This window comes from Notolabrus celidotus, chromosome 21 (assembly GCF_009762535.1).
Source record: "Notolabrus celidotus isolate fNotCel1 chromosome 21, fNotCel1.pri, whole genome shotgun sequence".
Taxonomy (NCBI): Eukaryota; Metazoa; Chordata; class Actinopteri; order Labriformes; family Labridae; genus Notolabrus; species Notolabrus celidotus.
In genome coordinates, this window is record NC_048292.1 from 9,477,985 (window position 1) to 9,550,073 (window position 72,089).

At 41.6% G+C, this 72,089-nt stretch overlaps 1 protein-coding gene across 1 annotated transcript; it reads right to left on the minus strand.

Moving 5' to 3' along the window:
* Window positions 1-25,668: 25,668 nt before the first annotated feature.
* mdfic (MyoD family inhibitor domain containing) lies at window positions 25,669-55,353 on the minus strand. Its single transcript, XM_034673287.1, has 5 exons — window positions 55,056-55,353; window positions 54,611-54,771; window positions 52,593-52,688; window positions 35,175-35,552; window positions 25,669-28,525 (listed from the first exon to the last, which is right to left on the minus strand). The coding sequence occupies exons 2-5, from the start codon at window positions 54,702-54,704 to the stop codon at window positions 28,275-28,277; spliced, it is 819 nt and encodes a 272-aa protein (XP_034529178.1). The 5' UTR covers window positions 54,705-54,771; window positions 55,056-55,353; the 3' UTR covers window positions 25,669-28,274.
* Window positions 55,354-72,089: the final 16,736 nt, after the last annotated feature.

Below are 72,089 nucleotides of genomic sequence, written 5' to 3' on the forward strand. Positions count from 1 at the left end.
ATTTATCACACACAAACAGACAACAGGGAATGCTTTCTCTCCCAGCATGCATACAGGTTTACTGCTGAATTACAAAGCAGGATTTGTATTGGCGAGGTAACTTCAAGTTATAAGTTTTCCATACTATGAAGGTGGTTCACGTCCGACCAGGTTGAACTTTTGCTCCAGAGAGAGGAGAGAGAAGGGGGAGAGAGAGACAGGCAGGACATTTTGTCTATGGTTTTACAAAAATATTGATGAAAGTTTTTAAGTTGTGCTTCACTCATCCTTCAACAGAGACTGAAAAAGCATGGAAGCCTTGTAGTTGTACTCATAAAATTGGAACTAACCTAAACTTGTTAATCATAGGTCAAATATTCTTAACTCAGCACTGTTCATGGGAACATGCCTACAGAAAGCCTGGGTTGGTAACAAGCTTCATGGAACCACTGGGTGCCATTACATTTGTTAGTGTAAGCAGGTACAATATGCTAAGCTCCTTCATAGTACAGACCTCTGTGTGGAAGCTTGGTTGTAACGGCTATGCTGTCAAGCCATGCATTTGATGCAGTCTGATGAAGCTCAGGCTGCATATTGGCGAACTGCAGATTAATTGGTGCAAATCAAGCGGTGGCAAAAATAACTTTTTGTGATTTATCATAGATTTAGAAGGGGCATGTTGCAACCACCATTACTGTGCTACACATGAAGAACAGCAGACGGACATAAGCTGTGGTTTGTAGCGATTGTGTATTTGACGTAGGCTGTAGAAATAATGGACGTAGTATCCGTGACGTCACTAATATGTTTCTGAGGTGCTGTTTTGAAGCCAATCGTCATCGGGAGCCATATTGGAAATGCTGAACTAAACCTAACTGTTGGCGAGCTAGTGTGAGGTAAAGAGGCGGGCCTTGAGCCTCCTCGCCAACAGATACAGTGTTCCTGCCTGTCAGTCAAGTCAGTCATGTCCTTAATGGGCAAAACTCGGAATCTTAATATCTTCTGAACCATCGTGTTATAAAAATATTCACCCCCCCGTACAGTGTGTGCCAATAGAGAAATTAGCTCTTCAGACTGAAGCCAGTTTTTGAACCAGGCTGTAAACATGTTTATTTCTGCTGTAAATATCGTCTTTTTTAAGTGGTGTGTGTGTGGTTTCCGGTGCATCTGCAGCCAGCCTCAAGTGGACGCTCGATTAACTGCATTTTAAGGGAGGGATGATCCAGCAGACTTCCTTTTGGACTCCTGATGTGCTTGGAATGTTACTCTGGACACCAGGGAGAAGGTTTTGTATAAATGTTTTATATAAAAAACGTACTTTGGAAACATTCAGCTGAGAGAGTAACATGCTGGGGTTTGAAGAAGAGATGGGTTGCATTTTTGTGGAGTATTTGTCAGTGAATTCAACTCAGATATGTTAAGACTGAGAGGAAATGGGGAAATGACTCTTTGTACACATATACGTTTTCAGGGGAGACTTCCTTCACACATTTTATAACACTTCTGCATAGGCTTCATATTTTGAGACCGGAGGTTGCTGCTTGGTTCTTGATTATGTTCTATTGTTGCTCAAATATTGAATGGAACAGTCCCTCATCATATAATTTTGTCACATGATTTCGGACTGTCTGGCTGTCTGAAACAACCACATGAAACCTCAAATATTCAGTAATTGTGCACACTCATCCCTTGTCTTCACACAAAAGTAGAACACAGGGAGGACAAGTGACAAGGTTCAAAGGGAAGTGACACATGCTGGCACCCTTTAATTTGCTGACTCTCAGAGTTTCTCTTCGAGTGTCTGGTGGCAGTCACAATGTTTCTGAAGAAACACTGACCAAACACTAGTGCGTGTGTTTATGTATGTGTTTTCCGGTCACATTTTCCTGCCGTTAAATTGCATGACCTGGGAGAACAGTCAGAAGCAAACACAAGCTGTGTGTCTGTATGTGTATTTGTATGTGAGTGGTTGCTTAGTTACTCCTGCCCTTACTGTGTATAAAGGTTGGTCTTAATTACAGAGCTAAATGTGTATAAAGGGAAGGTAAATAATAAACTTCAGCTCAGGGAAATGTCATGACTACAGCAGCTTTAAAAGTGCACCGCAAACAAATAGTTCCCATCAAGATGATTGTTTGTTTTCATCTCATTTAATTTCTAAAACGGGTTAAAAAAATATCACAAAGTTACCATGAAATGAGCATAATCACAGCAGCAGGATCATACAGCGCTGTAATGTCCTGTGAATGATTAATGTGCTCCATGGTATTACCCTTAAAGAGAAATTTCCTTTGAATTGGTCTCACTGTACACAACTTAATTAACTGTATTTTAGATTAAGTGGAATTTCCAGAGACAGGACTAATTAGTTCCTGTTCGAGTCACCATCTTAAATGTATGCTGTGTAGTACAATCTAAAAGAATATGTAACGCCATATGGTGCACATGGCCTATGGGCTTTGTGAGAATTACTTCATGGAGGGAGTCCAAGTCAAGCAGGTGAAGCCGTGTTTTGGTTGCAGCGTAGCAGCAAGCCTTTACGGACAGCGAGGGAGACACGGAGCACATTCTTTTCTGGGGTGAAAATGTGTGGGAAAAAGTTTAAAAGATCACACCACACGAGAGCATGATCGAAGATGACGTCAACCACAAATAGACAGAGAGAGGAAGAGGAAGACACTAACAAAAACAGACACCAGAAACTGAGCAACATAATGAAGTCTGGCTTGTAGCCAAGTGAAACAAGTGACATGATGTAACTGACTCCTGTATCCTAGTAACACAACAAAGGCAGAAGAAAAAAAAACAATGGGTGAATATAAATCATTCCCAGACTGGGTCATTTTTCCTCCACAACAGGAAAGATGAGAGAGGAGGATATTCTTCACACTCAGAGAAAATGCTAGTATTCTAAATGTTAACATGTTAGCATACAAACTAGAATGTAAGACACCTTGTTGAGTTATATGGAGGTTGTGAGTCATCTTTTTTACCACAGCTGAAAAAAGTGAACTTGGCTACCAGCTCTGTGAGCAACACATTACTAAAGACGGAATTACTGTAACTCCACTATTGACAGTTACTGGTAATGTGTTATTACTTTTCAAAGTGATGTTAAAATAACTGCAATTTGAAAAGACTTGTTTCTCATTACTTCATGACAAAATGCAGACAAATACGTTCAGATGAATCATCCGACTCGGCATCAGCACAGAAGCATCCAAGGACAAAGAATGCACAGCGGTTAATGATCAGCATTCTGTTGGGTAGGAAAACTTTGTTCACTGCCAAGACAAAGAACTCTAACCCAGTGGTTTTCAAAGTGGGGGCCGAAAGGGGGCGCTAGGGGGGCCTCAGAAAATTTGAGAAGGGAAAAAAAAAGAATCACATTTTTTCTTTTTTACAACACGTTTGTTAATAATTTCCTATGCAAAACAAATGTAATAATTATTGAAAAGTGAATAAAAGTAAGAAAAAACATTCTAAAAGTTCATGTTTCTTTACATTTTTTGAAGCATTGTCTGTGGGTTTGCAAAGGGGGTCCCCGACCAGAAGCTAATGCTGTTCGGAGACCTTGGCATTGTAAAGTTTGGGAACCCCTGCTCTAGCCTAATAAAGCAGTTAACCAAACAACACGCTAAGCTAGTCGCCAGAGAGCCTGGTGCTGCTAGCATGGATGACCCTGGTACAGCTCACGTTAGCTCGGCAGACCAAAAGTAAGACCAAGCTTTGGCATCTTCAACAACATATCAAGGTATGTTGTTGAAGATGCCAAAGAGTATTATATTTCACACCATTGCTGTGACTATAAAATATGGATGTAGGATCCGTGCTGTCACGCATCTGTTTCTGAAGCGCTGTTTTGGGGCCAATCGTCATATTGCTGCTGTCGAGTGATTGTGACGTAAAGAGGTGGGCTTTGAGCCTCCTAGCCAACAGCTACAGTGTTCCTGCCTGTCAATCAAGTCAGCTGTGCCTCTCATTGGAAGACTCGTAATCTCAATATCTTCGAAATTGCCTCATTAGAAAAAAAAATTCACCCCCCTTACAGTGTGTGCCGATTGAGAAATGAGCTATCCAGACTACACTCGTCTTTGGTACCAGGCTGTAAACATGTTTATTTCTGCTGTAAACATCATCTTTTTCCCATTCATGTGTATGTGACTTCCGGTACTTCCGGAGCCAGCCTCAAGCGGATCCTTGATGAACCGCAGTTTTTAACACTTCCGCATTAGACTCATATTTTTAGACCAGAGGTTGCTGTTTGGGTGCAAAAGACAGTTAGCAAAGGGACTTACTTTTTGGAGGAGTTTTCTCCTAACTCAGGTGTTGCTTGAATCAACAGGGCCTTCACCGAGGGTTTCCTGTTGAACGTCCACAGGATTTACAGAACCGGTAATGGCAAAGCCCACCGCGCATCCATATCATATCTCTGGTAGCTCTTCTAGATTTTGTTTTTTGTTTTTCACTGCTGAAAATTTCACTTGCTTAAAAAAAAATAATAATAAAAAATAAATAAATGGTTGGAAATGGACTTAGAGTAAAGCTAGTCTCTGTAAGCCAAGACAGAATGCAGAAAACCAGCACCTTGGATCTTTGAAGCTTAATTGAATGCAGTGCTCGTTAGGGTTATTGATTACATCTGTGCGTTCCCTGCTGTGATGTCATGATGTCAAACACTATCAAAATAAAAGCTCACCAAAGAATGTCAAATTATTTTGTCACAAAATAAATAGAATTAGCCAAAATATTTTGGTTAGTCTGTCATTTATTTTGGAAGCACTGGATAAAAAAAGCAACACTCTTTCCACAATCTAATGTATAATTACTGTATGTTCATGAGGAATGAAAAGTCTCTCTGTTGATACCACTTAGCTCAAAATTAAAGAGTATTGTTTACACAAACATCTGAGGGTCTTAAAACTCACCATGTTTACATATCTTGACATTTCAGTTTGCTTACACATGTAAACCCCAGAGAAAATCAAGTTATAACCATGGATGATATTATGCAATATGTTAGCTGACTGGATATGAGTGTGGAACTGTATTTGTGGACAACAATGTTGGATTGGCTGGTTCTTAAAGAAGTCCCTACAGAGATGTTAACTTGGACTCTTAAGCCTGAGAGTCCTATATGGAAACATTATATTTGAGGATGGAAACTTGCAAAGTTGAATGTAAGCTCATGATCAGCGAAAAGCCTGGCAGGATTATATTGTGGATTTTATGACTCTTTTACGACACGAACTCCCTGTTTTAAAGAGGAGCTGCAGGCACGGTATGGTTCCACAGTGGAGGATGAGTAACCCTTTTTAACCCTCGCAACATGCTACGATTACATAATTCTAAAAAGGGGAGCAACATTTTTAAAAAGTATGTACTTAAAAAGAAAACCAGCACAATGAGCATGACTTGTAGACAAAAAAAAAACACTCTGAAAAATGTGTACAGTAGTCAATCTCAGGTCAAGATAATGCAGGTAAGAGCATGGATGTCTGCTTTCACCTGTCACTTGCAGCCATTTCCTAATTTCCAGACTATCATGAACAAGGCTCAGGCTTAGAAACAAAGGGCCCGCTAACAAAGCTTCCCATGGAGAATTGACTGCGGCCTTGGCTGCTATTTACATACAGATGCACTGGCAAGAATTTGCATAATGTTTTTTTGTTGCTGGGTGCTCAGGGGAGCGGCATTGTAACATATTGGTGCCTAATGAACTCTGAAAAAAATTGATTTTCCACAGAGTAAATTAAGAAATGCATTATAGCTGTTAAAGCAATCTTGGGGGAAATCGGAGCCTTCCTCTGCTAAACTACGCTTGATAAGTAATAAATTACATGTTACACTTATTTGCTTTAATTCATGCTAATTTTGCCCAATTAATGTATCACTGTAGTTCTGAGGGCAGCCACTGGAGATTTAATTATTTAGTGCATTTTGCTGTGTGTGTGCTTGTGTTGTATTGTTTGCAAAATGATGTGTGCAGAAAAGAGTCACAGATTGTTTGCCACCACTATATTTGATTTGTTTTTGTATTTGCAGCTCACTGTGATTACTGCAAATGTTTTTAAGTGTGTTTGAGTGTCAGCAGAGTCAAATCCTCTGTCAGTTGGGACTTCCTGACAGAGGCCTGATTGTCCGTGGCTGCACACGCTCCCCACCTCTCTCTCTTTCTCTCTCTGACTCTTGCACACAGATTTGAACTAGTTTGTCCGCCCTCCTCCCCTTCCTTCCTTCCCCTCCTGTCCCTTGCTGGCTGGCAGGGTGAGTCATTGTTTACAGGCCTTTCGCTCTTACTGTCCTATCACCCTGCTCTGATGCTACTTTTCCATTCAATCACAGCTGCTGCATGCAGTGACCAGACACCAGGAAGTGGCCTTCCTTCTGCTTCCTTCTGGAGTTTTCTCCTGGGATGACTGCTTCTTACCCACAAGATGATGGACCTGCGACTGCCTGTAACACACTTTGATGTGTCCACTTTAAGAACTTTCAACAGCCACAGTGCTAACCTAATGGAGCAGTGATCAAAAAACTAAACAGAATCAGAGTTGAAAGCTAGAAATAAGTGGACAAAGTCAAATGTGGGGAAGACTGTGACACTTTGCTATTATCTGAATGTCAACTGCAAAGAAACACACATATTTAGACACACATAAATAACTTTTTTGGAAGAGTTAATGGAATCTCAAGCTGTTGAATGTTCCTTTGTGAACTTTTGGCGAAGCAGCTGGAAAAATTTACTGTTGAATTAGCCTTTTGTTTCAGCAGCTGTAGCGCAGAATAACCCCTCTGTTTTCCCCCCACATGTAACCTACCTGAAGAACCAATGGTAGGAATGCACATTCCAGGTGATATAAAGTTCAACTGAAAAACTTTTGCAATCAGAAAGTATATGCAAATGCAGGTTTTTTACTAAGCAGATCTGCCAGCGTACCTGTTAAAAAAAATAAAACACAAACGCAAACAAGAACGACATGATGGCCTAGTTAGCTATCAGCCTGCTGTCAAAGCTAAAAGGAATTAGAGGGAGTTAACGCTACTTTGTTTCTCTCCCCTTCAAGTACTCCCTCTACCCCTGCACTCACTTCTGAGGCATCCTCTAAGTATCCAACCTCATCACGCCAATATTAAAAAGCTTAGCTGGCAACGGTTTTTCAAGTAAATTAGAGAAAACAAAATCTCTCAGATTAGTCAATTAAGTGGTACATTAGCCTGAGACTTAATTAAAAGATAGCGGGGCATACAGTCTTTAAGGATATTGAGAGGCGACGGGAGTGTTTAAACAGCAGATTGAACAAATGCCACTTATTAAAAACTTGACTGCGAGACACTTGACACCTCACATATCCCCTGCACCTTGAGCTACATAAACAGAGTGTCAGCTCCCTGGGTTCCTGCTATGCAAATCTCGAGGATGAGGCAAAAGGAGGAAGTGCACTCGTCATACAGCATCCCCGCCTGGAACGTCAAGATGCCCTCCTACAATCAGCGGCTTAGCAACCACAGCAACCCGAGCGGAAACGAAACGTTTACTATGTCACACTTTTCATCCCAGCTACTACTCCCACACTACTTCGAGAAAGTGGTTATCAATGTTTATGACAGCAGGGGGACATTATAAGTTTAAGTCTGGGTTAGGATGCATCTTGTGATTTAACACAGAAAGTGTGTTAGTAGGGTTCGGCTCCAAAGACAACGTTTTCTCACGAACCCACTCAGAGTTAATATGTGTGTGTGCATGCTTAGTGTCAACCTCTCTTTGGAAAGCATCCTTAATTAAACCTTTTGTTCTTCCAAAATGACAAAAAAGCAAAGCCAGGCGAGCAAAAAGGCAGTTATTGTGTCAAGAGTGCCGAGACTGAAGAGCAAGGTACACTAAAACATCACAGTTCACTGCTCGTGTTGCCGTCTCAGCGTCACTTTCTATCGGGAACAATGCGACAGCTGACAGCTCGCACCCAAGAATTATCACGCTAAACTGAATTATTTCTGCCACGTGTTAATTTATTAACAACCTGTGCATGCTCTAATGTAGCCTGCATTTGCATATACATTTTTAACCTGCGAGCTCAATCGTCGTGAATATTCTTCCAGGGGGGTTGAGAGAATATTTCAAACAGCCTTTTGTTGCACCACGTTTGAATTTTGAAGATTGAGGTGGGGAAAAAAGGGAGGGAAGACACATAAATCTCACTCTTGTCCGCAGGGTACATATTCTTTAAGGGCAGATATCTGCACTTCATCACCCTGCAACATATGAGATGTGGCATCTCCAACCCGGAGCCTCCCTCCACTGGCTCAGTGAGTTTCAGAGCTCTGTCTCTATGTCAAAGACACACCTATGCCTGATTTCAGATGGCATCAAATACAGGGAGCAGGCTTGTTTAGATGGATCCACAGGATTCACTGCACCTATATCCATATGTTGCTTTCAAACATTAGATGACAAATGTAACCCAATATCCTAAAATATCTTATAAACAGAGATCTAAACCAAAACTAGTTTGTGTTTTTTAAAGGTGAATCATGTAAATGAAACAAAGAAACAAGACAGACTGATTAGATATTCATTTACACAACAGCCACAAAGTACTCAAATGTCAATTATCACCTGACACCTCCAACAGAAGACCTGCCTTCACCCTCCCCATGTGCCCTATTTAACACGTCAAGAAAAATGACATTTCCCACCCACTTTAACGACCAAAGTTGCCTCCTGTGTTGAAATTGTGTGATTCTAAAAATAGTGATGCACGTTACACCCAGATCGTTTGTGTTCATGTTTATCATCTGTGCAAAACTCACATTTGTTTCATTTATTTAATAATGTCTGCTAGCATCACTGCGCAATGAGGACTAATGGGGTTCTAGTTCAGAGTTCTCTTTACACTGATAATTCAGTAACTTAAGCTTTGTGTAATCTGTTTCCCATCCACTAAAGATGAACCGGGGATTTCACTGTGGACAGTTTGATCTGGTACTACTTCCTATCAAGAAGTCCCTTCATAAGAACTGTTTCAATTCAGGTTAGGGTTACTATTTAAGGGAAGAAAGGAACCTACACATTTCTTATAGAAAAATGTTAAATTAGATTTTTTTTAAAGTCTATTTTTGGGCTTTTCTTCCTTTTAGAAGAGATATAATAGTGAATAGATGGGATACTGGGATTGAACTTAGGCCAGGTTCTTTGGGGACCCAATCTCTGTACATGGGGTGCATGATTTAACTGCTAAGCCAAACTTGTGCCCCAATTCAGATAGTTTTTAAGGTTGTCCAATCCCATTTCTCTGAGTGACTGTGGCCTATACACAATCATTGGGCCCAACAATGACGTAAAGATGGTTTTGAGTGAATCACTAGAACATTGTAGTTTGTCATGACAATGGAGAACATGAATAATGTTTAAGACTCATCCTGCTCTCCGGGAGCTTATACATTTCCTGTCCAATGAAACACGTATCAACTGTCTATGTCCTGCCCCATGAATCATTGTTAGGTCACTGCATGCACTGTAAATATAACCACTATAATATAGGCTTTGTCATGTGTTTTATTGATTAGACAGATATAATGCTGACAAAGACCAGAAAGAGAGCCCACATCACACTAATTTTAAAATCTCTGCATTGGCTTCTAGTATCTTTTAGAATAGATTTTAAGATTATTTTATTGGTTGTTAAATGTCTTAATGGTCTTGGCCCTTCTTATTTATCCGTTTTGTTTTTATCATATGAGCCAGTGAGAGCCCTCAGGTCTTCAGGTAGTGGACTTTTAATGGTACCAAAAGTAAGAACTAAGACCCATAGTGAGGCAGCTTTTATCACGGCCCACGCCTGTGGAACACCCTGACTTAGGATCTGAGGGCTGAGCAGAGCATCAATATTTTTAAAAGCAAACTCAAGACCTACCTTTTAGTCTGCTTTTAACTGAGTTTTATTCTTAACAGTTTTATTTTTTCATTATCTAGTTCAACTTTTAGTCACTGTTATTCTACTTTATTTATTAATTTATTTATTTTAAGTATAGCATCTTATGTTCTGTTAATGGCTTAATATTTTAGTGTTTTATTATCTTAGAAATGTGTTTTATTTTGGTGATTTTAATTTCCTGCGTTGAGTTTTAACATCTTATTTTTCCTCCAGTGTTTCCTCATTAAGATATCATGAGAGCATTTCCTCAGTTCGTTCAGCAACTTCTTTTTTTATTACTATTGTTGCACATAATGTGTTCTTAACCTTAGGATTGTGGGGTGGGTTTAGGGTTGGAGCTGGGGGTGGGATCATTTTCTTAATGTATTCCATTTTCAGTTGTTTTTATTTACATCGCTTTGTGTTACAATGTCATTGTATGAAAAGCACTTTATAAATAAAGTCTGATTGATTGATTGATTGATAATGTGGGCTTGTGATTATTATGACAATTCTGACTTTTAATAAATTCAACTTGGTGATCTTGGGTTTGTGTTTTGTTGTTACTTGTCATTGTCATTATCATTGTTATAAGAACTACTGCTGCAAAATGGTTCATTCATTCATATTTGGATGTATAGCTTCTACAGTAACATATACACATCTTCAACACCCCTTTTGTGATGTAACAGCATGCAGGAAACAGTGCTGCATTTAATGACTATGAACCCCTGTGTTACACACATTAATTTACACATTATGAACTTCTCTCTGCATGTAAGTGCGAGCAGGTGTTTCCGCTGCACACCTGTAAACTTTCCCCACATATTGAATTCCCTGCAGCATGTGTGCACTAAACACCCTGCCGATGCCTGGTTACCTTTCTTTTAATCTGCGGCGTGCACATTGCACATCATCACAAACCTGTCGCCACGGCAGTTTGTTGCTGAACGGCGTGTAAACAAAGATGCAACAGGAGATGTGTTTATTTGTAGCAGATGAAACAATTAAGGACGCCTGACAGGCAAATAAACACACCGAGGCAAAGCATCTGCTAGCATGAGAGGGGGGTTATCACTGCTGTATTGATGTTGTTTGTGTTGGAGCTTTTAGAGACACGCATCAAAAGTGACACTGTGAAGAGAAGACTTGCAACTGGCAGGGAAACAAGTTATCAGATCTGACAAACAATTAACTCTGTTTATTTCTTAAAGGGAAAGAGGAACGAGCAGCTTTGAGTTTAACTGAGTCAAATAAGGAAAAACCAGCACATGAACATGTTTGTTTGATCTTTTATGTTTTTTTCGCCTGTTGTTGGAAAGCATGTCAGAGCAGGCCTATTTGTGCGTGTTTGTGTGTACGTGTGTGTGTGTGGGAGCGGCTTTGCCTGTCACTCATGTTAACTCAATGTGAAGAGGCTGCTCCAAGCGGAAAGTTGAGTCCTATATATTTGCCACAATGGCTGGTGTTATTAAGACCTTGATCCGTGTTTTCTTTCTGCATGGAGGGACGTAAGCTACTAGATGCTTTCTCTCTCTCTCTTTTTGCTGTGCATCTGGGCGGGGAGGCTTGAGTCGGGTTAAGAGGAGACACACACACACACATCTCAGCTCTGTAAACACATCTTTTTCAAACCCTGGTGTGGGAAGTTTTACGTTTGTGCTTGTGTTTATGCTCAATTTGAAACATTTTTTAGTGAAAGAAAAATAAACAAGGTTTGGTTTACAAAAGGTTGCAGATGTTTTGGGATTTTCTTCTTGCTAACCCTAACTCTAATCCTAACCCTAACCCTGATCATAACCCTAATCATAACACTAACCCTAATCATAACCCTAACCCTTACCCTAATCACAACCCCCACCCTAAACCTAATCATAACCCTAATCATAACACTAACCCTAATCCCATCCTTACCCTAACCATAATCATAACCCTAACCCTAATCACAACCCTAACCCTAATCCTAACCCTAACCCTAATCATAACCCTAACCCTTACCCTAATCACAACCCCCACCCTGAACCTAATCATAACCCTAATCATAACACTAACCCTAATCCCATCCTTACCCTAACCATAATCATAACCCTAACCCTAATCACAACCCTAACCCTAATCCTAATCATAACCCTAACCCTAACCCCAACCCTTACCCTAACCCTAATGATAACCCTAACCCTAATCCTAACCCTTACCCTAACCTTAATCATAACCCATAGCAAGAAGAAAATCCTAAAACATCTGCAACCTTTTGTAAACCAAACTTGTTTATTTTTCTTTCACAAAAAAATGCTTCAAATGGAGCATAAACACAAGCACAGAGATCAGCCCATCAAAGCTGAGGCATCTGATTTTTCTCATTGCCAACCTGCACTGAGGACATTAATAATGTTTGCTTGAATTTGGTTCTGGTTCTGGTTGCTTGAGTTTGGTTCTGGTTCTGTTTGCTTGAGTTTGGTTCTGGTTCTGTTTAATTGAGTTTGGTTCTGGTTCTGGTTCGGTTCTGGTTCGGTTCAGGCTTGGTTATGGTATGGTTCTGTTTGATTGAGTTCGGTTCTGGTTGGGTTCTGGTTCGGTTTTGGTTGGGTTCTGGTTTGGTTCTGGTTTGGTTCTGGTTCTGTTTTCTTGAGTTTGGTTCTGGTTCTGTTTGCTTGAGTTTGGTTCTGGTTCTGTTTGCTTGAGTTTGGTTATGGTTCTGTTTGCTTAAGTTTAGTTCTGGTTCTAACCGTAACCCTGACCCTAACCTTAACCCCAACCCTAACTCTAACCCTAACCCTAATCCTAACCCTAACACTCACCCTAATCCTAACCTTAACCCTGATCATAACCCTAAGGGTTAGGGTTATGAAGGGACTTCGTGATAGGAAGTAGTACCAGATCAAACTGTCCACAGTGAAATCCCTGGTTCATCTTTAGTGGATGGGAAACAGATAACACAAAGCTTAAGTTACTGAATTACCCTAACACTAACCCTAATCCTAACCCTAACCCTGATCATAAACCTAAGGGTTTGGGTTTGGGTTATGATGAGGGTTGGGGTTAGGGTTAGGGTTAGGGTTAGGATTAGGGTTAGGGTTAGGGTTAGGATTAGGGTTAGGGTTAGGGTTAGGGTTAGGGTTAGGGTTAAGATTAGGGTTAGGGTTAGGGTTAGGATTAGGGTTAGGGTTAGGGTTAGGATTAGGGTTAGGGTTAGGGTTAGGATTAGGGTTAGGGTTAGGGTTAGGGTCAGGATTAGGGTTAGGGTTAGGGTTAGGATTAGGGTTAGGGTTAGGGCTAGGGTTAGGGTTAGGGTTAAGATTAGGGTTAGGGTTAGGATTAGGGTTAGGGTTAGGATTAGAGTTAGGGTTAGGGTTAGGGTTAGGATTAGGGTTAGGGTTAGGGTTAGGCTTGGGGTTAGGATTAGGGTAAGGGTTAGGATTAGGGTTAGGGTTAGGGTTAGGATTAGGGTTAGGGTTAAGATTAGGGTCAGGGTTAGGGTTAGGGTTAGGCTTGGGGTTAGGATTAGGGTAAGGGTTAGGATTAGGGTTAGGATTAGGGTTAGGGTTAGGGTTAGGGTTAGGATTAGGGTAAGGGTTAGGATTAGGGTTAGGATTAGGGTTAGGATTAGGGTTAGGGTTAGGGTTAAGATTAGGGTTAGGGTTAGGATAAGGGTTAGGGTTAGGGTTAGGGTTAGGGTGAGGATTAGGGTTAGGGTTAGGGTTAGGATTAGGGTTAGGATTAGGGTTAAGATTAGGGTTAGGGTTAGGGTTAGGATTAGGGTTAGGGTTATCGTTAGGGTTAGGGTTAGGGTTAGGGTTAGGATTAGGGTTAGGGTTAGGGTTAAGATTAGGGTTAGGGTTAGGATTAGGGTTAGGGTTAGGGTTAGGGTGAGGATTAGGGTTAGGGTTAGGATTAGGGTTAGGATTAGGGTTAAGATTAGGGTTAGGGTTAGGATTAGGGTTAGGGTTATCGTTAGGGTTAGGGTTAGGGTTAGGATTAGGGTTAGGGTTAGGGTTAGGATTAGGGTTAGGGTTAGGGTTAGGATTAGGGTTAGGGTTAGGGTTAGGATTAGGGTTAGGGTTAGGATTAGAGTTAGGGTTAGGGTTAGGGTTAGGGTTAGGATTAGGGTTAGGGTTAGGGTTAGGATTAGGGTTAGGGTTAGGGTTAGGCTTGGGGATAGGATTAGGGTAAGGGTTAGGATTAGGGTTAGGGTTAGGGTTAGGATTAGGGTTAGGGTTAGGGTTAGGCTTGGGGATAGGATTAGGGTAAGGGTTAGGATTAGGGTTAGGGTAAGGGTTAGGATTAGGGTTAGGATTAGGGTTAGGGTTAGGGTTAGGATTAGGGTTAGGGTTAGGGTTAGGGTTAGGGTTAGGATTAGGGTTAGGGTTAGGGTTAAGATTAGGGTTAGGGTTAGGATTAGGGTTAGGGTTAGGGTTAGGGTTAGGGTTAGGGTGAGGATTAGGGTTAGGGTTAGGGTTAGGATTAGGGTTAGGGTTAGGATTAGGGTTAAGATTAGGGTTAGGGTTAGGGTTAGGATTAGGGTTAGGGTTATCGTTAGGGTTAGGGTTAGGGTTAGGGTTAGGATTAGGGTTAGGGTTAGGGTTAAGATTAGGGTCAGGGTTAGGATTAGGGTTAGGGTTAGGGTTAGGATTAGGGTTAGGGTTAGGATTAGGGTTAGGGTTAGGATTAGGGTTAGGGTCAGGGTTAGGGTTAGAACCAGAACTTAACTTAAGCAAACAGAACCATAACCAAACTAATGCAAACAGAACCATAACCAAACTCAAGCAAACAGAACCAGAACCGAACTTAAGCAAACAGAACCAGAACCAGGACCAAACCAGAACCAAACCAGAACCAAACCAGAACCGTACCAAACCCAAACCAGAACCAAACTGAACCAGAACCGAACTCAAGCAAACAGAACCAAACCAGAACCAAACCAGAACCAAACCAGAACCAAACCAGAACCAAACTGAACTCAAGCAAACAGAACCAAACCAGAACCAAACCAGAACCAAACCAAGAATGAACCAGAACCGAACCAGAACCGAACTCAACCAACAGAACCAAACACAACCAGAACCAGAACCAAACCAGAACCAAACCAGAACCAAACCAGAACCGCACTTAAGCAAACCAGAACCAACCCAGGACCGAACCAGAACCGAACCAGAACCGAACCAGAACTGAACCAGAACCGAACCAGAACCGGGCTCAAGCAAACATAACCAAAATCAAGCCAGAACCGAACCAAATCCGAACCAAATCCGAACCAGAACCGAACTCAACCAAACAGAACCAGAACTAAACCAGAACCAAACCAAAACCGAACCAGAACCGAACTCAACCAAACAGAATCAGAACCAGAACTAAACCAGAACCAAACCAAAACCGAACCAGAACCGAACCAGAACCGAACTCAAGCAAACCAGAATTAAACTGGAACCGAACCAAGACCGAACCAGAACCAAACCAGAACCGAACCCAGAACTAAACCAGAACCGAACCAGAACCAAACTCAAGCAAACATAACCAGAATCAAGCAAGAACCGAACCAAAACCGAACCAGAACCGAACCAGAACCTAACCGGAACTGAACCAGAACCGGACCAGGACCGAACCAGAACAGAACTCAAGCAAAAAAAACAGAACCAAACTCAATTAAACCGAACCAGAACCAGGACTAAACTCAAGCAAACAGAACCAGAACCAAACTCAAGAAACCAGAACCAGAACCAACTTAAGCAAACAGAACCAGAACCAAACTCAAGCAAAAATTACTAATGTCCTCAGTGCAGGTTGGCATTGAGAAAAATCAGATGCCTCAGCTTTGATGGGCTGATCTGATTTCTCCTCTCTGAGTATTTGCCCTGTCTTTGAGAAGAACCCTAACCCTCTCAGAAGGAACAGATGAAGCCACGATATACAGCCTCCCCTCCATCACCTGTATCCCATATCCTCACATGTGATTGGCCGCATGGCCGCCATGCTCACCAATCAAAACAACATCTGGAGTGAGCAGAGCTGGGGCTGAGCACTGTGAGAGCTAAGCAGCGAAAAAATGGGAGCCGGCTCTCTGTATGCTCGCCGCAGCTTTTGATCATGACACATCACTAATGTGCTTAATCTGTGTTACAATTATGAGGGGGTCCTTGGACAATTTTCTCACCTGTAAGGGGTCCCTGCCTCCAAAAAGTTTGAGAACCCCTGTTCTAGCAGATTGGAACTCTGACAGGGTGAGCAGGTCCCTGACATGATAACAACCGGCTCACTATACATTATTGGTTATTTCCTCTGTTGAAAATAGTGTTACACACAGTTTGAGCTGCTTCTATTATAACACTTAACTGTAAACTTCTTCTAAAATTAGCTAACCAGGTCAAATAAACCAGGTGAACAGGACTAGGTGAACTGTTCAGTTTTTCTGCCTCGTCACAATCGCTCTGCCATTTCTTTTCCACCCACCATCTTTAAAAATCCCCACATCCTATACTGTGTTTACCATAGCCATAATAAAGAGTAAACGCGGCATCGACCGCTACTAACTATTGGCGCTGACGAGCCGTGGGGCCGCCATCTTGGTCCGGTCACCTGCTCCACTCAGTGTAATCTGTTTGGTAGGCGCAATGAAGTGTCAGCACATTCAATCATTCAATACTAAACTGATTTTCAAGCAGGTTTTTTTTTCTGCAAACGTCATACATGTAGGTATGATACAGGACACATGGTTCGGCATATTTTAATTTTCATAGTGGGCTTAACAGTAATAGAATATTTTGATATGGATGTATGATAGGTATTTTGCCGCACAGTGCTCTGGCATCTTGTCTCTGCTGCTTCAGTTTACGTTTACAGGTAGGATCATGGGTAGGATGACCGGACCAAGATGGCGGCCATAATTCTTGCGCCCCCTCAGCAGCCAATACGGCGTCTACTCTTTATATGTCTATGGTGTTTAAATCATGCACCATATTCTGGTGCATGCTGCCACACTTAGGACTTATTTGCATTTTCAGTCACCACCAGAATTCTTCTATGTGTAGTTTAATACCTGCTGGCTTACAATTCAGTTCTATCCAAAAATGTAATTAGACAATCAATGTCCTGTCTGTATGTTTGTGCATCAGTGACTTGATTTAAATGACATGGCCCGAGATATCCTTTATGTCATAGGACCAACAAGACTCGATGGCAGTATCAATAAGCTCAAATGTTAATGATTTTCAAGGTTTTGAAAAATGCAGAAGCAGGTCCTTAATAGAACCAGGTTTCTATCCCCATCCTGATCCCTTTCTATAACGAGTTAGTCCACCACAGACTATGATTACAGCTGCATCCCGAGCAACATGTATTCTTCACTGCAGCAGTGTGCTATCCAGAAATACTCATCCAAGTACCTTTACCTGTACCTTTTTTCCTTATCAAGGCAATGGCATTGTTTGAATAGTTTGTGTCTGATGATGTATGTGTTGAAATCTATTTCTAAAGCTCATTGGGCCTCATTCATAAGTGTGTACACACGAATACATGCTGAAACTGTGCGTACGCACGTTTGAAGCACAAATGTGGGATTCATCAGTATATTCTTACTTGAATTTGTTCTTACACTGCGAACAAAAATAGAACTTACTCAGACAATGCATACGCACAAATAACGAGAGACCAACTTTCTCAGAAAATGTAAACACATACGCTTTTAAATAAATGCATGACATATTTAAACTACTTTCCGTAAAAGAAAAAAGCCAACTGACTGTCATATAGCCATCTGGCAAAAAGAAGGGCAGAAAACTCATCACATTTTCTATTTTCAAGGTTTTATTTCAAGGTTAGCTACAACTTTTGTCGATATTTTTTATTGTAATTGGTAAAATGTATTATTTTAGACACCTTAAAAAAAAGAATTCTGGAAGACATCCCACGACCCCCCATTAGTGTCTCGTGACCCCTCAGGAGGTCCAGACCCCCACTTTGGGAACCCCTGCTCTAAGAAACGAATGGCTAGTTGGTGAGCATATTTTTTTGTTCTATTTAGATTAAGTCCCCTTTTTTTCTTAACCTGAGCCACGGTCGGAACCTCAGGAGACACGGCATTAACACTCTCAGTAAGAAACTCAGGCTTCATTTCTTTCTGTCATGGTGACTCCTGCTGATACGCTTCGGAAAAGTGGTTTTCCTTGCCTCAACCTCCGAAACAATCACCTCTCTTTCTGCCGAGGTGAAATTCAGCGTCTTGATGCACCAAACAGATGTCCTTATATAGATGAATTGAGGCGTGGTAGTATGCTGATTGCAGGTTGCGGGCACGCGCCTGTCAATTTAGAATAATTCTGATTCACTAATATACGCAAGGTGGTGAGAGCAAAATTGGTTGGTGTCATGAATCCAACGGTGATTTATTAGTGAATGAGGCCCAATGTCCTGTGTACAAAAATCTTACTATGAAAAATGTCTCAGAAGTGAATTAGAAGAAAAAGATCTTGGTGATTTCGATTAAATGTAAGAGAGGAAAACAAAGCTACCGTCCCTAACCTGTGTTGGTATCTTGCATTGTTCCATTTGACAGTACGATAAAATTCAAGCAAATAGTGAAACAAACTTTTGATTTAAACGCAAATTGCCACAAATTGAAAATACACCCGTGTTTTGTGAATCAGAAAACCGAGGCAACTCTTCTGATAATAAACACATCCTGGCCTGTGTGTGGTTGTAAACATTTAGACAAGCTACAACAGAACAAGCTCGCCTGCCAAACAACCTGCCAATCACCCACCGTATCCAGATGACTGGAGGCCAGCAGAGTCGGCGTTCATTTAAGTGATGTTAAGAACAAACAATCAAAAGTGCTGCTCGGGAGACCGCAACACGTCCACATCAGCAAATGACATGTAACAATGGTGACATCTAATTTATAGCTCAAGGAGCGTGTACAAGCAAATAAACAGGCATCCCTGGCCCGCACGTCCCTCTCAATTTGCTTCTCCCACGGTCCATTGCCTTTCAGACGGAGGACAGGGAGGAAAATAGAAAAGTTGAAATAGAGGAAGTTTCCTCTGATGTCTTATTTACAGGTCTGAGACCCTCTGCTTCTGCTACTGTTTCTAGAAGTCTTTGCAGGCAGCCATGAAAGCAAAAACCTCCCGGAGCACTAGCTCACAAACAGAAATACTCCTCCTGCATGTACAGTTTAAGAAGCCACAACATCTGAACTCAGGGGGATGATGTGAAGAAGGAGGGGATGTTTTCAGCTCTGTCAAGGAAGAAAAGAGATGATTTGAAAACATCTCAGCGTCTCTTCCCTCCTTTCATTCTTGTCTGATTCTTTCATTCTCTCAGGCAGATGTTGTCTGCACGGGGCAGGAAGCGTGGCAGAAACTTTGAACCTCACCGTGCACCACACGGCTTCTTCTTCTTTTTCTTTTTTTTTTTTTCAAGCTCCAGTCTCGTGATCTCGCTAACTGCCGCGTTATCTTTGCATCACAGTGGCAACGCCTCCAGGTAACAAGGAGATTAGAAGCAGTCAGAGGCCCATGTACCACAGCAAAGCTTTAGCAAAAGGGGGTCTTTAAATATTTAAGGTGTGAGTACGATCACATGTTGTTACCCTAAGAAGAGAGGGGAACAAAGAATACAAATCTTTCTCTTGGAAATCATTTACATTTCATTGCTGAGACACTGTTTTCAGACTGATGCAATTTCTGAGTGTTGAATTGAGGATTTTGTGTGACTCGTGTGACACCGACTGTTGGTGAAGAATAAACAGGAAAAGCATGTCCTGTGAGTAATCTGTCACTGCTAATGCAATTTTAATGCACTTTTTATGTTGGCAACCACATCAATAATTTGTGTGAGAGAAATAATAAGCAAACAAATAACACGTGGTACAAGAAGGAGCAGACTTCTCCGGCCTCTTGTCAAAGTCAATTAGAGTCCTCAGGTAATGACCCTATTTGCATTGTAAACCAGGCCCTTGTGTGAGAGGACTAATGGGGCCACTACCTGAGGAGATTAATTGAAAGTGACATTACTTGAACTCTCTTCTTTTTTTTTTTTCCTTTCTTGCACAGCCTTCTGAAATATCCTCTCATCTTATTTTAATGTCATGCCACAAAGTCTAAACAGCAAGGTTGACTCTTTTTAAACTTTGACACAAGCGAGGGGGGGGGGAGGGCATTGTGGTGCAAAGAGAGTGCTTCTTTTCCTTGCAGGAAAAACTGCATGCATGTAGGTTTTATACATATGAATGATTAAGAAAGTGTTGCATGGATTGACTCCATGTATTTTGTTTTTGTGCAAAGAAAGTGAGTAGAGGAACGATAAATAAAAAGTGACAGATCAGTGGAGGGGGATTATTATTTATTACTGAAGATATAGCAACAGGAAAGACAGTTAATAGGGAAAAAGACAAATATAGATAAAGAATCAATAAAAGACAATAAATGACAAAAAAAATATATACATAATAAGAATACATTTTATTTATAAAGCACTTTTCTAAAAACTCAAAGACGCTGCACAAAGGTTAAAACATCATATAAAACAACAGAATAATAAAAACATGATTTGGTTGGGGCAGTTTCTAATGTTTAGTGGTAAGGCGTTCCAGAGGGTGGGGGCGGCGACAAAGAAAGCTCTGTCCCCCCCCAAAAAAAGACATTCAACTACATAAAGAAGTTTAGATTGCTTAATTATGGAAGCCCTAAGAAGGCATACATCCAGTGCTCCCCATTACACTGGTTTCCAATCACACAAGATTTTACTTTGTTATTGTTTCAAGATGGCAAAATTTGTTTCCTTGTGTCAACGTGATCGTTATCATCAAGAACTAAGATTTGTTATCCCAAGACAATGGAGGAAAAAATATCACTGAACAATATCCTGTACTCTGTGCAATAACCATACAATAACCGTGCAATACACTGTGCAATATCCTTACCCTGTTAACATCCTTGTATATGTATCTCCTTCATTCCCAGCGCTTTTGTACGTAGGTAGTTCTGTGCTTCTGTATCTACTTTATTATTTTATTCTATTTTATATGATCTTTATTTTATTTTACTTTATTCCTATTTATATCATATTTTATTTGTTCTTCTATTAATATTTTGACTTTCTTACATACTGTTTATTAGAGCTATGTAATGACAGATTTAAAAAAAAAAAAAAAAAATGTATTTAACCAGATGAGACCCGTTGAGATCAAGACCTCATTTACAAGGGCGATCTGGCCAAGAGGTCAGCAGCACACGTCACAATAAATAGCACAACTCAACAGCATGGAGCATATGTACAGACAGTATGTAGAAACAATCAATAATTTGAAAGTGCAACTTATTTGCAAACAAAGTGCAATTTGTGATTACAAAACAGCATTTAAAAACACAGGCACTGTTCTGGGGTCTGTCTTTCATTTAAGATGGACCCAAAGGCGTCCAGTGAGATAAGATCTGGCAAATTCAAATCCTTCTGGAGTTTATTCCAAGCAGTAGGAGCAGCAAAACTGAGCGCTCTCTTACCGAACTCTGTCCGAACATGGGATAAATAAAGTATTTCTGATTCTGATTTTGATAAGTTGAGACCTTGGCAAACAACTGAAATTGTCTCATCATCACAGAAAAACAATCAATGGTATCTCGAGATACAAAAAAATTGATCCCAGTGAATATGTATGGATGCATATCTCATTAGGGCTTCTTTTGGTGGGTTGGGAATAGGGAGGCTTGAGTGTTGTTGGGTGGGAGTTTTCGCCAATCACAAGTTACTGTCTTATGTCAATACAGTATATATCAAGATTTGGATGGGGATACTGTTTTTTTTTTCCTTTTTAAAGTTTGCATCAAGTTAGTTCTATTTCAGATTCATTTTCTTCATTTCTTTATTCCATTGTTCTTTGCGTACTCAGTATTAGACAATGAAGCGACTGAGACATCTGTAGTCGTATTGTATTTTTAATCCAATATGACAGATGCCATATTCTATGAGTGTATGTTATTCTCAATGTGGTCAGGATTCGCACAGATGCTGACAGTCATCACATCTGTATGATTATCTTTAATGAATGATAACAGAATATCATAAATATATCAAAATGAATCACCTCAATGCTAACAGCCAGATAATGATGGCTATTATGGATCCTATGGATTGACAGAGGACTGGGGGTGTTGGTGGGGAGCATGTGCAGTTATATTTCCTGTCATTTGACAAAAAGCAGCATTGATGTTCCGTCTCAAAAAAACAAAAAACAGATGGCGAATAAAGAGAGGTGTCACACATTACCGCCACCCCCACATGTCCTGTCTAATTAGTCATATTATATGTTATTATAATCTTATCAGTACACAACTCTCCAGTCTGGATTCAATATGAAAATGAAGGAAACAAAGCAGCTTTAATGCAGCCATCTGCTATTTTTCTCATATAAAGCCAAAGCAGAAGCAGTTATTTGTTCCAGTGCAGTTGTATTCCGCCCTATTGTGCAGAAAGAAGGGATAGATGGATAGACGGATGGATGGATGGATGGATGGATGGATGGATGGGTACAAGGCGAGAGGGAGGAGGTAGTGCCGCCGTCACATGCTAATTTATTAAATATTGTAAGAGAAGTGACCTTGAGATCAGAGGAGTGCTGAAGCTCTCCCCAGACAGAAAACAGAAACAACGGAGCCGTCCTAATTGTGACATTACAATCCAGCACAGCGAGCGATCAGATGGGGATTGATTAGAGGAGTGGAAAGGTGGACGACTTTGTGAAAAGGTCACTGCACACTCTACCTGGAGTTTTTAATATTTCCCACCCTTTGCCGGCTCTGTGAACGTGGAGAAAAGTGATAGAAAAAGAAAGAAAAAGTACAACTCCCGACTTTCTGGACAGTGATATTTTCCCCGACGCATTAGTGAAATCAGATGGTAATTTCTGAGTGTATCCAGGCAGAAAATGATAAAAGGAAATAAAAGATAGAATAGAATGGGGGGCAGGAGGGATGGGGGGGGGGGGGTTTGTCTCTGTGCGATTGCAGCAGGGGGGCTGACGTGGAGGTTAATTGAGGGGTTAACAGGGGGGTGGTGTCGGCTGAAGGTCAGACCGCTGTTCCAGCCAGCAGGAGGTCCCTGCTCCCCGACGACCTCACTGAGTGTTGTTGGTCATGTTTCTGTGTAAGTGCGAACGCCGCTGCCAGGTGAGCATCCTCGCTAATAGAGAAAGGACCAGAGGAGGAGGAATGTGCGACACAGAGCTGCAGAGGGGCAGAGGTTATAGATGAAACTGGTGTCACTTTCGGCTGCACAGCTGAGGAAGAAAGCCTAACCAAGCTTTCAGTACAAACAAGTGCACTATACAGTATGCAAGTCTGACATTAAGATAGAACTGAAGAAAATATGACTCACAAAATCAGCAGCTTGAACTCTTATAATGCTGCTAATGAAGATCGATATGGCAAGGTTCAAGTTTAAGGACAAAGCAGCAGCTTGACTTCACTTTATGTAACAGAACTTGCACTTTTGCCAATAATTTGCCAAAGGGCTAGGTCAGGGTGAAACAATTTGAAACAAACTGAAATGAAGTAGCAGGACATTTCTGTTAATAATCATATGTCTTGTTTGGTATGATCAGCAGCCCAAAACCTAAGATCCAACTGAGTATCATGTACACTTAGGGTTCCAAATTTTGGGGAATTATCAAAGTTGGAAACTTTCCATGGGAATTAATGAGAATAAACCAGGAATTTACTAAATTGAAGGTTGGCTCTTAGTAGGGAACTTAAATATAGTTGGGGAAAATATATTTTAAGATAATCCTGACTAAAACAACCAGATTTCATGCAGGTACAGTTTAATATCTATGCTATTCCTCAATCACATGCACATCGCACGCTGCTTACTGAAGGGCTATTGAGACGACGCCCCCTACATGCACTTTAATGGGACTTTGTTGGAGGGAGAGGGGCTGTTTTCATTTAACATTTTGAATGGGACTTTGTTGGGATTGCATTTTTGAATAAGTTGGGTCGGGGTTTGAGTAATATTTAACTCAACATTCATGTTTTTGTTCTTCATTGAAAGAATTGATTGTTCATTAAATATTTAACACTTGATAAAGTTCTACTTACAAATAAATCTGTTTTAATTGTATTATTTCGGATGAATGTCTGCTTATAACAAAACAAATGTCTATGCTTGGATATGATACCTTTCCATTAAATTACCCTCAATTCCCAGTTAATTCCCATGGAGAGTTTCCAATTTGGAATATTTCCAAAATTCCCCAGCTTAACTTCCCATGTAAAATTTACCGGAAACTTTCTGGAAATTTACCAGAAATGTTCTACCCCTTTGCAACCCAATGTAGGATAAATAAAAGTAAGATTAATCAAATTTGAGACGCTATCACCCCTGGAGTCCTAAACCCCAACAATGTCCAAAGTTACTCATTCAAACATTCCCCTCGAAGTATGAAGTCTTCCCTGTCCGACAACGAGGAGGGTGGTGGATGAGGGGTGGTAAATCTCTGGAGGTCGCACATGACATGAAAAGCATGCCACAGAAGAAGCAACAAAGCAAGGTGTACAAATGGACATATGTGCAGACATCTTCACTGTTGTCATCTTGAAAATGATTCTTCTTCTTCAATCTTGGATATTTCTGTTCATTCTGTAACATGTCACTCTCCGAAGTTCGTACAGGTCCAATGATAGAAATGCCATCGCCCCCGTCCCCTTTGTAAGCTGTGAATTTCCAGAATATTTTCCACTTCCGTGGGCTCATCCTCAATTCCTGCAGAAACTCTACCAGGGGAGCTAATGGGAAAAGTTTGGGGTAAAGTTGGGATGAAATATCCAGGAGTTTTGTGCACATGTGAAGCTTATGATCACTTTTTGCCGAAACAAAAGCTAAAATGTTTCTATAAAGGCGTTTTTCGACCACAGGAACTTTACCCCGGAACTAGGGACTTTACCCCTGAACTACGTGCATTTCGACCGGAGGAACAAGGGTCTAAATTTAGTTCAGGGGTAGATAATCTCCCCCCTGAAAAGCCCCTGCTTGGGGTTAGTACTTTTCAAAGGTCCTGGGACTTCTGGTTGAACGTAACAGTGTTTGTGGAGTTTACATAGCTGTTGAAACACAGAGGGAGTTCCTGGGAATGCATCCTAGTTTAGTTTTTTATTAAGATTTAAAAATATTATGTAATATAATTTTTTTTCTCCTTATATCACTGGCCTGATTTGCACAATCTACCCAGGACTTCAGTCCACAGTAGAAACCCAGACAACAATGGGGGCACAGGAACCTTTTAGTTCAGGGTAAAGACCCTGGAACTCTTGGTCGAAATGCACCTTTAGAGCATGCCCAAGTCACTGAGGCTACAGTACTCATCACAGTCATATCTTACCCCCCTCTCTCTGCTCCCCACTCTTCCTGTCAATCTTTGTCTGTTCTATTCAATGAAGAAAAAAATGCCCCCCCCCCCCCCTAAAAGAAAAGTTTCTCTGTCGTATAATCAAATCAATCTTTCGGCCAATCTGGTCTAATGATGAACCTTTATTTTTAAAGCGCTGTTTGATTTAATGAACAGACTCTCCAGATGTTACTGAAGCTGATCCCTCAGACATATGGAGCACATGACTGCTGTAAACCACTCTTCAGTCAAGTCCATGGATGAAGCACATATGCAGGCTTCAGAAGGTGTGAAAAAGAGACGTTTTTATAAGACAAAGGAGGTTAACACATGTAAACGTTTCTGTCGAAACACCAGTTTCACAAGACTTCCTGTGAAGACAAAAAAAGCTTGTTGGTCATTCAATCAATTTTCTTGGTAATGGTTTATTTTACAAAACAGATCTCTGTAAAGTAATGTACAAAACGAATAAAGTCAATGAAGTTTGGAGAGGAAGATGGGAAAGATCAAGTGTAAGACAGAATAACACAAACACAACAGAATAGTATAAGAGGACAACTACTGGAGCTACATGTATACATTTTTGCTTCTAAGATGACTTCTTCACATTTTCTAAAAAAAAGTGTTTCCACTCATAAAGCCTGGAACAAACCCGCGGTGTGAGTTCATAATAAACATGAAAATGAGGTTTTCTCCCCGCACATGATCTGCTGCAAACGTGTCTGTCCCAACCTCCACAAACACAAGAACAGTGCACCACTAAGACAAGCCGTACATGACGGCACATTATCTTTGTTGGCGTTTGGAAGAGGACGCTTTTTTTTTGTAACCATTTAGCGAGCAGTGCTAATGAGGGCCAGCATTAAGTATCATCACTTTAACAACATCAAAGTGGATCTCCGAGACAAGAAAATGACTCCGCTTGTGATTCACCACAAACTCATCTGGAGATGCACAGAAAAAAAAGAGGAGTAGAAAACTGCCTTTACCCTGCATTAGTTTACCATTTCAACCTGACAGTTCCAGATTCCCCCTTTTTGTGTTGTGAGTCACTGGGCTTGATACACGAAAGCCGCTTATATAGCGACCAGGGTCACCATTTTTTAATTCCTTATCATGGTCTTCATGAAGAGAGTGCAGTTCAACATGTCATGCTCACACGGTTTGTATGTAAAATAGCATCACAGAGAAGACGGGTACCATATGCAGCTGTTCATTTACAATAGAGGAGGACCCTCTTAGAAAAAAAAAAGGCATAAGCTGTGTATTGTTGTCTTAATATAGCAGAAAACTATACAGCTACCCAGTCAGAGCCTCTATTTCATCTCAAATTTGAGTATCGACACTAAAATTCCAGTAGGGGTAGGAATTGATAAGATTTTATCAATGTCAATGCCATTGTCAATTCTGCTTATCAATCCAATTCCTTATCAATTCTCCTAACGATTCCTGAGTATTTTTTTGAGGGGAAAACGTAGTTCTACACAGTCTTCCACACCAAAAAGAACCATTTTAATTTTTCCAAAATTACGTCTGTGCAAGACTGAACATGAACATATTCAACTTGAACATACTGAACAATAGGTTGAGTTCATTCTCGTCCGCATGAGTCCGGATGTAGCCCCTCAAGCCTGGATGAAAAGACTTTGAATTTGGAGAGGAAAAACGTTTTTCCTCCAGAGGTCATCACAGAGGTATTTTACCCGCTCTCGGTGCCTCATTTTCGTCCACGTGAGTCCGGACGTGGCCCCTGGAGCCTGGATGAAAATACTTTGAATTTGGAGAGGAAAAACGCTTTTCCTCCAGGGGTCATTGCAGAGGCATTTTACCCGCTCTCGGTGCCTCATTTTCGGCCGCGTGAGTCTGGATGTGGCCCCTCGAGCCTGGAGGAAAATACTTTGAATTTGGGGAGGAAAAACGCTTCTTCCTCTCCATGTTTCCTCGTGGTTGAAGGAGTTCTGCGTCGAGTGTGTGACGTAATGCAACATACCCCGACCTGATGTGACGTCGTGCTGGGAAATGAATCGTTAAGAAGAATCGATAACATTTGAGGTGTACAATTACGTTGGAATTGATCAATTGGAACCGGTTCTAAGTCGGATCCGGTTTTCGATTCCCACCCCCTAATTTCCAGTTAATCCAAGGCTTCAAATATTGTCAAATAAGGAGAGACGAGTCTCTGGGCTGAAGCTTTTGAGTCATTTGTGCAGTTTCTTCATCAAAATAAGACACTTCAATTGGATTGTGGTATCAAAAATATAAAAACACCCCTCACAATATGAACACATTCTAGACCTTTGGTTTCAGAAAGTAACAGATGATGTGTATCCTGATTCACCTATGACGTTTCACCAGTTTCCGCTGTTCTACAGTAGATATGAGTTAGTAAGCCTGTGTTGCAAAACTACAGTATGCAACTAAGAATGTATGAAGTGTCACATAAATCCTTTACAGTGTTATACAGTACTACGACTAATGCTTTTGAGCATAGACAACAATGATTAAAAATCCACACAGGGGGAATGTAAGCGTTTTGTTGAGCGTCTGAAACAAGTCGGTCATCAAAGTGACGTGAAAGAGGCAAGATTTGGTTTAGGAAGCATTCCTGATGCAACAATAAAGTCTCTAAGGCAGTCTGTGTAACACTTTGTATGCAAAGGATAGAGTACATAACAGAAGAAAAAGTTCCTACACACTAAAGGTTTAACTGACATGTTCATATATGTGGAGATACTTGTAGCCCCTGCTGAGCTGGTTTTGATGGAGGAGCCCAGTGTCGAAAAAAAAAAATCAAAGCATGCTGTTCACTGCTGCACACATTCAACAGTCGTTACAGAACGGAAACACACATTTCAGCCACACACACAAGCAAACGCACACATTTCCTCTGTCGATCGCTGAATTCAAAGTGACAGCACGCAGCAGTTTCCTTCCATTCTTTCATCCAGAGTCCAGTTAATCCCCCCTGCAAAGAGAGAGACACCCTGGTTCGACCTCAGCGCAGGCCTCCCCTATGTGGGGAAGCAGATGCCGCAGCACTCCATACAGATTTCCAGGCAATCGGACGATTCGCAGCAGGCGTCCATGATGCCGCAGTCCATGTCACAAGGGCTGTTGCAGTCGTCGCCCAGGTCGTCGGAGCAGCAGCAGCAGCAGCAGGCCTCCGACGTGCAGGCGCCGCACGAGGCCTGCGCCACCACCATGTTGCAGAGTGTCAGGAACTCGCAGAACAGGCAAGCCAAGATGCAGTGGACGCAGCAGTCTGGGGTGAGCATCAGACCAGGCAAGGTGGCGGGGTTGCAAAATAAAATAAATATGTGAATGAAAGAAATTAAATTGTACACAAGCACTCACACGGTATAAACAAATAAAATCGGCATTGTGTGCGTTAGATTTCCCTTTGGATAAGCTCTTATTAATGAGCTGTGAATGCAGACTGAGTGCATGCTCGGCAGGCCGACAGAAGGTAAAGGGTAAAAGAAAGGGTCAGAGCGAAGCAGGCAGGGGGGATGAAGGAAATAAGAGAATTCAAAGAAATCAATTCCCCCCCTGCTGTTTTGATTAACAGAGTGTTAAATAATTGTGGCATTATCATGCAAACTGCAAGGATGATCACACAAAGATGATTAGCAAGGTCCAAGAGTCTCCAGTGATAAATAGGTGGATTAATGCGGGCAATGCTCACACCTCTGATTAACATTTAACCTCCTCACAGTCCCTCTTTAAGAAGCCGGTGGCGTTTCAGCTTGTTGTTTCATTGCAAGAAAGAGTTCCCCTTCAAATTACAAATACGCCCATTAAACAGCAGGGATCGCGCTCTGAATGGAAAAATTAGTTGAATTAAAATGTGTCAATGAGGAGTAAGTGTGAAAAGATCAACTTTGATTGACAAAGTTTGCTAGCTTTGAAGGAGGATGCAGGAAACTAGTTTTCTTCCTGAATTCTTTCTCAAGCTTGGATTTTAGAAGAAAACTGTGACTCTAGAGGCGAAGAAAGTATGAAAATATTGAGTTGTTAGTACACAAAGTGAATCAAATGAGGAGCAAAGATTGTTTCTGCACGGCTCACGGATAAAGCGTTGCACTAATAACAGATAAACGTACACAGTTTACGTTGTCATCAATCATGCCGCTCCACACTCCACCTTCTGGAGTTGTTTGAGTCAGTAAATCAAATTAAATATCATTGGGTAAGTGCGCCTGGCACATACTCCTTGCAGCTGTCTCCTTTTTGAACCAAGGCCAGCGCAGCGCCACTGCTTTGGAGTGTTAAAAAGACATGATGTGGATGTATGCAGAAAAATAGCATTACAAACAGGGTGCATTTGCATAACTTTCATCAGCCCATCTTGAGCTGTCAGAAGGGGCTGTTACTGATTGGGTTAGAGGGAACGCAAAAGGAGGAGAGTGTGGAGGACGAGCACGGGAAGGCAAGCTGTGGACTGCTGGATGCTCATGTTTGATTAATCAAAGTAAAAGGGGGATTTTTTTTTCTTCCTATTTTCGCGGCGCTCAGGGGCTGCAGAGCTGACCAGAAGGCAGGAGTGTGATACAAACAAGATAGAGAAGGGAACATGAAACGAGCAAGTGTGTGCGTGTGGGTGTGCATCTGTGTGTGCGCCGAAAGTTTGAATGCATCTTATTATCCTTATCTGAGGCCGTAACACTGGCAGTGATGGAAGATGCATGAGAAGAAATCCTTCAGTACTGAGCACCTGACGAGGACAGTGCAGAGGGGTGCTGATGGCCAGGTTATAGGTTTATCTGGTTTTAACAAAACAAAACTCTCAGCATCTCTTTACTGACATTAAGGGCAGGTGAATTAAATCCCCTTCATGGAGGATTTCGATACATTTAGGTAGAAAGTGATGATCCGATTTTTATTTAATTAAACTTGCTGAAAAGGCAGAAATGACAACATGCAGTATGTCTGCAGTGGTTTTATTTTGTTATACACTGCATGCAACTCATATAAGCAACTCACGAGGCTGGGAACATGATAAGATTTATTTTACAACTTTTTAAGGTGAAAGTTAACCAAATTATGTTCATGCTTGAAAGGAGGGATTGTCTCATAAAACTGTTATTTGTGCTGCTTTTAATTATCTACTTATTTATTGTTACTGCCTTTGCAAATTCAACCCCTGAAAGCGATATTAAGTCTGTGTACAGCATGAAAACATGTGCGATGACATCACAAAACAAATCCTTGGCTTTTAAATGCATCAGTGGCTAATTTTTTTAATTTATTGTAGCCGACTATGTTGACAAATTGTTGCACCCTTAGTGGCAACACGTGCTTTTATTTTGAAGGACGTAAAAGGCTAGATGGCTGGATTTGGCCTAGATCAGGGGTGTCAAACATACGGCCAGCGGGCCAAAACCGGCCCGCCAGAGGTTCTAATTCGGCCCGTGGGATGACTTCCCAAATTGAAAAATTGTAGAGAAGACATTTACTTCAATTTTTCAATAAAAGTAACTACTATTTCAAATTTGTCCTCTGGGGGGGCACATACAATCAAGCCACTGACAGAATGCACCTGAACGGTGCTCCAGGACTTTTTTTCTCAAAGTTCTTTTGCAGTAAACATTACACTCTGTGTCAGGTGACTGGGAAACCTGTGTGTTTGGTGTGTTCGCAGCAGGTTTCAGTGCTTCAAGAATATCATATTCTGCCCACTATGAGACTCATCATGGTAAAAAAGATACAGCTGTTCATGTAAAAAGATAGTTCATTATATGTGAACATTTTCAGAATGTACTTATACTTTTTTTGCGCTAAAACAAAGGGAAACATTTGGAGTTTTCGTTATTGATAGGGTTATTATGTTGTGATTTTACTGGCCCGGCCCACTTCAGATCAACTCGGGCTGTATGTGGCCCCTGAACTGAAATGAGTTTGACGCCCCTGGCTGAGATATTAAAGTTACAGAAGTTAGTTAAAGGACAATAAACAGTAAATGTTCCATATTTTAGCACCCCTAAAGACACAGAAGCTCTTACACTGTCGTTGCATTTTCTGTAAGAGAGGTCATCCATTAGTTTAGTGATAGTAAATGGACAGAGTCATTTAAATTAAGAAAAGAAAACTGCTAAAATGTTCAAGCTGTATACTTTGGTTTGTTGTCCAGCTATCATCCATGTGTGGGAAAAACTGAAGAGGTTTGAAATGTCCAAAAAAGAGCACACTCCAAAAATAAACTTCTTTAAAGTGCACGACTAAACAAAGACTACTATAAAAGGAAGAAGAGTCAGCTCACTAAATGTCCTCTCACAGATTTTAATCTGGGCAGAGTAGCGTTACAGATCAGAAGCATGTCTGTTGCTGGTCTGTACGCTACTCTGCCCAGATTAAAAGATGTTAAAGGACATTTAGTGAGCTGACTTTTCTACCTTTTCTAAAAATGTTGGAGGTACTGTTGAATCCCTAAACCATTCATGTCTTTAGGTTTCCTATTATCATGCTCCTCAACCTGACATCAATATAGTACCACATATTTTTTGGTAAAGCATTGCTTTTGTCTGGTTTTAAAAATATATTGTCGTCATATATTGGCCATATCATCTAACTTCACTACCATCCAGTGTCTTGTTCTTCCCTTCTGAGAGCTATAAAAGCCGATAAGCACAATAAATGCTGCCTAGCCACAGCTGCATGCACCAAACCTCAAAGTTCATCCTAACAAACTTTGAAGGACCCAGAGGGTATAGCCATGCCAGTGTTCAAAATGTAACAGCAGACTGTGAATACTATATAAACACAGTACACAGGCATTAAGCAGCGGCCGGCCATCTCAGCTATTCACTTGGATGTATAATTCAACACCAGCGATTAGTCTGAATCTTAGAGAAGCCAGCGAGGAGGGAGGGAAGGACGGGGGGCCGTATACTGTACACAAGAGAGAGCTGGACGCGGGGCACATCTCCATGAAAACAGAGAGAGACAGACAGAAAGGCAGACAGAGACACAGAGTGAAACCAACCAACAGACAGACAGAACAGCACACACTGACACCGCTCCTGTTTAATGTCAGAGAGCGGCGATGAAGCCCACAGTTTGCAGGGCCAAAAAACAGAGTCCGGCGCCTCAGAGGAAATAGTTTGAGACATCTGGAAAGCTAACATCAAAAAAAGGGAGCGGCATGACACAAAACAAGCCGGATGGGCCTCAGAGCGGCAAGCTGTGCAAAACATTCAAACTCACAAAGAGGGAGCGAGAGAGGGCAAGATGGCTAGACGGTCAGAGATACAGAGAGAGAGATTGATCAGGAAAAAAGCTTTGGTGGCCATGGGAGTGCACAGAAGGCACACATGGGTAGAGAGGGCAGAGGATGTGGGCTGGATAACAGAGGTCCACAACATGCTCTTTAAAGCAGGCCTGTTTATAATGCATGACTGAGGGGGAGTCAAAGCCAGAGGAATAAAGCTTACACAACACACACAAACACATCAAGGTTTCAATCTTAGGCAAAGCACGCTCGCGGCTTTGGCCCTAAACCTCTAAATGAGGCTAAAGCAGCTTGAAGCCCTTAACTGATTACACACAATTAACAGAAACATAAACTGGATGACAAGAGTTGTGACAACCCACCCTGCTGAACAAAAACAATGTGGGTAAATGACTCCTCAGAAGCGGCGGCGGTGTTATCACAGATTGGCTACGCTGCCGACGGCGTGTGCCAAGAAACACAGGCAGCCGCAGAATCCCCAGAGCTAGCTTCAGCTAGCTTTACGCCTTTTATTTCCTGTGTTCAGGGGGCTGTTTAGGAGGCTAATTTCACAGGCAAACAGATTATGTTAATCCGTGTAAACATTCAAACACCACAGCTTGGCTGTTTTCCGGGGGGAAATAAATAGTTGAGAGCGAACATATTGATTCTGAGAGCTCTTGCGTCTGCAAATAAGCAACACAAAAGCCATAATGAGACAGACTTGTGGAGCTGTTGTTTTTTTTTCTTTTACACCCTCTCTCTCTTATGTTCTTTAGCAATTAAGATGTTGAAAACATGACGTGTCTAGAATATGTCTGGTGGATGAATCCCACCTCTTCTCCAGAGGTGTTGTTTTGAGTGCATGCTGTTTTGTGTTGTTTGCCTTCAACTCCATCAGATGCATATTTTAAGTAAAGCATCATGAAATAAAGATCTGACTACCCACTCTTCTGCTTCATTTAAACTCAAACCTGAACCAGACCATCGTTTAATAACACATAACAACATGGTCTATTTTCCCTTTTTCACCCTGGAGGAAAAGCCCACACAGAAAGAGAAAACAGGGTTGAATGAAAGAGGAAGAATTGCTCCTCCACTATAAAGAAGCATGTTTGAACCTTCATATTGTCCATACCACAGCACACATGCATGTCCACAAACACACACACATGCACATAGTTTGAGGTGGGATGTGACGGGACCTTGTTAATAAGGGCCAGGGGTGGTGCTGACGGGATGTAGGGAGAGCCAGAGAGGGCCCAGAGAGGTGTGAGGGGCCGTGAGGGGCCCGAAGATGGCTGGTCACGACTTTTAATAGGCACCCCGTGCTCTCAGGCCTCGTTAGACGATCACACCTATCTCCCCGATGGAAGAGGACCAGCCGACCACATTCATTACCGGACTCACCTCGGCCTTACACCTGACAAAGTGACGGCTTCCCCGCATGGCGAACGCACCCTCTGACTTGTTGTTAAGGAAAATAAAAGCCACAGGAGCAGCGGTAAGGTGTCATGTGGTCGGCGGGAGTGATAAATATGAAGGGTCATGCACTCCCATCATTAAAAGGTGAGAGAATGGAGGAATTTATTATCAATATCGTATGAGGTTTTATTTCAGCAGGGCCGTCCCAAAATAGATCATTCAGCTTAGAAGTCCCTTTGATGGGGGTGTTTTGATGTTGTGTTGTTTCACTGCAACTACAGATCATCCGCTATGATTGATTCTTCTAATTATTGACTTTTCTAACCGGTTTAAATCTTCAGGTTTATTTCTCTGAGACGGTGTAAGGACTCTTTTCCTTTGAGAAACAAATTAGTACAAAGGCGGCAAAAAAATGAACAGTTTCACATTTTATCATTTTCAATTTTGTGTGCTGAAGCTCTGATTAGCTCAGCTCAACCGATGCCATTCATACATAACATGGGACTTCCACCAGATCCGTGTCCGGTCCGTCTCCGATCCTCTGCGGTCTGGCTCCATGCTCTCTCGTCCGTCAACATCCACCGGTTGCGTTTTCAGAACGCAGCACGGAACAGGACCGCCGGACAGCTGGAGTCGTGTGACCGGGGTTTTCCCACGGTAATCACTGAATCAAGGATAATCCTCCTCCTCTCCTCATCCATGTTGTCTTTATTGTCCTCTGAAAACCTCTGACCTGTTGACTCCAGGCCTGCCTCTGCTCTAAATGACATTTTGTTGTCACAGTTAAGTTAAAAACAATCTAGCTATAACAGTGCTTTATCCCTTTATCCTCAAAATTAACCAGGTTTTTATTTTGTTTTGGTGCCTGACTTCCTGTCCCACTCCATCTGCTCTGTGCTGAATTGATGCGTCTTGCTGCGGCATCCGGCAAAAATAGAAGTCTTGCGGATCTGATATGTTGTGTTTCGACCTGCCGGATCAGAGACAGAGCTGATCCAGTTGGGGTTAACAGATTGTTTAGAATAGAAACCTATCAGATCTGGATCGGAGGCGGATCTGGTGGAATTTGGCCTTAAGTCAAACTGTTAAAAACATCATGATTTGCCATGATCCACAAACCAATGGAATGATTCTACAAGCAGCAGGCGTCATGATGCAGACAGAAAAGGATGCAAGTGTTAGAAAGTTAGTAAAGGAGTTCAACCCGTGTGTGTGTGTTTGTGTTGCTTTGTGCATGCTTATGCTCCCGGTCGTCATTACCTTGCACGTTGACACTCACCTTCTGGTAAAGGAGGTTTCTGTGACCCCGTTGAACTGCCTTTGCTGCGTCTGCTGCTGTCACTGTTCACCGACAAGCTGGACCTCAGTTTCCTCTGCATCCGAGTTGACACAGGTGTTGAAGGTTGCTTCCTGGGCTGCTCTGTCGTGGCGGGCGCCTGAGCTCTTGACCCGCCGGTGGCACCCTTGCTGATGTTGGCACCGCAGGAGCAGGAGCATGTGCGCGTGGCCCCGGCCCCACCGATCCCTGAATGGATTCCGTTGGCATTACTTAGCGAGGGCGTGCCAGTGCCGTTGTGGAGAAAGCCATTTTGGTCCTTGGCAGCATCTCCGCCGGCAGGCTCCGAGGGCACATGCTGAGTCTCAGACTGAGGCTGAGCTGGAGGGAGACATGAGAGATTACACTTTTAGTCATGTTCAGTAAAGGGCTAAGGGTGTAGATTCAGCACAATTAAATCAGTATTTAAGAGGAAGTTTCCCTGCAGTATGTCAAAAGCATTTATTCTCTGTAGAAAAAACCTCTAAGCTGAGAGTCTTAATCAAATAAAAGTGAAACAAACGTTCAGCTCTGATGTAAAAGGAGACAATCAAACACATAAAACAACGACAATGAGCATGAAAATGAATATTTGTTTACTTTAATACCTCACTTTTTAATTCTAATGTTCATTTTTAAAAGAAGTGGATTCCTTGAAAGTCTTTTTTACAGGGTAAATGCTTGATAACCCTGGAACTTTACTTTTATTGAAAACAACTTTGTCTGCACTCTCCTGCACCTCCCGTTTAATACTTTTTACTGATACTCAAAGTCGCTGAAGCTTCTGAAGTTCACTTCTTGCAAACGGAGACGCAGAAACGCAGCCCCTCTCAGCTAAATCATTCTCAGCAAATCTTGCCACCATTCCCTAACACGATAATATCGATCATATGGCAAACATTTCAACCCCGGCATGACGGAAAGAAGTGAGAGATATAGGAGCCTCATATGTGACAGGTTCACAAAAGCCAGCGCTTCAGGCAGACAGACATTTGCGGGAGCAGCACCCAGGTGAGTTGAGACGGTGTGCGAGCGGGGAAAGAGAGATTAATGCGGTAGAAAGAGAAAGAGAGCCTGTGATACTGTGCATATACAAAATAGCTGCTGTCTGCAACGGTAATGATCTCCTTTCCTCTGAAAAGCTCAGAGATGGCCTCGACTAGTCTTTCTAAGCGGATGTGTGACAGGCTCGGAAAGTCAGGAGACAGCGACCTGTCTGATAAGAAAGAAGGCGAAGGATGTGAGTGACTAAAGGAGGTGGCATTTTACTGAGAGGAACACCTGCACATTCAGCTCTACTGGGAGTTACTCCTGCATTACCTTCCCTCCACATCAGAGCCGTTTGCATGTGCACGCAGCGACAGTGCACGCTGAACTTGAGAGTTTGTGAATTATTCATCTCTTTTCAAGCACGCCAGTGTGAATCCTACTTCTCCTTCTTCTCGTTTCTATACTTCCTGTATATACATTCAACATATGGGACCAAATTCTGCCGTATTCAACAGTTGTTGGCTTAACCTGACTTCAAGGCTGTGTCACAGCTGTCCAGAAATCAACACATTTCCCAACATGGATGCAAACTTAATAAAGAACTTTATAATTTTCTTCCCGTCTCTATTTTCCCTTTGTCAGCTCACCAACTAGCACAATTACAGTTAACAAGAGAAGGGCGAGAGTGTGGGAATCAGGGCCTCGCGCCTTTTTAACAACACATCACCCTGGGAGAGGCCGGACGTGGATGTGGATGTAAAACAAAGCAATTAAATACACATGCTGGGTTTTTGCCTTCTCCTCGTTCAGGCTCCTGCATGCAGCTCGGATAAACAAATATAGACTTCGGGGATCAGGATTCCACGCAATTTGAATTAGACAACTGGGTAGCGCACGCTAGAATTCATTATGCAGTGATTTAAGACCAGGTTGATGGATTTTCGTCTCCAAAAGACAGAAGCTTTGCAGGCTGCCCATGACAATGTGGGGAGGGACTAAAGCTGGCTAACAAGGAGATTCAAAGCAGGCCTGGTCTGTTGTTGTTCAGTTTTACCCCTGACAGCTGCACTTTGGTTACATTTTTCAATCACTTTTAAAATATGCACCTTGCAGTTTCCCCCTGTGCTTTTGGTTAATGCTAGAAACCTTGGAATACACACACACACAAACACACACTTACACACTTTAGTACATCAACATGGCAACACCAGGGCCAGATTTGAATGGTCAAGGACAGTATCCCCTGACCAAGAGGATGTTTACCTTTAACATGACTCTAACTAGTGATTGTATCGTACATTAGAGATCATTTTGCTCAGCTGCTGCCAGGGCGTAAAATTAACACCCCGAAGCGCCAATGGCAGGTAAAAAATGTGTTTGGCGTGTAAAGCAAAAACACACACCCGCCAGTGGCCTATGGAACATTTTGTATTGCATGTGAGGTTTTTAGTTTTCATACTTTCACCCATTTCTGCCAACTGTCAGGCTATATTGACCCTCGCGGCGCGCTGTACTTCTGTTGTGATTTGGTAAGTCTGGAAAGGCGTGACATCAGCTACTGGAGTTCTATTCATTCCCTTCGCTTGAAGAAGCACCGCGGGAAGAGCATTTCGTGGAAGATGTGGCGACACATTCCCGACGTGAAGCCACCACAAACAAAAAGGATAAACAAAGAGGCCGGAGACGATCAAGTTAAAGACAATCCTGTGAAAGCTGTGAGACAGAGTTTTGGCTCATTCAGTCAGTCAATCTTAAAGGTTGCACTTTTGAATATTTCTAATACATGATGATGCAGCAGTCACGTTGAAATTAAGTATAACCTAATACAATAGCAATAATGTAATTTTATCTGAATATAACTGTATTCTTTCAGTGACTGGATTTTCATAATAAAAACGTATGGTAATTATTTTAAATCATAAAAGGCATGATTTTTTTATTTGGTCTGTAAATTGTTGGAGATCACTAGCCAATGGCAGATGAGGTAAAGAGTTACTTTTACGCCCTGGCTGCAGCTGTTTTTCATCCGCCCCCCATCAGCCCCTTTCACATTATGCCCTCCTGAAAATATCTCAACAGCCCAACCCAGAGTTTTCAAATGTTGCCTTTTCACAAATGTCGCCCACAACAAGTTGTGAAGGCGGATTTCAAGAAAAAGGACACAACGTAAAAAGGAAACTGCATTAATCACATTGTAGTGTTTACAACATAAAAAAGATGGGCAGTTTAACAGAGTGGACACTACAATGACAGTTTTTGCCTTCATATCAAGCGGCAAACTCCCGCTGCCAGAATTGAAGCCAATGCGGAAGTGCTAAAAACTGCAGTTTCTCGAGTGTCCGCTTGAGGCAGGCTCTGGAAGTACCGGAAACCACACACACACAGATTCAAAAAAGCCGAAATAAACATGTTTACATCCTGGTACAAAGAGTGTAGTCTGGATAGCTCATTTCTCGATCGGCACACACTGTATGAGGGGTGAATTTTTTCATATCGTGGCAAATTCGAAGACAATAAGATTACAAGTTTTCCATTATGAGAGGCACAGCTGACTTGATTGACAGGCGGGAACACTGTAGCTGTTGGCTAGGAGGCTCTAAGCCAGCCTCTTTACCTCACACTAGCTCAACAGAGGTTAGGTTGACTTCAGCATCCAATATGGCTCCCAATGTCGATTGGCTTCAAAAGGGCGCTTCAGAAACAGATGAGTGACGTCATGGATACTACGTCCTTTATTTATACAGTTTGTGCTTCATATCAATGCTCTGGATATATTTACAGAACTAACAAAAGAGTGTAAAGACTGTGCTGGCGAGCAGAAATCTGTATGAAGCAGTCTCACTATGTGCATTAACAATCCCAGTAGACGTGCAACAGTCAGTACTTTTTCTAAATATTGCAAACTGAATTCAAACAGTTTTGCCAGACTTCTTCCAAAATTTTACCGAGGGTTATAAGAAAAAAGTCTGGATAAATTTAAGGTTAACATAGGACATTCTCAGATATGTAGTGCATGTGTAAAATAACATAATACTGAAACTTAGCAACTCTTAATGCAGTTTTCAACTTCACAAACTCAGATTTTAGGAAAAGTTTTAGGAAAGTTTTTGATTTTCAGTTTAAGAAGCTTCATCTCTTAATTTCTCATTTTCTCTCGTCCTAAGATGTTGTGACATATTTTGACGTGTAAACACAAAAAGGAAGGGCTGACATTTAAGGGCCTGGGAAATCCCCGTCAACAGCAAATGATGATCTTGTCCAAACTCATTTTCTCAGGACCTCTATGACACAAAAACACTCACAGCTAAACACTTCAGTCAGGACTCTTTTTTTCAAGTCAATGGGACATGGCACACTCCTGTCAAAATGAAGACAGTTCCTTAACAAATCAATCACCCATAACGTCTCACAAAATAACAGCCGTTTGTCCCATTTAGGTCAGACGAACTAGCCACACAAGCTCACACACATAAACACACATTCATGCACATAAAGGCCAAAGTAGACAGGGAGGCATAATTACCTTTCCCTTTGAGGAAGTCAAGCTTTCAATTTAGCAAAGTATAAATAGTCATTAAGAAACCACCACGTAAAACCCCAGAGTGCATAAACGGCGACTCGGGTTTCTGACACACTGCAAAACTCCAAAAAGTGGTTGAAGTCTGCGGAGGAGTGTGTTTGAGCAGCAGGTTCCTGGATAGTCTTCACATAGTCCCAGGCTTTATTTTTATCCTGATGAATATGGCGACAAAGACGAATGGACACGGTGGAGTGATATTCATAATCATTGATCATGATAATGATGATACTGTCAAAGATGGCAATGACAGACTTGTACAGTCAGTGTGAGACAAATGAAGACGTAATGAGAGAGAGGAGGAGGACTGGAAGTCCTGTTGGATTGTGCTCCACTGGGAAGTTGGGGAAACTCAAACTTTGACTGTACAGGCAGAGCTTTCATTATGAGGTTTACACTACGGCTGGGTGATAACTTGATAACGATAATTATCATGATATAATTTTTCTCAATATAAATATAACAAATGTTCGATAAAAATTTGATATATTGGGGCGCTGGTGGCCTAACGGTCTAAGCGCCCCACAAACAGAGACTACAGTCCTTGTTGCAGGGGTCGCCAGTTCGATTCCCGGCTGCGACCATTTCCTGCATGTCTTCCCCCACTCTCTACTCCCCACATTTCCTGTCTCTCTTCAGCTGTCCTATGGAATAAAGGCAAAAAGCCCCAAAAAATAACTTAAACAAAAAAAAAACAAACATACATTTTAAACCATTAATTACACCCTCAACCACTGGAAAGTGAGGGGGCACTAATGTGCCTTAATCGCTAGCTGCCACCCAACATTAGACGGAAAAAGACAACATTGAACAGCCAATCACGTTGCAGGGTAAGGGGTGGGTGGGGTTAAAGGTGTTTGGAGCGAAACAGCTGAAACGTGCGACAGCGACACTGAAGAAAACTCAAAATGTACCAGCTCAAAGCAGAGTCGTTAGTCTGACACTGTGCTGACTCTGCGTTATCTATTAACTTAATACACTTTATTAAATATACTTACAGGATGTGGGTAAAGGAAGAGCACAGAGACAACCCCTGCTGTGCTTTTCTAAATGTCCACCAAGACCATAGTACAACTGAACACTGAATAACCGTGATGTGTTCACTGCACTGTGGGAAACTACTTCACTCCGCCTGTAACCCTAAGAAATCTTAAAGTGGAGTTCACTAATCAAAATGATATTCTACTAAACTGATACACAGTACACAATTTGATATATCTTTGTTGTAAATTTAAATCAAATTATGCAAATAACCTCAACCTGTGAAAAAAAAAAAGTACAAAGTAAAACTTCACAAAAATCTCATCTTACACTAAAGACCTGCTTCCTGTTAGCACCGTCAGAAATAAAGGATTCAAGAAGCTACTCCCCACATTTCCTGTCTCTCTTCAGCTGTCCCATAAAATTAAGGCAAAGAGCCCATAAAATATAACTTTAAGAAGAAGCTTATCAGAAAATTAAGTCCAGATACAAGCTAACAAACCATTTGGTTTCTTCAACTTTAACTCATGACCAAAAATCTGACTTAACATTTAAATGAAATAATGATTTGATATTTATTATTGTAATAATTATCGATATCGACTGATACTAAATATTTTATCCAATTAACATCATTTTCAATATCGTCCAGCTGTAGTTTACTCTACATTGGACATCATTGTTTAAAAAATAATATACTGCAATAATAAATTTGATGAGCATTAAGTGTAATTCTCCATCCAAGGATTTAACTGTAAAACATAAATAAGAGCAAAGGCCTTCTCTAAAAGTCCTGATGGAGCAACACAGACTCACTGCTGCAGCATTGTTCTTATAGCGCAGCTGGAAACACAAGCTGCATCAAAATTTTATATTTACAACCACCGGCAAGTTTTTAAAAAAATAATACCAACTGTGCAGGGATGGGTCGGTGTCCTGAGATAACTGAATACTGACTGAATGCACACAACCTGACAGGTTGCATTAAAACACCATGTATCTGAAGGAAAGACTGGACACACACATGCGCACACACACTTCAAATTGGACTTGTAACCTCCCTATTTGGAGTACATCAACAACTGTTGAGGGTGTACATTTGTAGTTGAATAAAACATGGTACTCCCCTACACACGCTGTCACACACATCACAGGGGAAACTAGGGGGTGAGTGGTTCTTGACTGTCTAAGCAGCATCCCAATTTGGTCCCAGCTACTACTAGCTGACAGCCTCAAATATCTGGGGAGCATTTTTAAAAGGCCAGTGTTTGATGGATTCATGAAGAACACACAAATATAATTGCCATTTGTCACCGAGTCTTCAGCGGCTGCACCACACAGGGACCGAGCGCCAGAGTGCCTGGAGAGCGCCGGAGCCGCGCCAGAGCTGTGTGGGGGATCGCTCTGTATGTAAAACTGAGTATATAAACACCTCCGTTTTTTTGTCACAGAAAATAGGTCCTACAGGAGGGAGCTGGAAATTGCACCCAAAAGACACAAGAAAGAGGAAGAGTATATACATATGTCACAAGCCTGCACACACACAGGAACATCTACTGCACACTTAAGAGGCAGAGCTACCAGGAGGAAATATGCATGCATGCATGTCAACTATAACAGAGCTGTATAAACAAGAATTCTAAAAGAGTCAAGAACATGAGAATATAACGCAGAGGTCAAACAGGGCAGCGTTGGAGATTCTCATTTGCACGCCGCTACGCCGAGTCGCAGGTAAGTCAGGGGAGAGGATTGAACAACGGCACCAGCTCTGTGTTTCTAAAGCTCAGTCCTTTTAATATTAATGCCCCAGAGACGGAGAGAAAGAGGGAGAGGAGAGACGGAAGGTGTTTGCTTAGGCTTATTAGAATGCCCATCATAGTGAGCATACAGTTATTCAAATGTCACATCATGTCAGCCAAATAAACACCACAATCCAGATCTTGTGTTTATCTCCTAATAGCTGTTATTACACAATGCTACGAGTTTGTCAGTTAACACTGAATGGAATGTGAGGCTGGAAGAAGCACCTTTATGTTTCCTCAGGAGTTCTAAACAGCAACTTGCAGCACACACAGTGACAGTTAGCTGGGAGATGTTAATTCTTCTAACATGTCTGGAGTTTTGTTTATCTTTTTTTATGCTTTATGTTAGAAAAACATGTATATTTTCTGCTCGGCTGCCCGTGTACCTGCATGATTGAAATGCTAATTTTGTAAATGTGCAATGACCTAGCCAGACTCCTCTTACCACACATCACCACCATCAGGAGCCCCCGCGTCCCCCTCCTCCACCCTGCCAAAACAGCCTGAGGTATCATCTCTCCTCCTAACAAACAGCAGCGCGTGGAGTCGCCCCTGCCTTTCAATCCAAAGGGATATATTTTCTCATTAGAAATTATACATCTTCCCTGGCCATATTTATAGACGCAAAACCAGGGGAATTATACTGCATGGAGAGTGCGAGGGACAGAGAGAGAGAGAGAGGAAAATAGTACAATGAATGTTATTACAAAGGGCTCTGATTGAAATTTTCCTTGGGCGTATCAAAGCCTCGTTTACCGTTTGACCTTCCAAACTACGGGACAAGGACTTTCTTTATTGTCTGGAAAAACGCATTCGAAAGACCAGACAAGCGACTCAAAGATCATTATTCAAGTGTCCCTGCACAACAAGACCCATAACTGTGATTAGCATCGATATAATGCAGATATCAGCAGTGTGAAATGAGAGCAAATTGGCAATGTCAACTGGCGACCAAGAAGGAGCGTTTGGTTTGAAAATTAGCCTTCTGGCGTGGCGTTAACAGAGAGGACAGCGAACTGACAGAGGCTAACAGAAATGTCACTTGTTTCAACAGATATTTTTAAAAACGGTGATACGGGGCCGTCACACAGCCTTCACCGTGTTGTCAGTTTATACACACACGCGTGATGTTTTGTATTTATCCAAGATAAAACGATGATGATGGCGGAGGAACGCGTGGTGGTGATGACCGCTGAGGATTGCTAAATTACCTGCTCTGATATTGGATCCTCATCAGCAGAAGTGACAAGCTCTATGTGTGTGTGTGTGTGTGTGTGTGTGTGTGTGTGTGTGTGTGTGTGTGTGTGTGTGTGTGGGTTTGTTAACCTGCTACAGAACTCTATTAGCTCTCGTCACCTGTCAAGGCCGATCATATTGTGTAGCGTCTCATTTAAGCAGGAAACATCACATTTTTCGCCTGTTTTTCTCTCCCCTATATCCCAGGACGGTGGGTGTACGTAGCGTCAGCTCGTTTCCTGCAGTGATTTGCTTACTTTCCATCCCGTTTTTTAATTCGCGGTGACAGTCGTTCAAATTTGGCTCCTCCAACCTGCTGAAGGGGAAGCGACACGAGAAGACGGAGCTTCATATTATTTCCGAGCACCCCCCCACCCCTCTCCTAACCACTGCCGCCTCTATGCAACAAAGAGAGAAGCAGGGCGTTAGGGACTTGCTAATTTCAAATTTTGCTGCTGATTGAGTGGAAAAAATAACCCCCTCGGACCTTGTTCTGCTTAATTACATTTTACAGTAGAAAAGGCAACTTGAAAGACAAGAGCTTGATTTGACGAACCACTCCTAGTACTCATTGCATGCGGCTGGTTAAGGTGTGTGTGTGATGGGGATCTAGTGGTGGGGGGGGTCATCAATTATCCTTTGATTTCAAAACGGAACATTTTCCCAGATTAATATGTCTGACTGCTATCTAAATCATTGAAACTCCCAATGAGATGCCATTTTCTCTTACATGAATCATGTTGAGGGGGAGTCATTCACACTCACCCCACCGCACCTCAACCCCCAGCTCTGACCACAGAAGTCTCTGGTCTCTCCACTGTTGTGTGGAATTTGGCATGGTGCTAATTTGAGTGCTGCTAATGTAGCAGAACGCAAGACATCAAGGAGCGTTCAAAGTCTTGCAACCTGGCTGCTGTGAGAGACACTAAATGGTGTCTTATTCTCTCCTTTTCCTCATTTCGGAGATGAATTTGTACGAGCCTGTTTCTGCATTAAGCTTTGTCAAACGCCTTTTCTTCTCCCTCATCTGTTTCTTACCATCCGAGAAAAAGGGGAGAAGGAGTGCAGTAAAAAAAAAAAAAAAAAAAAGACAGCCGAGTGCAGTATCTTTAAAAAGCTGCACATCTTGCACGGATTTAGGCTTTACACGGCTAGCTACCGCAATTTCTAGAAAGATCAATTATGACGTGACTCAGAGCAGGCCTGAGGGAGCTGCCAGGCTCCATACTCCAAAAACGTGCTCCACCCTCTCCTCCGCTGACGACTCAAAACAAAACCAGAGCAACAGAGCGGGAGTGAACGAGGGGGGGAGGGAAGGGAGGTGAACGGGGGTATTTTCAGTTTCAGTTACATCGATGACTCAAATATTCCACCGGCTTCAAAATCTCCTTGCTGAAGTAGAAGTTCCACAGGAAACTCACTTGTTTGAAATTCAACGGCAGGCGCGCAGACATGCACATGTGCACATTTTCACTTGTACACATATACACAAAGGCACAGGCATGCAAAAAACTTAGACAACCACACACCAAATAAACACAATGTGCATCTTGCAGCAGTGTGCACCACTGTTAGAGTGTGAGAGGAGGATCTACCACTCCCTAAAAGCCAAAATAAAGCTGAGGTCTGTCTCTAGGTCAGAAAGGGGATAGGCAGTCTATCAAAATACCCCCACATCTAGTTCCTTTATTTGCTCAGTATCAATCTCAGCATTAACCCTCTGCTAATGGGACAGCTGTGGGTCAGCGCCTCGCATCTTCAGGATGCCAATCAAGGCCTTAAGCTGAGAGATCAGCCTTCGGGACAGAGGTGCTCGTCTGCCTTTGAGTGGCTTTTTAAACACAGAGACGCCTGTATCGATTTTAGCTCTCGCCTGAAAGAGAGGAGGGAGTGGGGGGGAGTAGGTGGGGAGGGTGCATTGCACTTGCCGTGGCCCTGTGTTGGCTGTGGCTGTCTGTGAGTCTGGATGGGAGCCAACCCCTGGTCCCTGGTCACCCTCTGCTGATCAGGGGGGGCCTGACAGAATGACCTAGCAGAGAGGCACTGAACCTGCAAACACGAAGGGGGCAAGAAGCTGGAAGCTCGAGGGGGTCAGGGCTGGGGGGGCAACATCAGCAGAGATCTCAGTAATAGAAAAGGGTTTTAACCTTAATGTTGGAGCCAAAACCCTGTTAGAGGCCAAGTAATCCCCCCTGCGCTGCTCTCATTTGAACTGACTGATTTTTTTTTTTCTTGCTCCCCTCTCTGTGAGTGGCTTGTGAGAGGCTCTGACGCCGTCCTGCGAGGTGTTGGTTAGGGAGCCAGTAAACATGAATTAAGCAGGCTACTTCATTATCTGTTCCCGGCATCTAGGTAAAAAAAGACATGGTACATTTCATCTGTCATGATTGTTTATAGTCGGTCAAAATGCCACAATTTTACAACACAAATGTAGAGTCAATAGGAAAGAGAATTCTTCTAAAACTGTGTTTCAGTTCAGTTTGAGGTACCTTAAAATACAGAATATAAATTGCACCGATGAAGGGGAAAAGACTTCAATGGCCTTCAGCAAGTGCAGTTTCTATGCAGACGTGTAGCTCTTACTTCTACAAAATTGTATGACCACCCTGCCAGCCACTCATACAGTAGATCAGTGGTTCCCCAAGTGTGGGTCGGGACCATAGACTGTAGAAAATATGGACATATTATCCGTGACATTACCCATCTGTTTCTGACGCGTTTTGAGACCAGTCGGCGGCGGCAGCCATATTGCTGCTGTCGAGCGATTGTGACGTAAAGAGGCGGGCTTTGAGCCTCCTAGCCAACAGCTACAGTGTTCCCGCCAATCAAGTCATCTGTGCCTCTGTCTTGGAAGACTCGTAATCTCAATATCTTCGAAATTGCCGCGTTAGAACCCCCCCCCCGGTATGTGGTTTCTGCAGTTTTTAGCACTTCCGCATTGGACTTTTATACTGGAGGGTTGCCGCTTGGTTGGGACCCCTAGGGCAGTCGCAAGATTTCTTCCAGATTTTTAATTTTTTTAAATGGAATTCCTCAGGGAAGCATCCTTGGGCCAATTTTATTCTCCTTATGCATCTTACCACTCGGAAACATTATCTCAAGTCGTCACATCAATTACCATTTCTACGCAGACGACACACAACTATACATCTCTGTCTAACCACATGACCCAAACGCTCTTCACTCCCTCACCGCCTGCCTTTCTGCATGGATGAGCAAGAATTTTTTGGTCTGCATTATTATTTTAACCATTGTTATCTGAATCATTGCTTTAACATATATTTATCTTATTTAATTATTTATTTATCTATATATTTCTTGTATTCAACTGATCTTGTTAACACTACCTTATTTCTAACTTTTCCTTCCACTAATTCTTATTTTATTAATTTTAATGTATTAATTGTATTTTAAGTATTTTATTTATAATCCTGCCTTTTTTTTATTTTACCATTGCTGTTGTTTTCTCTCTCTATTATTCTGTGAAGCACTTTGGGCTGCATGTTTTTATGTATGAAATGTGCTATATAAATAAAGTTGAGATAAGTTGAGAACATTTTCTTCAAATGCATAATTATAACCTAATGAGGAAGAAAAGTGTTAAAAAATGGCTTGCTTAAGTGTACACAATAATATTCATCCCTCTGCATTTTATACTGACATATGAGTCACACCTATGTTTAAGACGTAGCTCAATTTTTACTATAACTGATGCAGAGTTTTACATTTAGCTCACCAACACTACAAGAAGTGGTTCAAAGTTGCATCCCCTCCACTAGCTCCAATATTAAAGTTCATTGATAGTAAGATTGGGTATCATTGTTGCTCAAATTTGGACGCAGCACTTCTTGCATGTTTTTTTTTACACTGCAGTGTTGCCACTTTAAACAAGTCAAACATCCAGACGTTTTTTTGACCATTACAGATATATTGTGCACAAGAACCATTTCAAAAATAGAGGTCAAGTGATGTTAAGACAACTTGGTAAGATGAATCCTCGTACATCTGAAAGCTCTGCAATAAAGAAAGAAAAACACTCTTCCTCCACAATCATTGTCCATATATGTTGCCTGGTATCTTGCATAAGCACTTAAAAGGCTGCAGTCCATGAATCGAGGTATGCATATCTAATCATTGGGCTCAAGTATTTTGAATATCTTTAAAAAAAAATTAAGAGTGAATAGGCTAGGGCACTTCGGGTAAAATATGCTAATTAACACACTTGAAATTTCCCATATGAAATCTATCTGCAGCAAGACAATGAGAAAATAATTACAACAGAGGTAGAATTACAATGGCCATTTTAATCAACCCCTACACTAGCATTTCACCCTATTTATACAGTTTTTGATTCCATGACCCACTGGTAAGTAATCACTTGAAAATTACGGTTCAGTTTATAATAGGTCTTTGCTTTAGACACATAATTTCTGCAGAGACAGGGCTCTGAGGATTACAATGAAGATATGAATCTTGCATAACAACAATCACTGCGCAGTGCCTATAGAAGAGGGGAAAAAAAACATGGAGGGGAAAGAAAAACTGGCATGAGGTTAAAAAGTCTTTGAACACTCAAGCAACTTTGGAATATACATGAGGCAACGCGTGACAGTCCGAGAATGTTGATTCAACACTTGGGCTGCAAAATATTTCAGCACTGATAATGAAAATGATGAGGAGGAGGCACTTGCCCTTTGTTTCATCCTCGTATAACTTCTCAAACCGTCTAGTATCATAACGCTTTATAGTTTTGAGTATAAATTTTAATTGTTGCACTGTCGAGGAATCTTTTCTTGCAAGAGAAGTACAAGTGTGACCATTCAAACAATCCCTTTTTACTGCATTTATTAGGGGTCACAAATTCACTTCCGAAAGGTCAATCCTGCACACAGGTACTAACCTTGGAGGTGTGCCACAGAAGCGCCCAATCAGGGATTCACACAAAGGCCACACTAATGTCTTCCTTTAAAAAGAGTCATGTTATTTGACCTTCCTTTCTCACTACAGAATTTCACTGAGATAAAAAAACACACCTCTTACTCAGAAGCTAGTAAGGTCATCTTTATCAACCACAGAAGCTTTAAAAAAAAAAGAAAAAAGTATTTGACAATCTGGTGAATAATGTGACGATTAAACTCCCAAAACTGGTGCTGGGTGGTAGCAATTTATTCTGAAGCAGGGGTGGGAGAGCTGAGGTCCTGTTTGCAGGAGATATCAGCTGCTTGAAAACCCAGAACGGTCTCTTGAGGAATGTCCGTCTCCCCCTCAAGATTCTCCCTCCTCCCCCAGGACGGTGGAGCCACAGAGGAGCCACTCTTTGACAACGGCTTTACAGGAAGGGCAGAATTAGTCCTCTTAATTCTGTCAGGCAAGCTGGGATTCCTTTGAACCACTACAATTTGTGGAAATTGATGGATTTTTTAATGATCATTTCAGGGTTTTTTTTTGTTTGCACGCTGTGCTCCGAAAAGGAACACTTTTAATTCAATAAGGAGCCGCTGCCATGTTTACTTTCCTGTTTTCAGGGCTTCCACCGCTTTGAAAGACAACTTGTCAAAACAACCTTCTCCAAACTGAAATAGGATCTGTGTTGTTATTACAACATCACAATAGGCTTCCTCTTGTTGTGAAAAGTCGCCCTCCACATACTGTACACAACCTTTAAATGGGACATCAGGGAGGGAGGGAGGGAGGGAGGGGGCGGGCAGAAAGGGCCAGGATGTAGGCAGGCAGATGATTTCTTATTGATTTCCTGTTACTGCACTGAGTAGGGCTCTCAATTACCCGTGCCAGCAAGCAATCTGATTGGTCAACGCAACAAACAAAACCTCAGTGAGGCTTTGACATAAATAGGTTAACTTGAACCCTCTTAAATGTTCAATTCTACATGTGATTAAACCACAAACAGACACCAGTGTTTATCTCACAAAGATTATCATAGCATATATTTGTAGCTCTGCCTTTGTTCTTCATGACTATTTTCTGTTCTTGTTACTCTCTCAGAAGAGAAGTGGTGCATCTTCCTCCCTCTACAATTCCCTCACCAGACAGTTTGTGTGTGTATAAGAGAGAGAGAGAGCGTGTATGTGTGGATGCTGAGGGGGGGTGACATCAATTACAACGCAAAACTGTTGTCACAGGGGCTTATCTGCTGAGATGAAAGAAAAGCATGCCCCCCCCCCCAGAAGTGCAATACTCCACACACCTGCCAAGCTAGAAAGACCTCTTGACAGAAAATCTTTTCTTTTTTTTTGTGCAACTGAATCTCTTTTTCCTCCTGATTCAGTAAACAAGCCACCGGCAAGTCATTAAGCTTAACACAGAAAAAGAGACAGGAAAAAAGCACCCTGGAAAAGTTAACAACCTAGAAACAAAAGAACTGTTGTGGCAAACGCAAAAACACAATTCTTTTTATAGCTCAGCACTTGCATGGATGGAAGCGATCAGCTGCTATTAGCCTTTGCCTGACACGTCTCACTCTTCTTAAGAACAATAAAACACAAAGCTTTTAGCCCGGTTCCTTTTGTGACCTGCAATCCACAGCCGAGTATCAAGTCACTTTACCGAGCTAAAGTGCATCTACACCAAATTAGACCTGCTAATAACTCAAGCACTTCATGGCAAATAATTGTTTTGCAAAGTCTCCATGTGTCAGGACATTTGCATAAAACGATGTGGCTGTTTGAGAGCTTCAACACAGTGCTACAAAGTTCTAAAATCAAGTTACGTGATGCAGAAAGAACACAAGCATCACTTCAAAACTCAGAATGAATGATATGAGTAGGTAGACTTTTCATAGGAACAATATATCCCTGTGACAAAGCTGAAAAATAAAACTCAACATTTGTAGATAATGTGTAATGTGTTTTTCTTTTTGTTACAATTGATTTTATAAAGTTGGTATCGAAAAAAGTGTCATTAAGGAACCGGTATCGAAATGAAGGTATCGTATCGGTACCGGTAGTGAAAATTTTTGAACGATACCCAGCCCTACTTGTGATGTTGTCTCTATTTGCCGACTGCACCAGGCAGTCAGGATGCTGAACTCTCTCCCTGTTTTGCCCCCTCTTCCCATAGTGCCCCCTTCACAGACTTAACCCGGTCACTCCAAAATCAACGCTGAGGTCTATCATCCTCTGGACTGAACACGCACACACTCACTTTGATTTTAAATTGCACTCTAGCAAAGTTTTTGCACTGTTTTAAAGGTGACATATTATGCTGTTTTTCATCCAAATATATTGGTCTAAGAGGTTCCCAAAACATGTCTTTTAAGTTTATTGCTCAAAAAACCACTTTGAAATCAGATTCTGGTATGCCTGTAAGCCCCTCTTTTTCAGCCCTGCTCAGAACAGGCTGTTTTCTGTGTCTGTGCCTTTAAATGAGAATGAGCTCTCTGACCACGCCCCCTCAGGAAGTGGATGTGCCCTCGGCTGTCCAGCATGTTGATCTAATGTTTACATGTTGGCTGAATATACACGGCTGCTCACAGACCCGCGTTACTTCAGCCCTCTGAATTTGATCCAGAATCTGATCCTGACGGAGAGGCGCCTGCAGCAGGACCTTTCTGAACAATTGGTCCCAGATTTTGTGTTTCTTGTTGTTTTATTTGTCAGTATGTCGACGTGTGTCTCGGTACACAGCTACGAACATGTAGCTATGTGGCTACGCTAACTAGCGCTAGCACTTTTCCATGAAAAATAAAAATCATCCACAGCCTACAGCTAGCATGCCTCCCTCCTAAGCTCCTTGTTAGCACACACGTGTGCAGGTAATGAAAAATGGAGGAGGGGTTCAGTTGTATTTTATACAGTCTATGGGCTGAACAAGCTCCGAGCTCCGACTTCCGTGACAGACCGGATATTGTTGTGACGTATGAAAAACACAGAAAACTGAAACAGCTCATTTCAGCACACATTTACAGAAAGGTGGAGAAATCAGAACAGGGACAGAATGGATTTTTTTCCTTTTCGGGGGGTTTGTAGACATGCCAGGGAAACATATTTCAGGTAGAGAACCATTAAAAAGTCGATTTTGCATGATATGTCACCTTTAAACTGTATTGTAATATTTTCATTAGCTTACTTCTTTTTAATTTGAGCATATCTTAATCTCTTTTTTAATCCATTCTCTTCGTCTTGTGTGTATTTCCTATGTTTATCTGTTGTTGTCAAGAAAACTTTGACTTTGTAAGTGATTACTCCATAAGAAGGAAAAATGCCTCCAGCAGCTGCCACCATTCTTTTCCAATAGGTAAATGCTCGGTGCAGCGTAACAACATTGTGGCTATGAAGCAATCAGTGCCTTAGAACAAACCATGCCAGAACCACAAAGAGGATTTCCCCACTTCCCAAAACAGAGCACTGAGGGTTGGAAGGAGAAATGAAAATGAAGGGAAGGAGCCAAGTCTTGGTCATTATGGTGGAATGAAAGAGCACGCATGTTACCCCTCACTTGTCAGAAGAACTTAGAGCTATCTTGAAGTTGTTTCAATTTGAAAACTGAAGCTAATATTTAAGTTGGATAACTGATCGTGCCTGTGTGTGTGTGCAACTGTCTTAAAAACAAGTATTCCAGGAGCGTGTTCATAAAACACAGAACATTTGAACCATTTAAACGTTGCATAAAACATCACTAAACACCTACTGCAGTTAAGCTCAACCATCTGACTTAGCAGGCAAAATATGTTAATCATTTTCACTGTCCAATTAAACGCCTCATTGTTGTTTATCATTAAAAATAAGACCGTGGTCCCCCGCTGCCCGCCTTCAGCATTCCCAGGTCGTTAAAACTTACTTCTTACAGGCCTCTCCTCTGTCATGTGACTTTGCCCTTCACCGGCTGGTTTCCTGGGAGACTGTGTTCGTCCTGATGATTCACCGTCGTAGGCATCTGGGGTCACAAACATTTAGAGTTTAAGACACGGCTGCAAGAGGAAAAGTTGTTGCACACAAAGTTAAGCAACAAAATGTTATGGTGCATAGTTAAGAGCAGCGAGTGCTCCGGTTGTTTACTTTAATGTTATCCCATTACGAGCTCGACTGTTCTGAATTAGCTTGCATTACAAGTTGTTCCTCCGAAAACAGATGTAAACTTTTAAAGCAGGGTCAGCCACGACGGACAAAATATCAGAGACAGCTGGACGAGCAAAAAGGTGCAGAGGCCGCTCTGACGATTTTTTGCCAGAAAAAACACAGGCCGCTGGCAAATGGTTGCACAACATAGTGGGGCGGTTCAGGTAAAGGCCTTGCCAGAGCTCTGGATCTCATTTTCTCTCCTTCTGTTCCCGGGTGTGCTCTACCTGCCAAGCTGCCTTTTTTCCTGCCATAAAGGCTGCATTCATCTAAATTGGAAAAAGTATGCGGGCGAAAACTTGCGGCTTGATACCTCGGCCTGCAAAAGCGCGGGAGACAGCTCCACTCATCTCCTTAAAGCTGTGACTTTTGGCTTTTTTGACTTCAAGACACACTGACGCTTTGCTTGACGCACACTGCTGCTTTGTTCAGTAAATAAACCTTCCACAATGACTTGATTCACCGGTTTGCTGCCAGAAGCCTGCTCTTAGCCTGAAAGTTTTGCAGCAGGCATGCTGTATCTTATCCTCTTCTGACGGGAATCACAAGAAAAATTGTTGAAGAATGATTCAGCAACACGTTTATCAAAGCCTGATGCGTTTGTTCCAATGCTACAACACTCTCTGTTTGTAAGCAATGATGGATGGGGGGAGTGGAGCCGATGGGTGCAGGCCAGCAGCTCGAGATAGATGTGGCACATATCTCAGCTTGGAGCTGATGTATGGTAGCGGCACTTGCGTTTGCAGCAGTACTGTGTGATGCATCGCAGTATTTAGTGATCACAGTTAGAAATAAATTGCTCTATTCTCAGTACATCTACAGTCCCTGGAGAGGGAAAACCAGTCTTAACTGTGAGCGCCTTTGAAGGGTCCGGCGAAAATCCATTCGCAATCCAGCAGCCCCAGTGATTGCTTACTTTGTCCTACTTTGCTATTTTTTGACAGTGCCATAATGATGCTTGGTATAAATAGGCCGGTTAACGGTTCATTGCTTGTTTGAAGAAAAATGAAAAGGGGGTGTGGGGGTAAGCTTATTTTACATGTGATAATCTTAGGGGCAACTAGAAAGTTAATTAAAAACTATAATTGGCTGTGGTTGCTGTTAATAGTCACCAGGGCGTTTCTTCAGACTTTATTGAGGGGAAAAAAGCAAAAACATTATCAAGGCTTAACACTGAAGCACACAGATATTGATGTATACTAAAAAGTCACATGAATGTAATTTAAAAAGACAAGGCTGATATTGTCCCGAGCAGACTGATAAACCAGTAATCTGTTACGCATTCACTGATTAGTTTCCTCTATGTCTCTTGTTTTCTCCCTTGTTTGACCGAATTACTAACATGACTTTTTGATGGAATATGTCACAGATATTTATAGCTCTGTTTAATGACTGGGTCACTCCATAAACATTCACAAGAGTGAACTTCATGTGCACATAAGCAGCAGATTATATAGCAGGGATTTCCTGTATATTGGGAGTCACAGATTGCTTCAACAGACATATTTTTGGCTGTTTGAACCACAAGAAATTGGATGAGACATCCAATGAGAGGAGGATTATGTTGTAAGATGTCAACCAGTGCAAAGCTACACTCCTTTTTTTACATAAGGAGGTTATTTTTTGCTCTACCTTTCCTGTTAGTGACATATTCATTTTGTCTAATGCCCAACTTTGACCCCTCAGTGTAACTTTCACACCTCCTGCTATTAATCCCTGGTATGTCCTGTGTGTCCTTACCTTGAGAGGCTGACAGAAGGGGACTTTTCTCCTGCTGGGGGCCCTTCCCCGGCCCCGCCAGCCCATCCGCAGGACAGACAGTCTCCTTGGACATGAGACAGTCGTCTTTTGTGGGGACAAACACAGCAGAAGTAGTTCCTCCCTTTCCTCAGCCCTCAGCGCTGTGAAAAACCAATCTCTCATGATCAGACACAAATGCAAAAAAAAAAGTGTAACTCATTCCTCAACTTGACAAAGACGTCTGCTTATTCACACACCGAGAAAGTGACGTCGAGCTGCAGTGAAACTTAGTGGAAATTTCCCTTCCTTCGCTTTTTGCGTAAACTTGCAGCCATATGTAACCCATTCCTTCACATGCTCCCTTTTCTTTATCAAGACTCGACGGACGCTTTTTAAGTGCTGTTTATAGCAGAAGAGGACATATTTTTCAGAAAGCTTAACTTACCTTTCAAACATGACAACTCCCTCGCTTCAAATTTGACTTATTCCCATCCTTCCTTCCTCCTACACTTTCCCCGAGACGCTGGGAAGGAAAAACAAACTGGGTGAAAGAGTATAACTTCGAGTCCCCAAAACTTTTTCGCCACTTTCCCTTGAAGTATTTCCCCCTGTCCAACTTTGTCCAGACGCTGTTAAACGTACACAAAGTATCAATAACAATCCTCAGGACGCCGTCGACGTCCAGTGGCGGTACTTTGCTAAAGGTCTAAAACATTTTCATCATATCCGGATTCCTGAAGGAGAGCCAGTGAAGCCTCTCTTCACTCCCTTGCTTCAGTTGGAGGCAGAGAAAGTGAGCAAAGCCCTCCCTAAACATGTGTCCTCAGAAATTAAGTTAGGAAAAACGGAATAACAACAGAAATTATGACAAAAAAGACGCTTTTCTATTTGACTTTTTTCCGCTTCTTGTCTTATTGTAAATTTAGTTGAATTAAAAATGTAGGCCGACTGACTAAATATAGTTATACTGTTTAAAACAACGCATACATATTGTTTTTTTTCTGAAAATTCATTAAAAAAATCTACAACTAAAGTTTTAACATGGGTGAGCACAGTTGTTTATCATCACAGATTTATTTAATTCAGGGATTCCCAAAGTGTGGGTCAAGACCCCCTGGGGGGTCACAAGACAAATGGGGGGGTCCTGAGAAGTCTTCCAGTGTTTTTTTTTCTTGATTATCTAAAAACAGTTCATTGTTCCCATTATAGTAAAAAATATTGACAAAAATAGTATCTAAACTTGAAATAAAACCTTGAAATTAGAAAACGTAATGAGTTTTCTGCCTTTCTTTTTGCCAGATGACTCCTAAGTTTAGGGTTAGTGAACAGTTAATTATCAAAAGCATTAGTAGCTGTAAGTTAATTCATAAAAGAGCAGGAAACACAGCCACATGCTCATATAGGTAGGCAAATTTCCTGCAGACCAGCTAAATGAGGCCACATTAAATCACTAAGAGGGACAGTGGGGGTCACGAGTCTTTGGCACCAGTATTTGGGGGTTACGGGCTGAAAAGTTTGGGAACCACTGATATAATTGATATCACGTATCAGGAAGTTCTTGTCACGTGAGAACATATGAGTTGTAGTTTTTAATATATATTTTTTCTGTCAAAATGTGATTGTTGTAGTCTTCTCCAACCCTATAAAAAATCTTAAAGTGTCTGGCAAAAAGTTGTAAAACGTACTGTCATGTGGATTAAAAGTGGACCTTGTATTAGTTTATTTTTCAATTTGGTAAAATGCTTTTTTTTCTTTAAAAGTTGTTGATATCAAATAACCATTAAAAGTGGTAATCCAAAAGGTCATTAAGTTTAATTCATTTTTGTATGGTTATTATTAGCTCAAAGCTTAAAGGATTTAATAAAATGGTGTTGGGTTGTAGGAGACTCTAGGTCCACTGTAACAGCTCAAAGGTAATAACATATGATACTCCATTACTTTTTTTTTTTTCATTTTTGCTAGAAAGACATATTAATATGAACTGAACCACTGCAATGTATTACAAGGTCAATACAGAGAATGTCTCATTTCTTCAGTTTCTTGTCTTTATTCATAGACTTCAGAAAACTTGGACATTCTGTAAATGTTTTTTTACCTCTCCCATTGACCCATCTGAAAGGCATTTCAAAAGCTGACCCAACTCAACATAAGGTCAACCTTGAAACAGACAAAGAAGTGAAGGTGAAGTGAACTCCTATTGTTCATTTTATTGAAACAGATGCATTGTAAAAATAAAATAATATAAAATAAAAAATAAAGAATAATAAAGAAACTAGCTTCATTGAACCAAACTGTTTCTTAAACCAGGCTGTAAGCATATTAATATGTGCTGCAAAGTTGGGCATTTTAACATGGGACCTAATTGGGAATTTTTTTGAAAGCCAGGGACACTGGGAATACTGCAATTATTTTGCACTTTCAAACAGGCTTCCATTTTAACACCTGAGGTTGACGCTTGTCTCAAGTACACAGGCCTACAATGTGAAATAAAAACAATGGATTTCCATATGCACTAAATGAGTGATTATGTGGACAGCACTTTCCAAGTAGCCTTAGTACTTCCAACTCCCAAAATACACAAAGTCTATACAGATTTCTGTGATTTAAGTCTCTAAAGAGGTAGGATGTACAACATTACATCTTCTGGAGTCTGATTTACCCCTGAAACAAATAAAGATGCTTTTCAGGTTTACATTCTTGACATTGTTTTAACGTTAGTGCTTGCATATTGGGTCTCCATACTGAAGGGTCACTGGAGCAAAAAAAAAAAAAAAAGAGGTGAAGGCAGTTACAACAAGGTTTAAACTCTAGTTTTAATCCAGCAACAAACTTTGCCTTTGGCCAACCATATCTCTGAATAATGAACATAACTGCTGCAGGAAGTCTGCTTGGAAAGTTAGCCAACATGAGTTAAAAGTTTGACAACTTAAAATACATGCCAGACGTATAATCTAAACAAGCTCTTCCAACATCATCTCTCACTTTTCCCCATTTCACTTCATATATAATTCACTTTGAATAAATGCTCAGCCTCGTGCTGTGTCCTCTGTGTAGTCAGTAGGGTATTGTTTAGTGCAGAGTCTTGCTGATTGCCATCATAGCCATTGAACCCTATTGGTAACAGTATAAGTGAGATTTAAGCCTCAGTAACATGAGAGTGTGGAGGTGATTGATGTGAAATATGCCCTCCCTCATTGACTGGCTGAACTCCATTTTCTGCTCCTAATGCAGAAATCACTCCGGGTCCCCAGCATAATGATTTACGATGAATCTGTGTCAATGTTGAACTCGGCAAACCCCACGTAATCCATCTTGCAGATATACCTACCTACCCCGCCCCACCTTGCCTGCTCTCGCACACCCGTCCCCTGCCTTTCGCAATGGGGAAGGTAAGGAATGCGTCTCTCTCTCTCTATAAGTGTTGAATCCATTACAGGGCTGATGTGTAATCACAGAGGACCTCTGTGCCCCCTCAGACTGTAATTACCTGGATACAGATACTCCCTCACTCCATCCCCTAGAGCTGCTCCAAGCCAAGAACTCTGTTAACCAGCATGCAGTGCTTTCAGCCTGCCTATCTGGGTGGCAATGTGGAGATAGATTTGAGAGATGAGGCCTGTGAGAAAAAAAAATCATGGATAAAATTGCATTTAAGTAATGGGATTTTGACCTTGCAGTGTGTAATGGCCATAGTTCACCTCGGAGATTGAATCATGCACAGAGCAAATCAAAGCACGCACCTCGAAAAACTGACTCCGAAGCCCCCCCTCCCTTCTTCCACTTCCCCATATGGAAATCTTTTGACTGTACATGCAACATGACTGCACCGTGAAATCAACCCCCGTTGTCTCTCTTACATAGTGACATCGCTGTTGCTGCTGACAAACATTATCTTGTGTGTGATCATGTGCACAGTGTCACCCCCTCCACTCCCTCCCCCTCCTCCTCCTTCAAAATAAGTCAAAGTGGAGCCGGCTGTGTAGACACAGTAGGCTGTCACACTGTGTCAAGCCTCAGTGTCAGCGTTGCATCTGTTGCAGTCACATCTCAGAAGACACAAGGAAACGTCTCTCTGTTGACTTCATCTGTTTGTTTGGCAGCCTGCCTGATTGCTGGAGTGTGTAGTGGCGAAGAGAAGCGCCGGCTCAGTCGCTGCGCTTGCTGCCAACAAGCCTAATCCTCCTTTCGCTGGGAAAAGGAGGGAATCTGGCCCCCAAACAAACACACATCTCTGTTTGTGGCTTCCCCTGGCACACACACAAACATATACACACACACACACCCCAAAAAACAGTCCCACTGGAGGCTGACACAAAACACTCCTACTGCAAGCACACACTGCAGTAATCCAAGCATTGTAAACTATTGTTGCTTTTCTTGAATAGATTTCATGAATAGAATAACAATTGTTATTTTAAGCAATATATATGTATAGAAATGGGCATATTTACTAGCTTAGCTTAGCATAAGTCTAAACATGAGGAAAAAGAAAGCCTGGCTCCATCCTAATAAAATAAACTTGGATCCCTTCTAATTGTGTTTAATCTACACAGATTTTGACGTTAAAGCAACAACTTTCAGGTTTTTTTTAATGGGTGCTTCATACTAGGCTAATTTTAGCTAGTAGCTGATGGAAGTACAGAAGTAACTTGTGTCATCTGTTATTACCTGACCAATTACCACCACTAATTGTCCTTGTACACTTTTATATGGGTTAAACAAGCTTGATAGAAAACCTTTATTCTGTAAGCCACCTGTTTATGTATTTTGACAATCTTGGACAGGCTAGCTAGATGTTTCCCTTTGCATGTCTTAATGCAAATCAACCGTTAGCTTGCACTAGCTAGAAACGGTAGCTCCATATTCTGTATTTAACATTAATAACACAATTCAATTGACTGTGTTTAACCCAGTATTTAACACTGTGAGCATCATTCTTTGAAAGAGAGTAGGGTTATAACTTAAGAGGGAAGTTAAGATTAAAGATGGTGAGTGTTTGGACCACAAGGAGAAGTTTTTGTATTTCAATCTGTGGAGTAAAACTGTGGAACAGTCTCAATATGGAGATAAAGCAATGTCAGAACATAATGCAGTTCAAGAAGAGATATAAAGAAATGTTTTTCATGAGGTACAAGGGGTTTACTTTAGATTGTCGGTGTAAATATGAAGATTTGACTTGTGGGAGTGCAAGAGTATAATGCCAGATAATAGTGAATGAAGGGGTAGGATTAGATGAGTTTTAACTTCTTCCTACTCCTTTTTGCACATGTAAAAGATATAGTTTCAGTGCTTGCTAATGGAACTGATTGATTTTGTTTCTTTTGTATAACTATTTCTTTTTTTTCTTGTATGTTTGTATAACTATTTCTTCTTTTCTACTTGTATGTTATTTTTAAACTTTACTTCTACATGTTTGAACTAAAGACATCAAATCAAATCAATTCTATCTAAGCAGTCCAAGTGTTATTAGCACCCCTTCTCGGATCCCTTCTTATGTTCAGCTTTGTGCTAACCACGTCTTTTACTTTTTTAAAGCTAGACTTTTGCAGAAACAGCCGAAGAAAGCTATAGGATAGAACATCTGTAATATTTCATAACGAGGGGTATTCATTTCAGGGAGCAGCCATGCTAATAGAAATGCAGAAGTTGCCCTGCATTGGCCCTAGCGTCGACTTTAATAGCCTGGCAAAAGAGTTGAGGTGTCGCTTTGAACAGTAAGATCCAGCACCTGTACCTGATCAAACCTTCAAAGATTTTACACAAGTCCACATAGAATGAGGAGATCTTAACAAGTAAGGCTTTTTGAAGCTGACCGTGACTCCATCTGAACCCTGACGCCCCTGTATGATTAATAGCATTATGTTAAGTTCTTTTTTTAAGGAGTTTTTCAGGCTGCTTGATCAAAACACTCAACCTTTTATTGGTCCAACTGTCAGAAGAGGCAGACTTTGTGTTTGGCAGTTTGAATTATTCTGTCTGTTCTGGATGGGGAATGGACATGAATAGAGGATGATTTGATGCACTCATTAGAGTAAAAAATCTCTGTGAAATAAATGAAGCCTGTTACTGCGATTGATTAGTGTTTCAATGAAAACAAACACCCTATTCCTCAAGGAACAAGGACTCTGAGAGTTGAATAATTACTGACTTTCTGCTTATAAAGCTGAACATCTGGACTCCAAGTCTGGGGTGAGAAGAGCACACATAATCAGTTGCAAATGTTCACAAGAAGGCACCAGACTTCATAAATATGTATCCCTATCATGAAGAAGGAGAATAGCAGGTGATTGACGATAATAATACTGACGTAAAAACAAAAAACCTCACTCGGCGGGTTATCACAAAACTTGAGCCAGGCGATGTGAAATCCACATGTGAAGAAGACGCCTGCACCACAGCTTGAGAGAGGAATCAAAATGGTGTCTGCCTGCTCCTGGAAGAAAAGAAAATATAAAAGTTGACATCCGTATGTTTTTAATTTAACTTTATTGACAATCATCCAAAGCCATTGAGAGGGAGAATATATGTGCTCTGCCATATGGTGATGTTTAGATGATATATGGAAGCCAGATAGAGACAGCATCTGGTTTAAAAGTTAAGTCTAATGAGGGGACCACTTGATAGAAGGAGCATAAATACTAACCATTTGATACACTCACACATGTGCCAGCACCATATCTGCTTCATTCACCACCTCTTCATCACTTAAGCATTATATCACATGAGACAAACACATCTTACATGATGGGAATTTATACTGTAGATGTGAGTAATGATATGATAATTGACATTACATACATGCTACTCAGACATGTTGAATTATTAGACTATATTGTGACAATTGGTGCACTGTAACAAGTTCGTGACACAGATGGTTTGAAGCTGCTTATGTGATCGCTGATGATCTCGACATCTGTGGAAACAGCAGCAGCAGATTAATACCTGAAGGAAACTGTTATTATTCTAATGTGTGTTCTTTTATTCATTTCTAAGCCTATTGCCACTAAACACGTGGATTTAATATCTGCAAATGTTTCACTTAAAAAGTTTTATGCCTTCTTCGTCCTTTGCTGCCTTTGTTGTCCAACATGGAATGATAATCAAAAATGTCAGACTGTTTGGATTTCTATGATCCTTCACAGATTTGCGATTAGCATAAACCATAAGCCGAGCTAAAGCGACACTGGCTAAAATCACAGTGGGATCCTTATTTGTTAAGGCGTGACGCCTCATAGCCAGTGTGTCCTGCTTTGAGCTTTCTCACATGGTGCCAGCATGTACCCCTGAGTCCTGTTAGCGAAGCCTCCCGGGTTGAGGCAGATCAAATTTTTACCTACGCACACTCACATGCACCCAAAAGCACAAATGATACACAAACAAAGCACAAATATTCTCCCAGATTTGTGCAATAACTCATGCAAGGGCACACTTCCCTGCACGCTCCTCCACAGTCCACAAACACACTGATTTCTTGATTAATTGGATGCTCTGCCTAAGCTTCCAAGATTAGGCTTTGACATAGGTTATAATTAAAAAAGACAAATTCAGGAAGTGTATGAAATCACTCATTTCCTGAGCAGAAATGTGAGTTTTAATTTACCTCATGCGGAGACGAGCTGTGGTCACCTGCAGAGAGCCAATTCACTGTGCATCGCTCGGCGCATGATGTCTGGCTTGGACAGAATGCGTCGTTAAAATAAACCCCCAATGCCAATTTATGGAACAGCGGTCAAATATTTATCCAGTTGATGAGCTGGGCTGTGTGTTCCTGCCTGACAATAATTAAAGACAAACCCAAGCTAAAGGTGAGCGGCAGCCATGACATCACTTCAGATCACCAGTTGTGAATAGACTGTAGTGGACAATACAAAAGTGCTCTCATTTGTTATTTTTCCTTTTGTGCACGGCCAGTAAAAGAAGGCCTGGATGTGTTATGCAGTTTTGGTTGTTGTGGTTTCCTGTTAGCATGTGCTGATGCATGCTGGGTAAACATTCTAAATGTCAGTGCGGCTGCTTATCCAAACTGATTTAACCTCCTGAAGAGCTGCGGCGAGAGCAAGCGCCGTCAGTCTGGAAAACAGTAATCAGTGAGTTTGTCTTGTAGATTTGAACCTTTCACCTCCACAGAAACACAACAACAACCCCCCTACTTGACATGACGCAGTGGAATTGTCTCTCATTTGACAACAAAATAAAAAAAGGTCTCCTATATTTCACTGCACACACAATAGGCATCAAAGAATTTAGCATAGGCCTGGATGCCCTTATTCCCTATGGTGGAACTGCTAACTCCTAAGCGGAAACTATTGAGACATAGTAGGCATGAATGGGTGTGAATGGAGCGCCGGGTTGGGCCTGTTGCAAGAGCTGGGGTTTCTCAGACAGGGATCACAGCCTGAGGTGCTACGTGTGTCTAATGAACAGTACTCAGCACCCTGGGATAACAATGAGAGCAGCACAGTTGTGAAAATCAATAAACTGCTGGAGCTCTCCGTGGCCTCCTTCATAGAGAAATAACAGCATGCCAGAGTCTATCAATGTCTCTTTTTGCCTTCATCTTCTTTCACACTCTCTATCACCAAACAGAAGTATAAAAAAAATTGACAAAATAGAGAAATAAGCTCAAAAAATATTTGCAAGTGATACACTGCACTCTGCACAGCAAACAATAACTCCACTGAATTTAATCTCTTTGCTGTGCTGATATTTTCTATACATCTCTCTGTGAAATATGCCCCTATAAATGTCACATCTAATCCATGGACTCACAGCATTAACGTGAAGATTGTGAGACGTGCATGGAAACAAGTCAGGACGGGAGAAAAGGGGGATTTTGTAAATCTCCCATCAAAGTTGTCTAATTATGTTAATCAAGAATTCTCCAAATGTCAGCGTTGCTGGAGAGGATGAGATTTGGAGGGAAGAGTACAGTAAATGATGAACCAACCAATCAGCCGGACCACAATGATAGTAATGACATTAATTAATTTAAGTTGGACATACAAAAGAGGCAGGCTTAAATCATGGGCACACTTCAAGAGTGAACACATGAATTAATATCAAGAATCAATTTGTTGAAAGATAAATGTTTTCTTACGCTGAATCAGCACAGATTTCGCTCAGCGCTTCAGGAAATTAAGAGTTTGGTCTCGGAAAGAGAAATTTGCCATCTGCAGAGAGTGACATCCATTAGAAGTGGCTTAGATAGGACTACATTAACAGAATAATGTGTGTAAAACATTTTGGGAACAAAACTCTTCAAATGATATAGCTGAACATGCTGTCAAATCATGTTGAACAGAATCACCAGATATGGTTGAGACATCCTTGTCTGGGACCACTAACTTAAATGCATTAATCTTAAAAGAAAAGTCTAATGTTTTGGGAATTAGAAAACCTTATCTCGCTAACAGCTAAATGAAAAGACAGATACTATAGTTACATATAGGTTAAATCAAAGGCTACAGCCAGCAGCCAAGTGTGTCAGCCTGACATAAAAATTAGCCTAGCTCTCTCTGAAGATAGCAAAACAGCCTATAAACTCACTACTTATAATTATTTAGATTTACTCATACCAAACTGTGTCCAAAAACAACTAGGTGTTTTTGTTCACTTGGGGTATGTGCTGGTCAGTCTCTCTTTCCAGGCGCTACAAGATGTGAACAGAGATAGGATAGTTGGCTTTCTAGCTAGCACACTAAGCTAAATCAATTATCCCTTTATAGTCTCTTTATGTGTCATACAAACATGATTGTGTTCCTTCTTCAGCAGTGGCTCAGTCCATAGGGACTTGGCTTGGGAACCGAAAGGTCGACGGTTCAAGTCCCAGTATGGACGAAGCTTGGCAAGTGGACTGGTGGCTGGAGAGGTGCTAGTTCACTTGCCTGGGCACTGCAGAGGTGCCCTTGAGCAAGGCACCAAACCCCCAACTGCTCGGGATGCGCTGGTTGATGGCAGTATCCTCACTCTGACATCTCTCCCTAAGCATGTTCACTGCATGAGTATGCATTTGTATGTATATACCAACAAAAACTGTATGTGTATCATGTCCAAAATAGCAGGAGTGAAAAAACTGAATTTCCCCCTTGGGGATTAATAAAGTACCTTTCTTTCTATGTCAGCTGTGGCTATTCGGTAATAGGCAAGACAGGGTCAGTGTAGTAACCAAGGTCTTTCTCCTTGTTCCTGTCTTTATCTATATGTTGTGACCAACTTACTGTCTCCAGACTAGAGCACAGCTCTTCTTCCCAATTGTTTTGTTTCCTATTGTCCAAATATGGTTATCTAACTGTAGTGTTGTCTTTGGGGGGAATAAAGGTACATGCCTGAGGATTTGTCTGACAGAACTGACTTGGCATTGCACTGCACTCACCTGCCTGTGTACTGTTATGTTATTTCTCCTCGATCGAGTTCTACATAAACTATTTCAACATAAGCCATCAGAGTCTCCTGAGTCTTCTGTGTCTAGTGTCCAGTTTATTTATGAACTCCATCACAATATTAAAATGGTGTCAATTATCCTTCAACAAAAGGAAAGAACCTAAGTATTTCCAAAATATTTTCTACAGCTGTTACATTTTTGTGTCAATACATGTCATAATGTTCACTTAGATGTTAAAAACTTGAATGACAGGTAGTGAGTCGGGACATTTCTCAAATGGCCCATGAAAAAAATATGTATTTATTTTCCCAAGCATGTAATATTCATAATGGTTAAACATTCTTCAAACTCCAGTGCAGCACTGTGAATAAAGAAGGCGTCAGTGGCAGACATCATAAACAATCGAGCAGTTTATTGTGTTTGCAATAATTAGATCTTTAACAGCAGGAGGCTTTTTCCCTCTGATTCGCTAATTTGATACAGTATCGTCTCGTCGCCGTGCCGCGGGTTAGCCACATAGGGAGGAAGCATTAATCTAATCTAACACTTCATTCAAAACTCCAGGGGGATCTCTGCTAAGTGTTGCAATCGCTGACTATTAAATTAATGTTGTTGTTTGTTTCCTGGCAGAACAAACAGGATACACTTGATGAATTAGTTCCTTTGCTGAGCGGAAAATTGAACTGTTTATACAAATAAACCACCAGACGTTGTAATTCAATACTTTGTTATCATTAAATGTTAGTGTCTGTATCAATGTGATGAAGAGAATTAGCCTATATTTAGTGTTGCTGCTTTTCTTTTGGAGTTTATCACATGAATTTCATGAGTACTGATTTCTTGTTATGTAAATCTCATCACATGAGGTAAACTGTAATCATATTATTGAAGTGAATACTTTTCATTTGAAACTTTAACTTAAATGTGAAGCCGTGGGTCATGTGTCAGCCATTCTTTAGGACATATACAGACTGTGCTTTAATTCCCTTAACACCAAAGAACTCTGCAACGGGCTTGAGACAGAACAAAACATTACACCCCATTTGCATGTCATTAGGAAAATGGAAAGCCACCTCCCCCTGTGGGTTTAACCCCTTATAAATATATTTAAATATATAAATATCATGAATACATTAATTGAAAGTGCCCTCACAACACAACCACTAAAAGCATGCCATGTGGAGCTGCTTTTGTCTCTCATGGGAGGGGTCATGCGTGCAGACGGCTCCATACACACCTGGAAATGTGCACACATATGGAATCATACAAACAAAAATCATCACAACTTTTTTCACCCAACTCATCCCTGACCTTCTCATAAACACACACAAAGACTTGCACTCCACCCTCTATAAAACAGTCCCACGCATACACACATCCTTCCCCGCCGCCCACACCTCCCTGTCACATAATCCCAGCCTTGGTTCTGACTTTACAGCGCAGACTGTCTCTTTTCTCCCTCTGTCTTTTGCTACTTTTCCCCTTTTCTCCCTCGCCTTTCTCTCTGTTTTCATGGATCAGCGGAGAGAGCAATTACATCAGCGTCGGTCTGGCGGCCTGGAGATGAAGAGCTGTGTGGCTGTGGGCAAACACCTGGCCACGGTTAGAGGAGCCGAGCAGAAGAAAAGAGGAGGAGGAGGAGGAGATGCAGTGTAGACAGATGTGCTGCAGGTTCTTTGCGCTGAAGGGAGCACAGTGTGTGTGTGTGTGTTAGGGGGTATGATGGAGAGCACTGAAGCACAAACGTGAGAACCAACAAGATGTGTGTGTGTGGTTGAGTTGAGTCAGTGAAGCCCTAAAACAACCCCCCATCACAAGCAGTTAACATTACCATCCTTCACAGCAGTCAAAAGTCTGCAGCACCAAAGTTTTAGGGCGATTCATTCAGCATGCGTCTGCCTTTCTACTTATTGACACAGTCGCAGTCATTTGCATTACAAAAGGAAACTGTTTGAAAATATGCACAAAACATGTCATCTCTGATAGGGCTTCAAAAATGCTTCAAACATGCCCCAAAAACACTTGAAAAACTGCACCGAAACTCAAATGTAAAGAGGACAATAGAATGTAAAACACTTACTGTGCTGCCATTTCCTCTTATCTGTTGCTGAGGGATATTTAACTTTAATGTGAAGAGAAAAAGCGAGGAGAAGGAAACAGAGAAGAAGAGTGCAAATGACATGAATAAGAGAAAACAGGACTAAAAGGAATAGAGCAAGTGAAGGAGGGAGAGAGTGCAGGAGTGGGGTTGCGTGAGGATCACAAATCTGCTCTTTGACCTCAGTCCAACCTCTGAGAGACCTCAGACAGACATGTGGTTGCCATCTGGCCTGGCTTAACATGCTATTATACCAGCTGATTTATTCTTAAATGCTACTTGGATGTTACTGCTATGGCTGATTTAGCTTCAGTTTTGTTCAAGGCTGAAGTTGGTTTGACTCTTACTCAAAGTGACAAAACGTTACACCGTTAAAAAAAGCATAGTTCTGTACTGTAAGTGATTTGAAATGTAGTGTTCAGAAATCCAGAAAATCTGTGCTGTCCTCCTTTTAGCTTCATGTATTATTTACATTGATAAATAAAATGTATGTACTGTTATATTATAGTATTTCAGGGCATATTCACATATGGCCCCGTTTCCCCGCACCATGCCGACACACTATTGGCCCCCTCCCCAGTCCCCTGCTGGCCTGCACTCAAATTGCCCCAGGCCCAAACGGGGCACAGTTACCTCCTGCGACACATACGATACATGAATAGCTTTACATCATCATGTAGCGTCCTTAGTTTACAAGGAACATGGTCTCAGAGTCAGCACACTGGACATCAACACAGATTATTCCTGTCGGCCCAAATTTAGAGTAAACACTTGACCTCTGCATCACACCAATGTGAACTCTGTGCCGCCTCTGTTTAAAATGATGTCGAGAGAAATGGCTGCATTGATTATAGATCATGTCAACACAGCATACCTGTGCTTGTGCTTGAGCATGAGCAACAATACCATGCCAAAGAAGCCCACCGGGCTTCTTTTCCAACCGGGCCTGGGCCAAGGATGTTACTAAATGCTGTATTTTTCATTACACTGTTTATGTTAAATTAAAAAAATAGCAAAAGTTATGAACTCCCTGTTACATATCAGTCTTATTCTCTGTACAGGAACTATATGAAATTGGATTATCCTTCCGAAATAAAAGACATTCAAATTCAATTCAAATTCAAAATTACACTTCTCATATGAAGATTAGTTTTAGCTCAGACTATCCCCCCTCTGGACACACCCCTGCTGAGCAGCCACACTGCATTCACACATGTATGCAAAAAAAAAAAAAAACCCTCTGACAATGAACAGACTCATGCACAACAATCCAGCAAGTGGAAGTGGCACTTACGACAGAGCTGATTTTAGATCTTGTGCAGACCCCAGTGCAGACAGCAGCACTAATTAAAATGACGGCTTATGTTTTCAGAGAGACAAACATGTAACCACATTGCTAAGATGCTCATGTCGGGTATAGGCAATGTTAACCACTGAATTTGTTAGCTGGAAGTGAATAAGGCAACGGACAATCACAACAAGTCTTACATTTGGATTGTAGAAATTTCATCGAACAACAGAACTACAGAGATAGAGGATATTGATTAGAAATTGTTGTCAGCGTGTTCTTTGGTGAAGCAGACGCTGAAGCTGTTTTAACTGAACAAAGGTGGCCCTAGCTGCACTGAAAAAGTTGTAGCTACAGGCCTGAAGTTGTACTGGTAACATAACTGGTAGTAGATACAGCTGGTAGCCTTACTAAATCAATGTGAGCTTTAGCACTGACCTGGGAGTAAAGCTAACTCTCATACCAAAATGTCCCTTAAATTAAGGACCTCCATGTCACCCTTAGACTAGATTTATAGACTTTGTAATTATTTTTTGTACTTACAGGAGCATTAAACTACAAAGCAGGCGCATAAATAAGGACCCAAATGCAGACCCATGAAAGGGAGGTTAAAGAGAATTGGACTCCACTTAGTGCTTGTATAAAACAGTTTTTATCTGAAAGGCAGTCTGACAGTAATCCTGAGAGGCTTTTGAATGCAGCAGATCTTAAAAATAGGGCATGAGGTCATACAGGAAGGTAGGAAGACAGACACACAGCTGGAACACAAAGACTATTATATGGACTATTTGGCAAAGGGGTGAAGCTTGCTTTGGATGGCATGCTGTGTCTATTGTGCACTATGGACTAACATGTGGTCTAGAAATGTTTGCAAGGCATGAAACTGAGATGACAAGCTCAAGCCAAAAAAAGGCAGGATAACAAAATGTATGCTCAATTTAAATATCGCCCCAAATGCAGATTAATATGCAGCATAAATGACGGATACAAGTTTGAGAGTTTTAAGTTTTGCAGCAGCTGAAGCTTGGATTGTAGATCTAGTTAAAGCAGCTCTATGTGAGGATGCTAATCTGCAGTTCAAACCCGACTCATAGGCACTTGTTGCAGATGAGTGCAGAGCCACAGCACAGCAGCCTCCTAGCCAATTAACAGCAGAAATCAACCCAAACAGATTTCCAATTGATAAATCTTTAATGATACCAGGGATTTTACACAAATGCACACTTGACAGTGCTAATTTAAAGCAAATAGGAAGCTTGATTAAAAATTCCCCAGACATGATGGGAGGTGTGTGTGTGTATTGGGGGGGGGGGGGGGGGGGGGGGGGAATAAATGTTTGAATAATTTAACAGATTTAATTGACACGACTGCAACGTTGTAAACAGAAATGTTTTGATGTTCGTAATGCATCTTGACATGATGAGATTTTGGGACGGTTCCAAGGAAAGAAGCGGGGTGAAGTGTGAGAAAGTGGAGAGGGATTCATTGGCAGTGGTGGTGGGGGTGGTGGTGGTGGGGGGGGGATCAGGACTGAGGAGGAAGACGAGGCAGAGGAATAGAACATTTGCAGTATTATTCCAGATCAAGCCTCGACGAGCACTTCTGGGTATTTTATCATAACGAGTAAGAAAAATAAATAAGGGCAGGGAAAGTGTTAGGATATGATAGGCAGTGAAAGCGATCAGCAAACACAATGATACACAAGCCTGTGAGCCACCCTGAGGCTACAGCACTTTGGTTTGACCCCAAGAATGTGGCATAAACAAGGAAGCAGGTAGAAAGGAAAGAGGAAGAGGTAGTAGGAAAAAAAGATGGAGGAGGGGGAGAAAATTCTCAGGCCAAGCACATATGGTGTTTGTCACCAAAATACAAGCACAAATCAAGATAGACAGAAGGAGTGTTTGGAGGGGAGATGACGGAGACACATGAATCTTCATGTTCGACAGGGGACCTAGCAGGGGTTACATGGCCGGCAGGTGCAGGGCCACCAATTGTTCGATAAGAAACCGATCTGCATGTGCCTGTCTGCTTCTCTGTCTGGTAAACATCCCCAGTTATCTGCAAACAAACAGAGTTTACTACCGACTATGAATGAATACATCAAATTTTGATGGAATTGCACATGTTGGGCTCCCCTACGCTCCCTGAATGCATCTCTACCATGATACAATGTACACCTGAATACATGAATAGCCAACAAGGAGGCCCTCGCTGTTTGTAGGGGGCAATGTTGACTGAATTTTTAAAGATGTTATTTTGATTTGACACGACTGCTGGCTCAGTGGAGTTTGAAGGGAGGTTGAGGGGGGTTACAAGACAGCCAGAGGAAGAGACAGCCGGGCAGCCTGCATCTAGGGAAGGGGCAGGGTAAACAGTAAAGGGAGAAACTAGCATGGATGGAGACAAAAGACAATCAGCTGCTCAGGGATGGAATCACCATATTGACTGTCATGGGGACAGACAGTATAGAAAAAGAAAAGGAAGGGGGTGGAGACAAAGATACAGAAGCCAGAAGATAAACAGGTCCAGAGATGACAGGCTCGCAGTGACAGTCCTACACATGAAGACATAAAAGCGCTAACACATAAAGGCAGCCAGATGCAAAGATATAATGTAGAATCAGATGTCAGCATTACAGACAGCAAAATAAAGTCACCCAGACAGCCTGCAGGTAATGCAAGTAATTGGCACCATTTGTTTTTTTCTTACACCTTCCATTTATTCCCAACAATGACAATAAAAGTGAAAGCACAACGCGCCTGATCATGCACACACAATGCAGAAAAGGATGCTAGGAGCAAAGCTGACATTACAACAAATGCGTTTATGTTGCCTGACAATGTATCGCTTCCACATCAAAGGAAAAATGTTCACCTTTTGCGAACGGGAAAAGCGAGGGTGAAATAAGTGGAGGCCCTTGCTTTATTAACTCCCAATCAATAAACATGCAGTCGGTGGCGAGGTAATCAGGAAACACTGGCAAATGGCCTGACAATGTATCAAAGCCGATGCTGCGAGGCAACGGCACAAACTCTAACAAGCATTTTATTACCGGTAGCTGTTACTGACATTAGTCAAAAAACCAAGAGAGATAAAATAGAATAAGGAATGCAGCGTGGCTGGCTGAGAGGAGCCCTCGGCTGAGAGTGTGCACCTTGTTTGATAGCAGCACGCCTCCTCTTTGATATGATAACAAATATAAATTGTTTAAAAACATCAAATGAGGGACCAGGTAGACGCCAGACTTGCTGTAACGGATGTCTGGTATAGGGGGCGATGAAGCTTTAGTGGTGGTGATGATGATGCAGAGTTACTTTTTGAGAGCAGAAACAAACCTGCTTTGCAAAAATGGCTCCTCTGAGTCAGTGACTCTTTGCAGTCTGTTTAGTATGTATTGTGTTCACTGCCACACCATGAGTGAAGTACTCAGATAACAGAACCAGTGCTGCTATGATAATATCCAAGACAACAAGTGGAAGTATGGGTGTATGTGTCCTAACAATAGAAGAGTAAAAATAACTTTTATCAGTAACACATACTTCAAGTGCCAAAAGTAATGGCCCTTTTCAACTACACAGTTCCAGCCCTACTCGACTCGGCTCTACTCAGTTTGGGTTTCTTTTCCACCAGCCCAGGTACCGACTCACAGTGGGCGGGGTCGTCATAACACAGCTGTGCAAAACTGCATTCACGTCATTTTGAACGCGACACA

Coding starts and splice junctions, on each gene's coding strand:
- mdfic (XM_034673287.1), bottom strand. CDS start 54,704: ATGTCCAAGGAGACTGTCTGTCCTGCGGATGGGCTGGCGGGGCCGGGG. Junction 35,553..52,592: donor AGAGGAGAGGCCTGTAAGAA/GTAAGTTTTAAC, acceptor GTCTCCCTCCAG/CTCAGCCTCAGTCTGAGACT. Junction 28,526..35,174: donor GAAACCTCCTTTACCAGAAG/GTGAGTGTCAAC, acceptor TGCTCACCCCAG/ACTGCTGCGTCCACTGCATC.